The 70,144-nt window shown below is 51.0% G+C and overlaps 3 protein-coding genes across 3 annotated transcripts in view; 1 reads left to right on the top strand and 2 right to left on the bottom strand.

Moving 5' to 3' along the window:
* Positions 1-4,919: 4,919 nt before the first annotated feature.
* Hsd17b2 (hydroxysteroid 17-beta dehydrogenase 2) lies at positions 4,920-24,871 on the bottom strand. The gene is made up of 5 exons (XM_048354723.1): positions 24,613-24,871; positions 12,127-12,339; positions 10,475-10,660; positions 5,740-5,877; positions 4,920-5,273 (listed from the first exon to the last, which is right to left on the bottom strand). The coding sequence occupies exons 1-5, from the start codon at positions 24,869-24,871 to the stop codon at positions 4,930-4,932; spliced, it is 1,140 nt and encodes a 379-aa protein (XP_048210680.1). The 3' UTR covers positions 4,920-4,929.
* A 17,156-nt stretch (positions 24,872-42,027) lies between these two features.
* Sdr42e1 (short chain dehydrogenase/reductase family 42E, member 1) lies at positions 42,028-48,213 on the top strand. Its single transcript, XM_048354724.1, is given in 4 exon segments — positions 42,028-42,044; positions 46,546-46,637; positions 47,105-47,465; positions 47,467-48,213. Coding segments are annotated over 3 exon segments (1,176 nt in total). The 5' UTR covers positions 42,028-42,044; positions 46,546-46,569.
* A 7,827-nt stretch (positions 48,214-56,040) lies between these two features.
* Positions 56,041-70,144, bottom strand: part of Plcg2 (phospholipase C gamma 2) — a 52,402-nt gene continuing 38,298 nt past the window's right edge. The window contains 10 exon segments of the mRNA XM_048354726.1: positions 56,041-56,363; positions 57,328-57,512; positions 61,284-61,315; positions 61,318-61,371; positions 64,600-64,767; positions 65,557-65,671; positions 66,347-66,492; positions 66,906-67,115; positions 67,978-68,080; positions 69,923-70,080. Coding sequence (XP_048210683.1) covers positions 56,321-56,363; positions 57,328-57,512; positions 61,284-61,315; positions 61,318-61,371; positions 64,600-64,767; positions 65,557-65,671; positions 66,347-66,492; positions 66,906-67,115; positions 67,978-68,080; positions 69,923-70,080 — 1,214 coding nt within the window. The 3' untranslated portion in view covers positions 56,041-56,320.

Raw genomic sequence — 70,144 nt, forward strand, 5'->3', positions numbered from 1 at the left:
TCTGGTTTTCTGGTTGTTCAATGGAGATAAGAGTCTCATAGACTTTCCTTTACCCTCAGATCTCAGCCTCCTGAGTAGCTGGGATTGCAGGCATGAGTCACCAGCACCTGGCTCTGTCAAGCATTCCTGTTCCTCATCCTTCACTGAACTGTCCCCAGAGTAAATATTTGTCGGGAATTCACTCTGTTGCAAAATATAGAAGCTCAATTAGAAATGCTTTCAAGAAAAGGTATTGGCTCATATAACTTGGGAATGGATCTGCAAGTATGGCTAGATCAAGGGGCTCACGCTCTGTGATTACACCTTGCTTTTCCTTCATTGTTTTACTATGTTTGCCCCTAGCTTGGCTTCATTCTGGACGCTACTCTCTTGTTGGTGGGCTCTAGAAGCTTCTGTTTAATGTGGGCCAATATAACCCAGCAGCTGACAATGATATCCTTTTTCTTCCAGTGCCCAGTAACAATGACCCTGCCCAAAAATCTTTGCTTGTGCCCTTCCTTGAACCAATCGCTGTAGCCAAAGGAATCAGCTACTTGGCTAGTGTGTTCACAGCTCAATACTCATCCCTGTGATGGGCAAGTGGGGTCCCTTTAATGGCATGCTTATCAAAATCTCAGAAAGAAGGAATGCAGGGCAAGCAAAAGAAAAGGAAAACTCACACTACAAACATAAAAATCCTTCCGCCTGCTCTCCAGCCTTCAAAGTAGTTCCACCACCTTATCAGAGCTTTTCAGTGGCTTTTCTCATTCTCAATCCAGCTGGGTGCTGGAGACTCATGCCTGTCATCCTACCTACTCAGGAGGCTGACATCTGAGGATCGAGGTTCAAAGCCAGTCCAGGCAGGAAAGGCCATGAGACCACCAGAAAAGGCCATGACACCAGAAAAACCAGAAGTGGCACTGTGGCTCAAGTGGTAAAGCACTAGGCTTGAGCTGAAGAGCTCAGGGACAGCACCCAGGGCCAGAGTTCAAGCCCCACAAGTGACAGAAAAAAAAGAAAGAAAGGAAGAAAGAAGGAAAGAATTAAATGATCCAGAATAGCATTTTTAAAGAATGTACCATCATGGGGCTGGGAATAGGGCCTAGTGGTAGAGTGCTCGCCTCATATACGTGAAGACCCTGGGTTCAATTCCTCAGCACCACATATACAGAAAATGGCCAGAAGTGGCGCTGTGGCTCAAGTGGCAGAGTGCTAGCCTTGAGCAAAAACAAGTCAGGGACAGTGCTCAGGCCCTGAGTTCAAGCCCCAGAACTGGCAAAAACAAAACAAAACAAAGAATGTACCATCTTCATTGTAGATTTCTTTTTTACTGGCTTCAGGTATATAACATTTTATATATATATATAAAACTTTATATGTAACTTTATATATATATATAATGTTATATATGTATAACGTTTTATATATCTATATCTATAACTATATATAAACTTTGCTGGTTGTTTTCCTAATTTCTCACTCCTTTTCTGTGTCTCCAGTGAGGACAACCCATTTCCCTGCTGACAGCGCTGGTAAAATACAAAGAGGTAAAGAGGAATGGGTAGGGTTCACCTGTGATGCTGGATAGCCAGGTATAAAAAGGCACCTGGTGTCCAGCCCACGTCTTGAGCAGGACGGCAGATCTAGGCAGAGGGGAAACACTCCTCGCCAGGATTCCAGTTCTATCATGTCTTCTTCCAGAAGTGTGGATATGTTAGAGGCTTCCCTCTCCCATTAACATTTACTGGCTTCCAGAAGACACAAGGGTGTGTGTGTGTGTGTGTGTGTGTGTGTGTGTGTGTGTGTGTGTGTGTGTTCTTTCTTCTATTCTGAGAAACCCTATGTGCTGTTCTGAGAGTGAAATATAACTGAACGCTTGTGAATACTTTCAGGTGACTGGTCTCTCATAGTTAGAAGCAAGGTTTTCCAAATAATTATGTAGTTGAAACAAGATTCTTCTCCTTCCTCTTCTCCCCCCTCTTCCTCTTTCCTTTCCCCTTCCTCTTCCCTCTCCCCTTCCCCTTCCCCTTCCTCTTCCCCTTCCCCCTCCTCTTCCCCTTCCCCCTCCTCTTCCCCTACCCCTTCCTCTTCCCCTTCCCCCCCTCTTCCCCTTCCCCCTCCTCTTCCCCTTCCCCTTCCTCTTCCCCTTCCCCCTCCTCTTCCCCTTCCCCTTCCTCTTCCCCCTCCTCTTCCTCTTCTTCTTCCCCTTTCCCTTTCTCTTCCCCTTCCCCTTCCTCTTCCCCTTCCCCCTCCTCTTCCCCTTCCTCTTCCCCTTCCCCCTCCTCTTCCCCTTCCTCTTCCCCTTCCCCTTCCTCTTCTTCTTCCCCTACTCTCAGGATCTACATCCCCAGGACTACTGTCTTTTCCTGGAACTGAGAAAAGAACCTTTGTCTCATTCACCTGGCGAGCTGCTTTTTTCATCTCAGTTCAGCCCTGTCTTTACATGTCCTAAGAGCAAACCCCATAATTATGTGGGAGCAACCCTGCAGGGGAGCAGATGTGAGCTTCTGTGAGCTGAGCCTCTCAGCTCTCTCTTTTTGTCCCCCTCGGGGAAGCTGCAGGCAGAAGCAGGCTCGGCTGAGGCTCGGCTCTCCCTCCCTCCACTACCTTCACACAATGGTCCCCTTCTTCTAGCGCAGACCGGGTGTCCGCAGCCTGCTTGCCCCACAGCACAGTGCTGCACGGCTGCCGTTGCGGATACTTGGCACTCTGAGACAAGAGAATCGCTGGAGCCCAGGAGGTCTCAGGCCAGTCTGGGGCACACAGTGAAACCTGCTCTCAAAAAAGAAATGCATTGTGCCAAGCACAGGTGGCTCACGCTTTCCATCCTAGTTATACAGAAGGGTAAAGTCTGAACATCTCAGTTCAAAGCCAAGCTGGGCAAGAAAGCCAGTGACACTCTTATCTCCAACTAACAACGGAAAGCTGGACATGGAGCTGTGGCTCAAGCACTGTGACACTAGTGTTGAGCAAGAAAAAGCTCAAGCATAGTGCCCAGGCCCTGAGTTCAAGCCCCAGAATACACACACACACACACACACACACACACACACACTTCATAGATACAGATATCTATAGGAGATAGTGATTCCTCCTAGAAATGAGTTAGCATTCATAATATTGATGATTTGCAGGAGGAGATTCAAGTGTCAATATTCACAGGAGTTTGAGGCAAGTCCGTTCCAACCCAATTGAATGACTTTGGGAGCTCAAGTCCTCCCTGGAGGAAGTAACTACAGGTGTGGCCAGAAGAGCAAGAGAACTAGAATTGAAAGTAGAGCCTGTAGATGTCACGGAATGGCCGCAACCACCCGGTGACACCTGAGTGGACAGTTGCTTCTTCGGGTTGAGCAAAGGAAGTGGTTTCTGGAGAGAGAACCTAGTCCTGGTGGACATTCTGTGAGTACTCTTGAGAGGGCAGCACAGGGTCTTATCGAGCCTTGGTCCGCAGGCGACCACAGGGCCTGACAGGACACAGTCCGACCTGGAAGGACATTTCCGCTGTGAGTGAAATGCTACGGGACAACCTCACACGCTGCCGAGAAAACGTTCCTGAACAAGGAAGCATCCGTGCAGCAAACGTCATTGTGGTCTTCGTTTACGACATTGCTAGCCACACCCTATAGTCCCAGCCCTCCTCAGCATTTCTTTAGCAATAAATTATTTCTAATTGGGCTGGGGAATATGGCCTAGTGGCAAGAGTGCTTGCCTCGTGTACATGAAGCCCTGGGTTCAATCCCTCAGCACTACATATATAGAAAAGGCCGGAAGTGGTGCTGTGGCTCAAGTGGCAGAGTGCTAGCCTTGAGCAAAAAGAAGCCAGGGACAGTGCTCAGTCCCTGAGTCCAAGCCCCAGGAGTGGCAAAAAAACAAAACAAGCAAAAATACTTATTTCTAATTAAACTATAAAACATATTAAAATATATAATTTCTTATATGTAGCTTTATGTCTCAAAATTAATATATTATTAAATATAGCATATATTTAGTAAATATAATTATTACTAAATATAATCACCCTTACATATTATAATAATTATTTACAACATGTGAATGGATAATATAGTAATATGTCATATATAACAAGACTAGATTATTGTATAATATCTGATATATACTCTATGATTTACTAGTATATCATATATTATTAATATTAATATGTGATGTGCTATTTTATATATTATTTAATAAATATATATTGCATTATTAAATACATGCTATATTATATATAATTACATATAATGCATTCTATGTTTTGTATACATTATATTTTAGGCATAATGCTGTCACTTGATAGTAGAATACAGTGTGGTGTAAACATAGCTTTTTTGTTATTTGTTTTGTGTTGGTCCTGGGGCTTAAACTCAGGGCCTGGGAGCTGTCCCTGAGCTTTTTTGTTCAAGACTAGCACTTGACTACCATTTGAGCCACAACTCTGTTTCTGGCATTTGTTTGTTTCTCGACTGGTTGGTAGCTAATCAAAGATAAGAATTTCAGGACTTTCCTCCCCAGGATTGCATTAAACCTCCGTCTTCAGATCTCAGCCTCCTGATTATCTAGGGTCACAGGAGTAAGCCACCAGTGCCTGGCTTAAATATAGCTTTCCTGTGCTCTGAGAAATCAAAGCCTCTCTGACTTGTTTGAATGTGCTGTTCACTTCACCACAGTGCTCAGAACCAAACCTGCCATGTTTCTTCTGAGGTGTGCCCATATCTGAGATGTGTCAGGTGCATAGTAAGTACTCAGGTTAGTCGTTGTTGTTTTTTACATTCCCTACGGTGCTTCTTGCTTCTCTCCAGCCTTCTCACCTCTATGTCCAATTCAACCACAAATTCCAAAGTCGGAATGCAAAGTAAGAAATAATTTTAATAAAACGCTAGCAGTTGCTCTTGAAGACTACAGCATTCCCTGTTCTCTGGAGATCTTCCCACCTACCAGGCCCTGTTTTTTCTAGCTGGACATGCTTAGAGCTCTGGGCATGTCCTGTCCTATGGTAAACAGTTTTTTTATGACATAATCCAACAAGCTGGTAGGGGAAACGGAGGCAAAGCAGACCCACAGGTAAGCCAGCTTCCCCGGAGCATAAAAAGGAGAAGGGCTCCGAGCAGAGATGGCATGCTGGACGTCCTGTAGCACAGGGGTCAAGTCTGAGGCGGTCCTCGTAGTCATAGCCTGGAGGAAATTCCTCTGCTTGAGAATGTAGTCCTGGCCATAGTCCTCCTGCACTTCTCGGGGGAGGTTTTCCAGAATGTTCTTCTCCATCTTGTCCCACACATCACTTGTCCCTGAGATATCTGGGAGACAAGAGGGAAGGAAGGAAGGGTCAGAGGTTGGAAGGTAGGCCTCTGCTGGTGAGGATGGTTTTTTGCAGACACCTTTTAAAATAGGTGCTTCATCATGTCATTGATCGTTGCTTTGAAAACCATGAACAGAAAACAGCACAAATGATGGGATGTTTGCAAACAGAAAGATAACCTGCAACCAGACCAGCCTAGGGTCTCTTCTCAGTCCCTTCCCAGTGGCCACTGCGCTCAGGAAACAAGCAGGTGCCTTTTGCCTGGTTGTGTGGTACTTACTCCGCCGTGTCAACTTCTTAGCCAACGCAGTGTCTGCGAGGTCTACCCATGTATGTATTGTATACTCATTCTCTTTACTGCATAGCATCTCGTGCCATAAATATGCCAGAGATTACTACATAAGTACTATAACATGGAACCCTTGTGGTAGAATGTCTACAATACATTCTATGTATGTACATACTTGTTCGGAAGCCTCCGGGTTGGATGACAATAACTTTTACTCCCCATTTGGAAAGCTCTTGTCTCAGTACTGATGAGAACATGGTCAGAGCAGCCTTTGTTGAATTATAGGCTGCCATCCTTAGCAGCGGGACTGATCCTGTGGCAAAGGGGAGAGAAAGAGAATCAAAGGTGGTATTTCCATTCACCTGTAATCGGGAGAACATATGTTTTCGCTCCTATTTGTGTGGCTCTATCTTTGGCCTCCGTCTTTCTTAGTAACTCCATCATAGCTACCATAATGAAGAAAGCCAATTTCTAGATGAAATGTGACTAAGGTGGTAGGATAAACAGCTTCTTGTCTTTCCAGCCTGGGCAGGAAAGTCCCTGAGACCCTAATCTCCAATGAACTCCCAGAAGGCTTGAAGTGGAGCTGTGGCTCAAAGTCATACCGCACTAGTCTTGAGCAAAAAATGTTCAAGGACAGGGCCCAGGCTCTGAATTCAAGCCCCATGATCAATGGTGGGGGGGGGGGGTGAGGAGAACCAAAGACTTCAGAAAGAAAGTAGCTTTGTTAACACCTTGAGTTAAATTTCTGGCCTTCATGACTGTGAAAGAAGAAACTTCCATTGGACCCAAAATATTATGGTTCCAAATCTTGCTAAAAAAATTTCCCTGGTCAAAGCAGCAGCTAGTGGGTGAATGGGCAGATGTGCAGCTAAATAATGGAACACTACTCAGCTGTCAAAAGGGTTGAACTTGTTGTGCATAGCCACATGGATGTCTCAAAGTAATTACTGTTGAAGTGGAAAAGCTAAACGGAAAGGAGTATATACTCTTTGCCAGGATTATATTTGGGTAAAACTCTGCAATATGCAAACCAATCCCTAGTGAGAGAAGCACATCAAAAGTTAGCTGCAGTGTGAGAGAGCTATTGCCTGAATTGTGTTCCCCCAAAATCCCTATGTTGAAAGCCTACCCCTGAGTGTGATGGTATTTAGAAATGAGGCCTTCAAGACATAATGAAGTCGTGAAGGTGGAGCCCTTGGGATGGATTGGTGCCTTTTTAAAGAAGAGACACTTGATGGCTTAGTCACGCTCTCCACCATGTAAGGGAGGGAACCTCTGCAAGGCAGAACCTGGGCAGGCTAGCACATGATCTCACACTTCCAGTCTCCAGAACTCTGAGAAAATAAATTCCCAGTGTGTAAGCCACTCGGTCTATGGCATTTTGTTATAGCAGCTCAAGGAGACTAATCCGCCGCGTCAACAACAGGACGTGTTTTAACCAACCATCTGCAGAGCTATGTGCTCACTCCACCCCTCCCAGACCTAGACGGCAAGCTCCTCGTTCTGACTTAACGTAGACACTATGGACACATCCTTCCCCTTCAAGTTTTTCTGCCTCTGCGAACCTCTCGATGGCTGTGTCCTCTGGGCTACATCCTCCGCCTGGCGAGTGATGAGTCCAGCATTCACTTTGTTAATCACCTGTCTTTGCCCCAATGTCTTCATGCCCTTTGAGATAACACAAGGCCTCAAGGGTTGTCAGTCATGATTATCAACACCAGGAAATAAGGTCTAGCTACGCAGAAATTACAGAAAAGGGCTTTGCAACTAAGTGCCCCGTGGAGGCATTTACTGCCAGCAGAGGGCAGAAGATTGTAGCCTTCCAGCCTGGAGCTGTACAGGAAGGCACCAAGGCCCCGTGCCCACAGGAACTTTGTCTTTCTACTAGCTTTCCAAGCCAGGGCTACCATGTTCTCTTGAGCCAAGAACACATCATGAGGACTCTCAACGAGCTTCTGCCTCCACCAAACCCAGCTGGAGTCACGAAAGGAAGTTCACTCCTTTATTCCGCTTTTCCACACTAATGAACACAAATCAATCCGTGACTCCAGGAGAGACAGGTTTGCTAATTTCCATTAGCAGAAGCTTGGAAGAATGTCCTATGGTTTCCTGACAATCTCACAGACTGTGACAAGCGTTCGCTTACCAAAACTCAAAAGTATACTATATGTGTGTCTAGTTACATTACAATGAAACCCCTTCGTACAATCAATAGACAACAATAAATGCTGTGTGTATGTGCCAGCCCTGGGACTTGGATTCAGTGCCCAGGTGCAATCCCTTAGGTTCAAGGTTGGCTCAAGATTGGCATTCTACCAGTTGAGTCACAGCGCCCCCTTCTGGCTTTTTGCTATTTAATCTGAGACAAAGAGTCTCCTGGACTTTCCCACTTGGCCTGGCTTTGAGCCACAATCCCCAGATCTCAGCCTCCTGAGTAGCTGGGATTACAGATGTGAGCCACCAGCGCTCCACTTAAAGAAATAACGTAAGAAAAAGTTAAGCTTTCAGATGAAATTTTTTTTTTTAAGAAAAGCCTGGGACCTTGTTACCAAAGTATGGGCACAACCAGCCACCCAGAGAAGGACTCACCCCTCCCCAAAACATCACGGGCAGAAGCTGAGAGCTGCTAATCTCAGTACCTTTGCCCCTGATACATGCTGTTCTGATTGATACTCTATCTGCTGCCATTTGACAGGTCAGAAGGCAAGATTCAGATGGCAACTGACTCCAAATCCCTGAGGCTTGGACCGTTTCAGAAGGGCTTATTCTCAACTATTCACACACAGGTACCTGCAAAGCTACATATTAGTCATTTAATCTGTGATTTCCTAAGAGGAAAACTGGCCAGACAAAGTTCTCAGATCTCACAAGCAAAAAGACTTTCCACCTGCCCTTTGTACAATCGAAGAGCTGCCCCTAAATTCTTTAGATCTGTAGTTAAATATTTATCCAACTATCTTGCTGGAAAACTGAGTGAGAGGGTAAGTGGTAAATAGAGTCATCTAGGAGAAACATCTCCCAGAGTGTGCATGGAGAAATCTACAAGGAACGCTCCATTGTTATCTGCCCCCTACACAAGAGCAACAACGCTGAGAACTTAATCCTTGGGACCTTTCCATGTGGTCAGCGCCTTTACATCCTCCACTTGCGGGGAGAAAATTCGGGCTTAGAGGAGCCCTTGGCCCTTAGCCAGGGGGGTGACTGGACTATTCCCCCAACTAGCAAGTAGGGTGCTGCACCATCCTGACTCCTAGAGGAAGTGATTATGAGCTATCCCTGAACCAGGACAACGAGGTCGAAGGGGAGGGCCAGGGATCAGGAAGGAGTTAGCAGGGAAAGGAAGAAGGAAACGATGAAGAGAATGAGTGAGGAAGGGAAAAAGAGGAAGTCAGACTGATGGCTTCAGTCTGCTTGGGAGAGTTCTGAAGAGGAAGTAACTATAAACTATAATAAGTATCCTTCTCCTTACAGTGTATATACCTTTGCTTACTTTTGTTTGGTTTATTGAGCACCTGAGAGAAGGAGAAGGAGAGACCAACATTCTGGATTTAGCTGGAAAGGAAAGGAAAGGAGACGGTCAAGACTTGGGAATGAGATAAGGCAGAGAAAGGAAGGTGACCTCAAGGTGAAGGGCTAATAACTAAAGATGTTTCAAAGCAGAGAAGTATCTAAATGAGATTTGCATTAAAATATGTTTTGTGGTTTGAGATTGAGCCTTCCCCTCTATCTGTCCCTGAGGTCTAATAAAAGCTATTTTCTGGAATTGCTTTGCCTTTGTGGGACGTAATAAAGTGCTAAATGTTAACTCACTATGGTGTAAAGAATGAGGAAAAAGTGTCCGTGGAGACCGGTTATGTAAGAGTAGGAGGAATGGAATTGATTGATTGATTGATTGATTGATTGATGATTATTGAAGTTTGAACTCAGAGCCCCACCTTTGCTAAATAGGTGCCACCCCCAGTCTTTCTCTCTTTTTTTTTTTTCTTTTTCTATGTATTTTTCCTCTTTTTCTTTTTGCCTTAATTATTTGTTGTTGTTCTTTTTTGCCAGTCTTGGGGCTTGATCTCAGGGCCTGGGCAATGTCACTGAGCTTCTTTTGCTCAAGGATAGCTCTCTACCACTTGAGCCAAAGCAGCACTTCTGGCTTTTTCTGTGTATGTGGTGCTGAAAAATTGAACCCAGGACTTCATGCTATTAGCCAAACACTCTACTGCTAAGCCTCATTCCCAGCCTTGCTTTAGTTATTTTTCTGAGTCTTTTATTGTTTTCCAGGAAAAGCTTCAGTCTACAATCCTCCTATTTCTTCTGAATAGCTGGGGTTATAGGAAGATACCAGCAGGCCTAGTTGGAATAGACTTTAAATTTGGGGGAAAGGAAAGTATTTGGAATAGACAACTAGATGCATTGTATAGGATGTAAATTATATATAAAGGTTGGCCTAAAGAGAGCCAGAATGAGATTATAAAAGGAACATTTTGGGCTGGGGATATGGCCTAGTGGCAAGAGTGCCTGCCTCATATACATGAGGCCCTGGGTTCGATTCCCCAGCACCACATATACAGAAAATGGCCAGAAGGGGTGCTGTGGCTCAAGTGGCAGAGTGCTAGCCTTGAGCGGGAAGAAGCCAGGGACAGTGCTCAGACCCTGAGTCCAAGGCCCAGGACTGGCCAAAAAAAAAAAAAAGAGAGAGAGAGAGAGAGCTGAAAATATGAATTTAGAAATCAGATATGAGTTTGTATATGAAAATATTTGCAGCCTCCATAAAGGATATGCAAACTAATAGTGACCCAGCTCTGCCTTTGCGTGCCTGGCTTTTCCTGTCCAACCCACTAAGAATGCAGCGAACTCATCTTGTGACAGTCACCCCATGACAGACCAACCAACCATGTGGGACAATGGTGACTCACCTCCCATACTGCTGATCATCACCAGCCTGCCCTTGGATTTCCTAAGCAGAGGCAAAAATGTTTTCGTGACTTCCACAGGTCCAAAGAAGTTCACAGCCATGCATCTTTTGTAATCGTTCATGGGAATGAGCTCGCCGTCTATGGGGAAGCCGATAATTCCAGCATTGTTGACTACAGCCCACAGCCCTAAGGACGGAAAGGAACAGCTTTGAGGTCTCTCCTACATGTGGGAAGTGAGATGTTTGTGGTCTGTGGGAAAGGAGGGTGCAGCACGTAGAAGGTAGTGGTAGGGCTTTGCCTGGCGTTGTAGTGTCAAATGCCCCCTCTTGGTTTCTCCTAAGAGCGTATAAGGACCTTTACCACCATGTGAGAGGATCTGGGTCTTCCGTTATCCATAAACTAGCAAAGTCCTGCTCCTCCTGCTTCCCTCAGCTCACTCACCCCTCCTCTAGGCCCCCCTTCCCCTCCCCTGCCCACCCGAGGACGGGAACCTTTGGTGGAAGCCACGCAGCTTGAGACTGTCTTAGCCTTCCTTTGTCTAAAGGCCGCATGAGCAATGGTCAGCTCTGCAAGCACTGTGACCTCATATCGTGAGCAAGGGCAGCCAGTAGATGGAAATCCTGCTTATGAACACTGCCGTTTAAGTGTCGCACACATTGCACTCATCAAAACCACTCACCTTCTGTAAATAAAAAAACAAAACTATCCACGCTCATTGGCCATAAGAGAACAGATGACAGAACTCGATAACATGCTTTCCCTGCCTTCGTGTGTAGAGGGCTTCTCTTCTCTATTGTTAAGTGTACAGCCCGGGGTTGTGAAACACTGTATTCCACTGTACTGTGGAGCAGAACTTATCGCCACTGTACAATTGTGCTTTGTACAGGTTCACCTGAGATAGGATTCTGAACTTGCCAATAAGTCCATTGTGCCTGTAGGGCTGGATATAATCATTTAATACTTAATATTGGTTAATCAAAAACCGTATGTGAATACTGTGCTATGTGGGGGCAGAGGCCAGTGCCTAGCCCGTGTCCAGGAGCTGTGGCCTGCTGGTTTCCCCATAGGAAGAAGAGGCCCATCCTGGAAGCAGAGAGGATGGTCAGTGAGCGAGGAGGGGGAAAACGGGACATCTGGAGACCCCAGTGCCAAGGAGTGTTGTGTGAGCACTGCGTCCTATTACCACGGAGAGGTGAGGGCTGGCAACTTGGCCAGGCCCATCGGGAAAGCACGGTGAGGGCCTATGAAGAGGTGAGAGACAGAGAGCGACAGGGAAGGGAAAGAGAAAGGACAGGGGCTGACGGAGCCCCATAGTCATAAACTTACTGTTCCCCCGAACCTGGGAAAGTCCAATGTGTGTTGACATTGCTGGAGGAAGCCAGTGAGGACGAGATGGGAGAAAAACGAATGGGAGATGACCAAGAAGACGCAGAGAGGATAGGACAGGGGAGTCTGTGCGTTCTGTGAGCACAGCACCACGTCCCAGGCACTCGTAACATTTTTGTCCATAGAGATCCTGGCATGTGGTCAACTCAGTACTGACAGCTACCGGTGCATGGTAGAGAGGATGATCACCAGAGAGCCAGAAGGAGAGTCCAGCACTGGCGACTCAGGAGCAGGGCTTTCGAGGGCACGGGGAGCCAAGGCAGTACCTTTGTCCTGTATCTTTTCCACAACTTTGCTGTAGGCATCTTGTATCTGCTCTGGCTTGGTGACATCCATCTGGAGCACGGAGAGGCGCCGCGAGCAGGATCTTCGCAATTCTTCAGCTCCAGGGCTCCTTTCATCCAGAACGCCAGCAAATACTGTGAAGCCCAGCTTGTCCAGATGCTTAGCCAAACCATGGCCAAACCCCGTGTCGGTGCCTGGAAAGGGCCAAGAGAAGCCAAGAGAGACATATTTCTCCATGTAAAGAAAGGTAAATGAGACAGAATTAGGGAGGGGGGAGAGGGCATGGCTGAGAAGAGAAAGGTTGAGGGGGATTGCTGATCCAATCGAGGATTGGCTGGCACCTAGAGACTGTAGAGAAACACCACCTACGCCATAAGAAACTACTTGCTTGTCTTATACAATTTGTTTCTCTAAAGGCCAGGCTGAGGCCAGGTAGCAGTGGCTCACACCTATAATCCTATAGCTTCTCAGGAGGCTGAGATCTGAGGATCACGGTTCAAAGCCAGCCTGGGCAGGCAACCCCATGAGATTCTTCTTTCCAATTAACCACCAAAAAAGCTAGCAGTGTGGCTCAAGTGGTTGAGTATCAGCCTTGAGTATAAAAGCTAAGGCCCTGAGTTCAAGCCACAGTATGGAAGGAAGGGAGGGAGGGAGGGAGGGAGGGAGGGAGGGAGGGAGGGAGGGAGGGAGGGAGGGAGGGAGGGAGGGAGGGAGGGAAAGAAAGAAAGAAAGAAAGGAAGGAGGGAGGGAGGGAAAGAGGGAGAGAGGGAAGGGAGGGAGGGAGAAAATGTAAGAAATTAACCAAATATCCATCAACTGCAGATTGGCCATAGAAGGTGAATTACTGATTAGTAAGGAGAAATGAAATAATGATACTAAAGACATGAATGAACCTTGGAAAAAATGGTGGGCAGAAAACCAAGGTGGCAGATAAAGGAACGAGAGCAGGGAAGCAACATTTCCATCATAGATATAGAATAGCCTCACAGATGTTTTAAAAGGCAGCATCTTGAACAGTTTTGTGACATCTTGGATCTTCCCATCTTCAGAAAGTTCTTGGGAAGAGCCTGGCACTATGGAAGCACAAAAAGGAAACTGAGCAAAGACCACAAGCTCTACAGGAGCCCTGTGATCTTGGAAAGGAGTAAGAGTTAAGAAATCCTCTCACCCCTTGTCTTATCTTCTCGGTAATGGCTTAGTGTAAACAATTCCTATCCTCATAGGATTAGATAAGATTCACAGATAGTTAGATGCCTTGGGTCCCACCTCAGGAGAAGGCCAGACCCAGAATGCCCAACCCCTTCCTTTACTCTTTAAGAATGATCAGCTGAACTGCCTTGTCCTTCTGGTCAGTTGCAACAAAAATACTTACGTTTGGTTGGTTTGCTTTTTTGCCAGTCCTGGGGCTTGGACTCGGGGCCTGAGCACTGTCCCTGGCTTCTTTTTGCCCAAGGCTAGCACTCTGCCACTTGAACCACAGCGCCACTTGCGGCTTTTTCTATCTATGTGGTGCTGGGGAATCGAACCCAGGGCTTCATGTATACGAGGCGAGCACTCTTGCCACTAGGCCACATTCCCAGCCCATACAAAAATATTTATTATCCTAACTTTAGTAAGGATTCCCCTTCTACCAGATCCTGGCAACTAGGCTATCCTTATTAAAAGGGTTGTTTTGGAATTGGCAATGAATTTATAAAGCCAAAGTTAACAAGAAACCATCTACTTTGCGCTCAGCAGGGAGATGGCAGAGCCCAGAGGCTGATTCTGTGCTCCTGCCTGAGCATCCCTGCCTTTCTGCTCAAAGTTCAGATCTGCAGAATGGGCTTATGGAGTCGAGCTGGGAATGTGGCTCAGTGGTAGAGCATTCGCCCTGCATGCATGAAGCCCCGGGTTCAATTCCTCAGTACCACATGAACAGAAAAGGCTGGAAGGGGCGCTGTGGCTCCAGTGGTAGAGTGCTAGCCTTGAGCAAAAGAAGTTTGGGGACAGCGCCCTGGCCCTGAGCTCAAGCCCCAAGACAGGTAAAAAAAAAAAAAAAAAAATCAGGCTGCTTACCTGCCTCCTTCCTGCTTCCGAGCCTTGGGAAAAGTACACAGAGTCGCCACTTCCTCGTGTGAGAAGTAGATTTGGGGTTGTTGGGCAGGCACATATCACTTGAGCATGCTCCTAACCCAGAAGTGGGGTTCAGACCCTGCTCTCTTCCTAGGCTGCTCAGCGCAGTCACCGAGACTGCGCCACATGAGGCCCCGCGGGCCGTCCAACGACTGCGACAGAATGCTGGCCCTGAGCTGACACCGCCTTGCAAAGGTGACCAGTTGTCGTGGCCCCGGCCCCTCTGAAAGCTGGGGGTCAGGGGACCCCGAGAAAGCACGTGGCTAGGGAGCCATCCCCTGCTGGCCACACAGAAGCTCCGTGTTCGCCGGGAAGCCACGGCTAAGTCTGGGGCCTCCCGGCTTGTGTAAGCACGCGGTGTCTGCCAGACGCCCCTACCCGGCCACAGGGGTGGGGCTCATGTGCAGGTCATTCTATTCTCTTCAGGTAGCAGCGGAGGAAATGGAGGTTCAGCCTCACAGCTAGGACATGGCAGAAGTCATCTTGTCCTAGACATGGCCTGGGTACAAAGAGCTGTGATAGAGTCAGGAAGCAGCGCTTCACGCCTGTGATCCTCGCTCCTTAGGAGGCTGAGATCTGAGGATCTTAGTGGGAAGCCAGCGCAGGCAGGAAAGTCCGTGAGACTCCATCTCCAAGAAACCACAAAACAATGGAAATGTGGCTCAAGTGGTAGAGTGCCAGACTTGAGTGAAAAGCAAAGGGACAAGACCCAGGGCTTAAATTCAAGCCCCAGTACTGGCACTGTGTGTGTGTGTGTGTGTGTGTGTGTGTGTGTGTGTGTGTGTGTGTGTGTGTGTGTGTGTGTTTGGGGTATGAAATACTCAACTCCTTCAGAGCACAAGGCTCAGGTACCATGTGTTAAATGAATAGTCGCTTAGGAGGGCTCAGGAATATGAGTGCCTTTAGAACAGAGAGGGGTAGATAGAGGATTTAGAGTACCCCAAATATTAACATACAACTGGATACCAGTGGTTCATGCCTGTAATGCTAGCTACTTGGGAGGGTGAGAGTAAAAGGTTTATGACTCAAGTCCAGCCCAGGCAGAAAAGTCCATGAGACTCTATCTCCAAAATAACAAGCAAAACAAACCCAGACTGGAAGCATGGCTCAAGTGGTAAAGCACCAGCCAATCAGGCTGAAGGCTGTGAGTTCAAACCCCAGTACCAAGACACATGTTTCACACAAAGCCACTATAAATATAGAGATGATATAGATAGAGATGACAGGGATAAATGATATATAAACATAGATACATCCCAATATATGCTTGTGGAACTCAGCGCCTATCCCAGCAGAGGGTGGAGAAACACTGAGTTGTTCTAAGCAATGTCCTTTAAAATCATTCTACCTCTACTGGCCTAGACACCCACCCACGTAGAGCAAGTGCTGAGTGCTAGTACCCCATTTGTGCAAGTCTGCAGGGAATTTGAAATCACACTTAATTGTAAAAATACGAATGCAGTCCTGACTGACACGTGAAGTGGAAAGGGAAACGACCATAAATTTTTAAGAGTTAAGAATGATACAGTTTCAAAGTGTATTTATGCTACTGCCACATGGGGACTTTTAAATAATTTAGCACGTTAAATTATTTAGCTGCTGAGCAGAAGCATACCCCGTGATTTGTTGGGGCAAGTCTTTAATTAGGCAGGTTGTGAATAATGCAAATTTGGGTGGGCTTTTTTTTTTTTCTTTCCTAACCAGGTCTCTTGAATGCAAAGCACTTTTCCCGTGGAGGCGGGGCTGGGCGGTGGAGTGTGTGGGCCGCTAGAAACAAACCCAGTCCCAGGCAAGAAGGAAAAAGAATGTGAAAACCTGAGTAGCTTCTAATCATAAAGAAAAGAAATCATAGAGGTAATCAAACCCTGCCAACACCAGATCGATGCCAGAGGTCATAAGCAGGAATATAATTATCAGAAAGAGCTGAGGAGGGCGTTTCCCGAATAAATAAAGAAGAGATTAACCAGAGGTAAATCAGAGCAGTCAGTCCAAGCCCAGCTCGTGTGGGGCTTTCAAATCTAGGGTTCACTGAGCGTATCATTGTGTTCCTTCAAACAGGAACCTGATAGGGTCGGATTTGGTTGCAAAAACTGAGGTGTGCTAGTGGGATCCAGTGAGTAAAGGAAGGCCAGGACTTGGCTAAACATCCTACCAGGGACAGGTTAGCCCCGCCCTGAAGGAGGACCTGGCTCCCAAAGGTTGAGAAGCCCCGGTGACTGACCGCTGGGGGTGTCATTGGCCAGACTCATGAGATGTCATCAGGAAGTTTTGAATGAAGATTTTAAAGGGATCATCTGGGCAGTAAATCATAATGTGAGTAATAAAAAACTGTACTAAAGGCCACCATTTCCTGTTTCCTGAGCACGTACAATGTTTGAGACACTGTACTCAACGCCTTGTCTAAGCATATCTCAGTATTTCTTTGGATGGGAATCCGCTTTGTTCTCATAACTCCGTGTTGCTTCCCCCCACCTCAGCCCATTCTTCCCCCCCCCCCCCCCCAATCCTGGGGCTTGGACTCAGGGCCTGAGCACTGTCCCTGGCTTCTTTTTGCTCAAGGCTAGCACTCTGCCACTTGAGCCACAGCGCCACCTCTGGCCTTTTCTATATATGTGGTGCTGAGGTATTCGAACCCAGGGCTTCATGTATGCGAGGCAATTACTCTACCACTAGGCCATATTCCCAGCCCCTCAGCCCATTCTTTTTATATATCCAAAGACCCTATATGAAGGACCTGCCTCTCCCCTGTAGGCCCATTCTACCTATGAATCCAAAGATGGAATAGGAAGGACTGCCCTCTGCCCTGTTTGCCCAAGTGCCTACCCATATCGGGCAAGCGACCAAAGGTCTGCACAGACTGCCTGACCTAGGCAGGGCACTCTACCTAAGCCAGGCTGTAAACATTACATCGTGGGCCACACCCAAAAGTCTCCCACCCCTTCACCTAGTGGCTTTTTCATTAACCTCTGCCTCTTTGCTCAGACCTCATAAAAACCTATTCCTGAGCACATCTCTCCAAGCCCTGCGGGAAGGCTGTGTCCCTCCCTGCTGTATCTCGATAAACAGTCCTCGCCTGTGAAAGATCGAGTCCGGCCTGTCTCCTTCCTCTTCCTCCATTTTCCTAACATCTTCCATGTTGGTCCATTCATTTCTAAAGTCGCCTCTTCCAGCAGAATGCAAGGGTAGTGAGGGCAAGAGTCTTGCTTTAACTCCCCAATCTTTCGCCCACGGCACCGTGACCGATGCCTTCTGCAGCCTTGTTGAGTGAATTCAGCGCTATGGGTGAGGCCCCAGCTCAAGACGAGAGAAGTGAGTGAGTCTCGTCTGTTGCCTGAACCATCAGTCTGAACAAATCTGTGTTGTCGTTGCCTAGAGCTAACTTCCCATCTTGCTCTTTCCTTTCCCCACCGTGCTCTCAAAGCTTCACAGTGTCAGGGCTGGGAATATGACCGAGGGGTAAAATGCTCGACTCGTATACATGAAGCCTTGGGTTCGATTCCTTAGCACCACATATATAGGAAGAGCCAGAAGTGGTAGAGTGCTAGCCTTGAGCAAAAAGAAGCCAGGGTCAGTGCTCAGGCCCTGAGTTCAAGCCCTAGGACTGGCCAAACAAAACAAAACAAAACTTCACAGTGTCCTGCTACCTTCACTGGGGTTACTTCATGTGCTTTGGGGCTCCTTCCCGTGCCCTTTCCTAGGGCACCTCTCTCTAATCATCGCGCCCTGTGCACCGGAATCCAGACATCTCCTCTCATTCCACTCCGTCTCTTCCACAAGTCAGATGTCGTTCATAATGCTCTCCCGTGAAACCCGCTGCCGCCTTTCCCTGCTGCCCTGTCCACACAGGCCACAGCCCAGCTTCTGGTCCTCACCTCTGCCCACACGCTTCACCCAGGAGCCTTCTCAGCGTCCAGAGCTGGATCTGCCCCGTCTATGGGGACAAAGTGCCTCTTTTGGTCTCCGGTCTCGAGCTCTTTCTTGAATCTTAGCCTCTCTTCTCTTCACCTGGGCATTCCCATCTGGATCCAAGGCCATGGGGTTCCACATGTCTCAAGCAAAAATATCATCTTGTTCTCAGTCAGTTCCTTCCTCTCAATCTCTCGAGAACCACGGTTTCTCTTAGTAGTAATAGTCATTTTCAGACCCTAAGATTCATTCTCCATAGCTCTCTCTCCTTTTGGTGTTGAACTCAGGACCCTAAACATTCTAAGCAAATACTTTACCACTAATGCCTCCAGCTTTTATTATTATTATTATTATTATTGCTATTGCTTTTTCTTCTTATCATCATCATCATCCTTATTTTTGAGAAACAAAATTGACTCAGGCTGGACTCCACCTCTCAATCTTCCTGCCTTTGTCTCCTAAGTAGCTGGGATTAGAAACAGGGACCACCCCACCCAGACATTATTCCTCTCTTGAAATGGTCACCCGAGGAGTCCGTGTGGACACCCAGCTTTACACTGGGGACACCCTGCCCCGCCCCCCCCCCCCCAGTGGAACTACAGTCCACTTAGCAAGCCAGTTGGTCAGAAGAGGGGATTCCATGGGGGGCACTGGTGAGCGTTCTGCGGAGGCAGGATGCTTATTGCTGCATCTTTGGGTCTAGTCAGAGGAAGAGAAGACATACATATGAGTGTGAAGATTTCCCCATCACACCCCAGTGATCAAAAGTTCATGTGACTCTTCCACCAAGAAGTTCTTCTAAATGGTGGTTTGCTTTTCCAACTGATGACCTGAGCCCAGTCTCCTTCGTGGTCCTCCCTCCCCTCACTCTTCCCCGCTTCACCCCGCTCACATCTTACATGGCCTTGTCATGTCCTTGCTTCTTACCCACCTCCCACACTGCATTCTAAGTCTATGAGATGTAATGGACACGCACTATTAGCCTCTGTAGTTCCAATACCTGGTACAAGTGCTCGATCAATATTGGTTAAATCATGAACAAATGGGTTCCCATTCTCTTTCCTCACTATCAACTCGAGTTCTTTTTCTCTAACCCTCGTAGGCAAGAGCTACCTTCCCCAGATTTCACCACAACATGATAGCAGGTTCTGAATAATAAGGTAGCGATGCCCCTATGTTATTTGATCCCTAGCACTGTAAGAGATGGAACAATCAACAGCGTGGCCTGGGATTAGCCCGTCCCCCAATCTTGCTCAGCCTTGCCAATAATGCTCTGTGCCACAGGGAGAAAGGGGCTCAGGAAGAAAGAAAATGCCAGAACATTTTACCTAAAGGAAAGGTTGCACAACCCCGTACCTCCCAGACCTCTCTGTAGCAGAAACACTGCAATGACAACTCAGAACAAAGGTCCAGGACTGAGAAGACATGAGGGAGAAAAATGCAAGAGATGAGGCCAGTCACATGGGGTACTCTTGGATGAGGCCCGGGCTCAAAAGAGCAAGAGCCACAGACAGACACAACATAGAGCCAAGGACACGGACACTGGACAATCCCTGCCCAGATCGAGGAAAGCTCAGATCTGGCGGCTAAGGCCTGGAGTTTCAGGTGAGCCACGCAAAAAGACAGCAGAGACAAGGGCTAAGTAAGTGGGCAAGCTGGCCAACCTGTTGTATCCAGTTACCACGGGAGAAAAAAAGGAAGGACATTTCACCAACATAGTTCCTACATTCATAATCCCTTCACTCATTCTCCTCGTATTGGGTTTACCAGGCTTCAACGCCCACAGTCAGGGCCAGCCCTGGCCCTCAGGCTACTCAGAATACAACTGGGCAAGCTTCCATTCCAACCAAGCCATCCACTTACAATTCCTAATAAAATCACCATTCACACGTACAGAATTACCTGGGCTTAACAATACCCTTTTATGGTGTCTTGTGGAGAGTTAAGAGAAAGCATGAGCTTCATGATTAAAAAAAAAGAAAGAAAGGAATGTGAGTTTATTAAAAAGAAAATCTGATAAGACTGGAAGGTGTGGCTTCATGGTAAAGAACTTGCCTGGCATGTTCAAGGCTTGGCCCAGCACCACCAAACAATAAAAATTAAAAAAAAAACCAACTCTGATAGACTGGATTGTAGGCACAGGAGAGTTATCCTGACAGCCATCCCCTTGCAGTATGGAGGACTCTGCTCAATAGTTTCCACTTCTGTATTTCCAAGTACAAATGGCAATCTACTTGAATCACCCTCCATTGCTTTCTAAAGCAATTCGTGCATCTCATCTCTGAGACCTAGTAGGTCACAGACTTTGAACTCAGTTCACAAAACGGGAAGCTCTCAAGGTTGTGAAAAACACATGTGAAATGCATGTAAAGGGGTTGGTGTTACCCAGTGAGAGACCCTGGGCTTGATCACCAGCCGCGCGCGCACACACACACACACACACACACACACACACACACGTTGCGCACGGACAGGTTATGTTATTTCTCTTGGTTTACTGTCAGTGTCGATCCATTTACTAATCTAATGTTAAATTCAAAGAAGCTCAAGTGTCAAGATGATGCCAATGGCACCCCAACTTTTAGAATCTTAAAAGGACTGTTGAATGACTCTCAGGAGTCACTAGCTTCCTTTCAGTCCTCATGGAGAGCATAAATAAAAGGCCTTTACTTAAAACGCTTCCCGTTTCTGTACCTATCCCCTGTTGTATCCTGTTGTGAAACTTTTCATTAAAAATTACCTGATATAATAAGCTAAGTGTTGCATGGTAGATGCTTAACTAACAAGCCTAGAATGCCTTCCCTTTTTATCCTCTAGAAAACATATAAATATGGAGACCCTTCTTTCGTCAAGCCTTGCCCAGCTCCCCCACTGTGGCGGGAGGGCAGCCTGGTCTGTTCCCGCCCCCTCCCCCCTTCTCCCCCCCCCCCCCTCCCAGGGCCTCCTGTGCCCCTCCCACAACCTAGGCCAAGCATGAAAGGCTCCTGGGTGGGAAAACCACAGTCACCTATGCCTCCCCCACCAAGTAGAGAGAGGAGCTGAGAAGGACGAATCTTCCCAATCTCAGACCAAGGGGGGACCCCAGCGAACACGGGTCCAAAGAAAGAAACAGTAGCGCTCCTGAGCCTATCACTGCCCGCAGATAAATGGCACATCGGGCATCCTGGGTTGATATTTACTCAATGAAGCAACCAATGTCCTTCACCTATGTCATCTCCAGTTGACAGAGGAGGAAACGAATCCAAAAGCCCCAAGCTGAGTACCAGCGACCGTACGACTTGCCTTAGGTCCGCACAGTGGCTCCTGGGATCCCTCGACCGTTCTGGTGTGCACTGACCCACGGGGACCCACCCACGAATCTCTGTGTCTTAGGGTACTGGAGCCACCACCAGAGACCCCAGGGGGAGTCGCGAGGGTTTGTGGAGTCTGAGCGTTCTCTCCTCCCTCCCACCGCCAGGGGGCAGAGGAAGGGGATGGGGCTGCGGGGAACTAATGATTGAGAGATGGGATGCCCTTCACCAAGGTGGACAGGTGTGATGCCAGCAAGACTATAGCTCTCACCTCCCAGTCAGGGCCCCCTCATCTGCCCACGTGACGCCCGAAGGACTTCCCTTGAGGTCTTGACTTGGCCTCTCTCTGTCCTGTCCACTTTCTGGGAAACCCTCCTAATAAATATGCCATGGGATCTTCGTTTCACTCAGCCTCTGGGGACCTTCCCTCACCTACACCCTGCCTGGAACCCCCCCCCCCACACACACACCTAAGGCAGGGTGAATTCCAGATCCAAGCCACATCTGCCAGACTGTCAAGGCTTTGCTCTCTGTATTAAGCTTGAAATGTTTTGGGCGATCATGCCAATCTGCCCTTCATTAATTTCACAGTCTTTTTTTTTTTTTATTTCAAACAGACACTTCAGTTTCAGGAACCTTGGAGACAAACACGTGTTCAAACACTCCATGTGTGAATACTGTAATTATATTGTCTCAGAGGCAAATGAGCTTTGAACACCATCATGAAATGAAATAAAAGACTCAAAGGACAAAAGTTGAGGTTTTTTTTTTAACTTATAATTATACGTTGTCCTTCACGTGGGTCCATCACAAAATAGCAACTAAAACTAACTCCGTCCATTGAATACTCTTTTAAGTGTGTACATAATATAAATAACATAATGGCATTACAGAAAATAGAAATCAAGGGGCAGAAAGGCATCCAGTTACTCTGCCTCAATTACTCACAACTTGTTTCCTTTACAAACCATTTCCCTCCTCCAAACTCTTCCCTTCTCTCCTAGCAATTTTCACGATGTGTATGCATATTCACTGGGGCTTGAACTCAGGGCTCCAGCGGTGTCCCTGAGCTTTTTTGCTCAAAGCTAGCACTCTATCGCTTGAGCCACAGCTCGGCTTCTAGCTTTTTGAGGGCTAGTCGGACACGAGCGCCACACAGACTTTGCAGCCCTGCCTGGCTTTGGACCACAACCCTCAGATCTGAATCTCCTGAATCCCTGATTACAGGCATGAGCTACCAGCACTGGCGAAACCCACTTTTTATATGCATTTTCATGTTTATTTGCCTACCCTTGCCCTATGAAAATGTGTACCGGTATACGTAACACATGAAAATAGGAAAAGAAGATTTCCAAATTCCAAGTGGTTTCTCCTTTCCACTTCTTTCTTGTTTTAAATGAGTGTCTAGGCTCACGGAAGGAATTCATTTTAAATGTCTTCACAAAGGTCTGGAAACTTGTGGAGAACAATATTGAACCTTGTTTGCCCGGGTGAAGATGACAGCAAACCTAGGGGTAACATTCCAGTCACCTGCAAGTATTTGTACTTCTTGTCTTAATTCTCAATGTTCTTAATTGCTAAGCATTTCGTTTCGGGATGGGTCATGGGGCTCGAGTTGCCTAATTGAGTCAGTTCTCTTAGGATATTAGACACAGTAAAAGTTGCAAAGACTGGGTGGGTTCACTGAGTTGGATGTGTATTTTATAAGTCTAAATACATACTTCCAACTTCAAGCACAAAGGTTAAAGAACCGACGAGATGAACAAGCAAGTGTGGATTCCAGCAAACCTCAAGGTTTGCCTGAGTTTATCCTAAGATTAAGTATGCTCATTAATTAGCTATCGAAGTGCTGGGCCCCGAAATTGATTTTCTAGGAGTAACTGGACCTCCGGGAGAAGCCGGGAGTGCCCATGGTGGCATGGGTAATTTTTCTTTTCTGGGAAATGCTGAATGGTTCGGTTTTTCCCATGCTACTGAATGAGTACAGAAAGTGGATCAGACCTGGAAGGCCTCTGGAGCTCTTGGATACTTGCTGCTGGCCACCCACAGCCCTTATTTCTATCCTCCAGACGCTCTAGGAGATCACCAGGATTGTGAGACCCAGGAGGCAGAGCAACAGCCAAGCTCCCAGAAGTAAGACTCTGAGAGCATGATACCAGACATTCGTGTTGATGAGAGGCCCATGGATTGAATGGTCTGGTGTTTTTCTTTTTAATTTGATGGAGGTGTCAAAACCCCAACAAGCACCAACTTGTATTTCGTTTCACGAAAGAATTTTGTTATTGAATTAGAGCAAAAAAGGCAAAATACAAAAATTGTCCTTCTCTGTGACTTGTCACGATCCCTGCTTTACTTCCAACCACACCTAAAGCTTCCTTCTCTCCCAAGGTCACAGTCAAGAGTGAAAGACCTCCCCGCAAAAAGGTTCTGCTGAAGTTTGAAATTCTTCATCTCACCAGGCCCTGCTGGGTGCTGACAACTGCGTAATTCTCGTAAAGCCCTATCCAAGTTCAAACTCCACAACTAAACAAACTTGTTTCACAACTCAAAGGAATTTAATTGGGCTTTACACATTCAGAGGAATGAAACACAAAAGAAGGGAGAGGAAAAAAAAAATTGGCAGCTTAGCTAATGAGCAACTACAGTTCTGGCCATACTGACAACTTGATCTAATTGCGAAGTAATGCGAAAGGACACCACTTGGGCAGCAAAGTTTCAGACGGGACACAGGCTCTTGACAGCCAGCGGGCAAAGAATCCCACCCAAATGCCCCAGAGACCCAGGAAGGTACAGAGAAGCCGGGTCCAGCAAGCTTTCTAGCAGACTTCCAAAAGATGGCCAGATTTAGAATCTGACCAGACATGCAACCTCACACCCAAACTGCACTTAAACACAAAGAAGTGGCCAGAGTGTCCCCAGGTGTCATGGAACACATGCTATTAATATTTATTCCTAAGGAATTGGCACCTTCCCTTATACTTTGCTCCTTCACACCTGATGACTGTTCCAAATAATTACACCAAAGCAACGCCATAAGAAACGCTGTGGCTCCGCGCCTTCATTTTCTCCATGTGTAAGGCAACTCTGACAAGGTCCTGCAGAGGCAAAGGGAGCAGCCAACCCCTCCCTGAGCGCCGGCCGTCACCCTGTCTTGCTTACCTGTCACCAGCACTGCCTTCCCATCCACAGGTAACGACTCTTCATCCGACCTGCAGGTGTGCAGGAGGAAGCCCGACGAGGCGCACAGGACTAAACTCCAGAGGAAGGAGAGGTTGAGCAGGCAAGCGCCGACCCAGACAGCGGCCAGGCAGACCGCCTGACTCTGCAGAGGCCCTGGCCCCTTGCGTCTGCAAAGCACCCAGCTCCCCAGCACTGCGGCACCAACCAGGCAGAGCCACGCAGCCTCCAAGAGAAACATGCTCCCTCTCCACGACTTGTGTACACTCACGCTCAGGGCCGGGGAATCAAGTGGGCAAAGGCTATTTATTGGAGGCAGCAGAGTTTGGAGGAATGGAGAGGTGGGAGGGGAGGGAGAGAAAACAGCCCTTGACACACCGTGAACGCGCATGGATTAAGGATAATCGCACAGACACATAGCCCCGGTACAGTGGGTGATTTAAACGGTGCACGTTGCAATATAAACACCAGATCACTTCCTATTTGATCACTCCTCCTCCCGCCTCCCGGCACACAGGACAGACACTCTGGCTCATCCACAAGTCCAGCTTGAGTATGTGAGTCTTTTTATCACTGATTAGTTGGATAAGTGACAGAAAGCATAGTGAAGGAGGACAGTCTTTGCCTTTAGACACCTTCAGAGTGTCTGTCTGTCTGTCTGTTTCCTGATGTGTGTGTGTGAGAGAGAGTGTGTGTGTGTACATGTGTGTGTGTGTTTGTGTGCGTGTGCAAGTAAATACGGGCCATCAGTCTGGAATCTCCCTATCTAGATTCCCAATCTGGCCCATGTCTGTAGGCATCGACACTCACCAACTGAGGCAGGCTAACGAGCTGGACAAAGAGCAATTCTTAGCACGGGAAATGCACCTTTGCCGGGCACAACTGCCTGTCATCCCAGCTACTCGGGAGGCTGAGATCTGAGGATCACAGTTTGAAGCCAGCCCAGGCAGGAAAATCCATGAGACTCGTATCTCCAATTAACCAGCAAAAACAAAAACAAAAAAACAGTGCTGAAGTATGGCTCAAGTGGCAGAGTTGCTAGCCTTGAGCAAAAAAAAAAAAACCTAAAGGACAGAGTGCAGGCACTGAGTTAAAAATAATAATAAAAATAAAAAAGTACCCTGATCTTACTGGAAGGGAGACAGTCCAGGAGGAGCTGATACCCATGACACTAGAACTCTGGCCAGCCAAGATCAGCACTTACTTGAGACAGGAGCTGTGTTCTGCTGCTTACCGGCTCATTCTCTACCAAGATCCAGTGTCCCTCTCAGCAGTGACCCCTCCTCGGGCTCGGTGAGAACCAATTCCTCCTGCGATACAGGAATCAAGGGAAGAGTGGCCAGGAGAGGAATTCAGAAACTAGAGGGGGTAAGAGCCTCACTCAAGACCCCCCAGCAGTGGAACCTGCCTTTCATTTTGGCGAGGGGCAGCACTGAAGATTAAACTCAGGCCCTCACGCCGGCTGGGCAGGACCCCGACTGCTCAAGCCACACTAGAGAGGCAGCAAAGTTATCTGGATGAAGAGGGAGGGAAAGAGGTCGGCCCTGGCGGCCTTTGAGTGAGCGTGGGCTGACAGGTGTGGCCGGGAATAGGGGCTTGCCCCTGCACCCAGCCATTGGCCGGGATGGAGTTTCCAAACTTCTTCCTTCCCGGGTTGATCTCCGGATCACTGCTGCCCAAAAAGCTGGGATTACCGGCTTGAGGCCCCCCCATACCCCGCTTCTGGGCTCTTTCACCTTAACTACTCTACTGGCTGCTTAATGTAAAAAATATAAACACAGTTTATTATGTGCTAGCCCTTCCCTACTTTTTATGACATCTGTACCTGTAGAAATCTTGTGGAGTGGCATGTATGCTTAATTTACATAGGAAAAACCCAAGCCGGGAACTGCCAAGTCACACTCACGTATTCAATAGCTGTGACTCCAACCTTGCTTGCCATTTGCCTGCTCAGGGGCCATCTTAGCCGGGCACCAATTAGACAGAACCTTTCATCTTCGTTCCTTAGGTCGCTGGTAGCTGATGATCCCAATTCGAAGCCAGCCCTGGCAGACAAGTCTACAATACTCTTATCTCCAATTAGCCGGTAAGAAAAAAGGCCAGAAGTGGAGGTGTGGCTCAAGAGGTAGAACACCAGCTTTGACTTGACAAAGCTAAGGGACAGCACCCATGTCCTGAGTTTAAGCCCCAGTACTGGCATGAAGAGAAAGGAAGGAAGGGAAGGAGGGAGGGAGGGAGGGAGGGAGGGAGGGAGGGAGGGAGGGGAGGGAGGGAGGGAGGGAGGGAGGGAGGGAGGGAGGGAGGGAAAACAATGAAAATGCCGCCCTCCGTGTAACACATGGCTCTCCAGCTGCAGCGCTGGTGACCTGCGCACCACCTCCATGGACTTAGCCAGCTCCGCCACTGCCTGCGGCCATCTTGCTGAGGAGGACGCAGAATCCCAGCGAAGCCCAGATGTTGGCAAAGCCAGCGAGCTCACTTTGCATGCAGATTCCCACGTACCAATCCAGTGCCGGCACCAGCAGTTGCTCTAGAGTCTTGCCCTGGTAACTTCACCTCTCTTGATGTCTTTTTGTAGTTATTTAATTTTTTTTTAAGCCAGATGTGGGTGGCTCACACCTATAATCCTAGCTACTCAGGAAACTGAGCTCTGGAAGATTGCAGTTGAAGGCTAGCCAGAGCAGAAAAACACACTGCTCTTCATCTCCAAAATAACCAGAAGAAAAAGCAGGGCTGGAGGCGTGGCTCAAGTGGTAGAGCCCTTCCTGACTACCAAACATGAGGCCTAAAGTTCAAACTGCAAGATTGCCAAATACTTAATAAAGAGGCTGACATGTGGGTTTGGGTTTGCTTTTTAAAAAATAGAATAAAAATTAAGAGGAGGTCGGGGCTAGTGGCAACAGTGGTTCACACCTGTAATTCTCACTACTCAGGAAGCTAAGATCTGAGGATCAAGTTCAAAGCCAGCCAGGGTAGGAAAGTTCAAGAGACTCTCATCTCTGATTAACCTCCAAAAGGCCAGAAGTGGAGCTGTGGCCCAAGTGGTAGAGTACTAGCTTTGAGCGAAAAAGCTCAGGAGAGCACCCAGGTCATGAGTTCAAGCCCCAGGACCAACACACACACACACACACACACACACACACACACACACACACACGAGGAGGTAGGATAGAACAAATTATTCCATAGAATATGGACCTATCGCAACACCTCTGCTTTCGTGGGTCCATGCTGAGAACACAGCAGGCTTTGGTAAGGGGGGGTGGAGGCCTGGACAGGAAGCAGGAAAGTAGCGTCTAGCTCCCATGGACCGTGGTCCCACTTAGCTGTGGAGGGCTCAGGCTAGCTCAAGACCCAAGCAAGACCGGGTGGAAGCAGCAAGGTTGTGGGAAGGGGGTGGGGAGCGCACGCATGCGCATGAGGGGCCCCGTGGGGTGACGGCCGGTTAGACCTGCCCTTCCAGCCTCACCCCCACCTGAGGTATGGAGAGGTTGCTGGCTCCGGGACAGGACGCTCAGGGATGAAGATGGACATTTCTCTTAGGCTAGCCTCCAACTTGCCCTCCATGATGGACATCCTCGAGCAAGATGCAAGTCCGGGCAGTGGGGCAGGCAATGTGAAGGACTTGGTCTCTCAGGTCTCACAAAGGTTCAAGCGAGGTAGAAGCCTGCTCCTTCCGCTTCATCCCGCGGGGCAGTGGGCAAGTGGCCTGCCTGCCCTGAGCCTTCGTTTCCCATGTGTCACGTGGGAGTGGGAAGCATCCTGCCCCCTGGTGCCTGGCACTGAGAGGCACTGGGAAGGGAAGCCTGGACCCTCGTGGCTCTCACGGCCTCTGCGTCCGTTCCTCTGGGCGGTGAGGCTGCCCTGCCCAGCCTCCTTCTCCACGGCTTAGTTCTTCCCTCAGTTCTCCCCCCCCGTCCCCACCCCCGTCCTCCTCCGTCCTTCAAGTGTGATCTGAAGTGTCACCGCCTCACCACCCACCCTGAGAACCTTCAGCTTCCATACTTTGCCCATTCCTTCACTGTCCTCAGCCAATGCACAGACATGAATACAAGTTGCTCTTCCGTCTCTTCTACTAGACTGTAGAACCGGAAGGCACATGTGTGCCCGTTTGCTGTGATCGTGGCCGTTCATTCCCTTTCACGGTTGGCCCCAGGCCCCACATCGTGGTCGGTGAGTGGACTCGGGAAGGAGCGCATTTCTAAGCGTTGCCTTGGTGTCTGCTTCAGCGCCAGACATGGAGGAATTCAGTAGAGAAGAAGATGGGCCTAGCTTCTGATCTGCTGAGATAGCAATCCTGCCCCAGGAACAAGAAGGCCTTTTTTTTTTTTTTTTTTGGCCAGTCCTGGGCCTTGGACTCAGGGCCTGAGCACTGTCCCTGGCTTCTTCCCGCTCAAGGCTAGCACTCCGCCACTTGAGCCACAGCGCCGCTTCTGGCCGTTTTCTGTATATGTGGTACTGGGGAATCGAACTTAGGGCCTCGTGTATCCGAGACAGGCACTCTTGCCACTAGGCTATATCCCCAGCCCCAACAAGAAGGCCTTTTGCCCGCTAAGAAGCACAGTGCGTCATAGAGTGTCTGGACGAGGAGCTTTTCCACCTCCTCTAGGTTCCAAATTCCTTTCATCAGAGGCCTACTGCTCTACAAGGCCTTCCTTCCACCCAGCTGGAATGGAATCCCATCTTCTCTGTCCCCACTCTTTCATGCGGGAGCTGTCGTCAACGAACAGCCTCGCTCGGGTAGGAGGCCCTGTGTGGTGAGCTCAGTCTTCCAAGAGGAAAGGGGCATGGATCAAGTCAATCCTGCCAGTGGGTCAATGTCCTTCTGCCAGGACAGGCGCTTTTCAGAGATAGCTTCTGACGCCAAGATATCTTACCACAAGAGATTTCCCAGTCACCCAGGGCAAGAACAAATAAATACATAAAGCTAACAATGTTCCAAAGAACTTTCTTAGAATCTCAAGTTTAGGCAGGAAGTTGAAAAAGGAAGGTCCCATCTAGAATGAGGGTTCTCTGGGAATCCCCTCCCAGGAGTCGTGGTGAATATTGCCAGGCCTCTGAGGACGGGCATGTCCCTGGCCCTGACACCTGGTTTTTCAGGGCGACAGAGCACAGCAGTGGCTTCCCCGTGAACTTGACGCTGGCGTTGGTCTGCCTTCCCCTCCCCAGTTGGAATCACCTAGGACATGTCAACCTCCACTGCGTTCAGATATTGGAGCGATCCTCTGTGGTCTTGCCTTCTTCCTCTCAGACATCCCTGGCACACAGTGGAATGTTTTATCTGGTGCTAAGCTCCTGAATGGGCAGCATGTTTAGGAGTTCAAACATCACTAAAATCATGGTAGGGTAATAAGTGCGGAATATTATGGTGAGCGTACCATAGTGACAGGATGACTCAGCAAGCCAAGAATCGCCAGGCGTGGATATTACAATGACCCGAAGTTCAAGGAACGGACAGATTAGCACAGGTCACATTGTGATTGCAGGAAAGCTGAGGCAATATTGCCTTTTCCCGGTCATGCATGTATTGCTTTTTGAACATTTGAATGATAACTAAGATTTTAAGTATCCAGTGGTAAGAATGCAAATATTATATACTTCATAACTTTTTTACAATGGGGGGGGAGGAGAAGGCAGTGAGAATTTGGAGTTAAATGAAGTCTCTCTTGTTCTGTTATTGAAATATTGTACCAGGTACTGGTGGCTCATTTAAGGAAGGGAAGGGAAGGGGATGAGAGGGGAGGGGAGGGGAGGGGAGGGGAGGGGAGGGGAGGGGAGGGGAGGGGAGGGGAGGGGAGGGGAGGGGAGGGGAGGGAAGGGAAGGGAAGGGAAGGGAAGGGGAGGGAAGGGAAGGGAAGGGAAGGGAAGGGAAGGGGAAGGAAGAAAAGGGGAGGGAAGGAAAGGGGAGGGAAGGGAAGGGGGGAGGGGAAGGGAAGGGAGGGGAAGGGGGAAAGAGGGGAAGGGAGGGAAAGGAAAGGGGAAAGAAGAGGAAAGAGAGGGGAGGGAGGGGGAGGAAAGGAGAAGGAAGGGGGCAATAGGAGTGGGAAGGGGAAGGAAGGGAAGGGAAGGGGAAGGAAGGGAAGGGAAGGGGAAGGAAGGGAAGGGAAGGGGAAGGAAGGGAAGGGAAGGGAAAGGAAGGGAAGGGGAGGGAAGGGGAGGGGAGGGAAGGGAAGGGAAGGGAAGGGAAGGGAAGGGAAGGGAAGGGAAGAGAAGGGAAGAGAAGAGAAGGGAAGGGAAGGAAGGGAAGGGAAGGGAAGGGAAGGGAAGGGAAGGGAAGGGAAGGGGAAGGAAGGGAAAGGGGAGGAAAGGAAAGGGGAGGGAAGGGGGAAGGGAAGGGAGAGGAGGGGAAGGGAGGGGAGGGGAAGGGAAGGGAGGGGAAGGGAAGGGAAGGGAGGGGAGGGAAGGGAGGGGAGGGGAAGGGAAGGGAGGGGAAGGGAAGGGAAGGGAGGGGTGGGGAGGGAAGGGAGGAAAGAGGGGAAGGGAAGGAAAGAGGGGAAGGGAGGGAAAGAAAGGGGAAAGAAGAGAGAAGAGAGGGGAGGGAGGGGGAGGAAAGGAGAAGGAAGGGGGCAAAAGGAGTGGGAAGGGGAGGGAAGGGATGTGTGTATTGTAGGTGTGTGTGTACATATACACACAGGTGTGTAGGTGCCTATATTTTGTATACATTTGCACATAGGTGTGAATGTGTATCTGTAGGTGCCCAGGGGTATGGGGAATTATCTCTAGGTGTACATTGGCGTGCATGCGTGTGTGTATATACACGTAGGCATAGGTATGTAGGTGTGTACGTGTATGTTTCTTGGTACATATGTGTGTGTATATCTATGGGGGTATGTATCTCTCTGTATCTGTGTGTAAGTGTGTGTGTACTGTGTTCATAGACACACACGTGGAGTCATTGAGTCAGCCAGTTGGTCTGTCTTGCTCACAAGTCCTAATGCTGGCAATTTCTCCCTCGTGTTCGTGGAAAGTTAGTGGCAGCCATGTATTTAATATGTGGTCCAGTCCCGACTTCTCATCTGTGGAGCCCATCCACCAGTCACCCGTGCTTTCTGAACTACTTCTGTCCATAGATCCATGAAGAAAGCAAAAGGGGTGGGGTGGGGCAATCTCCTGAAGTTAAACTGGCTTCTAGTCCACTACCTGGTTCATCAAATATTTACTAAAAGCCCATCATCGAACTGTAATTCCACAATCACTGGCCCGCCTTTGCTCAGGTGTGTGTGTGAAGCAATGTGCCAAGTTCTTGTTTACGTTGTTCTTCGCCTCTTGTACTCTGTGAATCAGATTGAAGGTATTTTTAAGGCCAGTTTGAAGGACCTCTGAGATCTATATTGACTCATCCTGTTGGAAACTGACAAGGGCTCTCTATTTATAGAGTCCTACTTCTCATGAATACGCTAAGAGATTCACATGCATAAAAATCTTTCTGACTACGTCTCCAAATATATCATTCTCCTACCCCTCCTCTGCCTCTCAGCTTTCTTGGATTTCACATGCCGTCTTCAGTTTCTTTCCTCCCTCTTTGGAAAGGCTGGCATGTAGGAATCATACCCCGCATAGAGGATGGGGTGATATAGGCATCCTTCTAGCTCCTTCCTGTGGCAGAAGAGAGGCTTTGCAGTTCTTTCCATGTTGGTCAACTAAGCCAGCGCAAGCATATTTCCAGAGCGGGCTAGCCACGTGGCTTCTAGAAGCCACTCACGGGACAATCACCACTTCCACTGTCACAGAGAGAAGACGGTCGTCAATAAAGAACGACCTGGGCTGGGGATATGGCCTAGTGGCAAGAGCGCTCGCCTCGTATACATGAAGCCCTGGGTTCGATTCCCCAGCGCCACATATACAGAAAACGGCCAGAAGTGGCGCTGTGGCTCAAGTGGCAGAGTGCTAGCCTTGAGCGGGAAGAAGCCAGGGACAGTGCTCAGGCCCTGAGTCCAAGTGCCAGGACTGGCAAAAAAATAAATAAAGAAAGAAAGAAAGAAAGAAAGAACAACCTGCATTTCCATAAGATGGGATTGGTTGTATAAATGGGCTGTCCCTGGAGCTCAGAGATTTCCTCTTCTTTTAGGTAAGAAAATACCTTCTCGAGCATGAAGTCCAGGTTGGGGGGGGGTGGGTCATTATTGCTGCTTTGAAACCTCGGTCTGCCAATCAACGCTGATGTGTCTACACGATTAATCAAATTTCAGTTTGGAATCCGAGCAAAGCAGAGCTGTGAGCGTTCCCCCTGACACGGAATGATGGCTTTGATTGCACCATGCTGGGTTAGAATTCTAACTCTGCTACTTAATTGACAGGGTGACCTTACTTCTTGGCCTGCTCATCAAACATAGAAATAATAGTACAGGGCTGGGGATATAGCCTAGTGGCAAGAGTGCCTGCCTCGGATACACGAGGCCCTAGGTTCGATTCCCCAGCACCACATATACAGAAAACGGCCAGAAGCGGCGCTGTGGCTCAAGTGGCAGAGTGCTAGCCTTGAGCGGGAAGAAGCCAGGGACAGTGCTCAGGCCCTGAGTCCAAGGCCCAGGACTGGCCAAAAAAAAAAAAAGAAATAATAGTACATAAGTCACATATTTTGTCAGGATGGTCTAGGGAAATGGCCCAGCACATCGCCATTTTCAGTAGAAGCAGTTATCATGCGCCTTTTGGGTTCCAACTAAGCATTTCTGCGCTATATTCCTTTCTTGCTTTCTCCTCCTCCTCCTCCTTGGTCCTTACAAATGGAGAGAGGATCATTTTCAGCAAGGAACATACAACGTTAGCATTGTTTTTCTCCCATATTCATGGCTCCAGCCCAGAGGTTCTCAGAGGGAAACACACTTGCATCTGTATCTCCAGAAGGGAGATTAAACCTGAGATGAGACTATTAGAAAGGGGCCATTTCAAAATCGGGGTGCACAGCTGAATACCAAAAGTAAATGACACCATAAGCCAGATGTTCCAAGAACTCCCTTTCCATTTTTTTCTGCCTCAAGGAAAAGTTTTAGTTCATAAAGGAAACAATGAGCAGAAAATGCTATTGCAAAATAGCAATACATGGTTCATGGTTATTTAAAATGAGCCCATTTGAAAATAATCAAAGATGTGCATAATGATTTATAAAGAGAGTTATTCATTGCGGTGATATTTATCATATGTAAAATGTAAAAACATCCCAAATGGTTTACTAGAAAGGATTTGTTGCATAAATTATGATACTTTCCTTTGATGGACTGCTAGATGGCCTTTGGAAATCGTGTTGTTGAGGAATATTTAATGACATGGGAAAACGTCTGCAATGTTTTCTAAGCAAGAAGAGTAGGTTACAGTGCAGTGTGGGTGGTAGGGTCGTATTTTATGTCAGTATGAGCCAGATATCAAGTAGAACCAACTACACTTCGAGGTCTCAGGGCCTTCTTCAAGTTCCCAAAGACCTGTCTTCCCTGTGCTTTTTCTCTCTTGTCAGTGGCTCCTATCTCTACCCCTTTGACGTCAGCGTTGAATTCAAAACCTCCCTCACCTGTTTGTCATTCAAACCTGGCTTGCCCTTCAAAGTCTCTTCCAAGGAGGTTACAGGTGGCATTCATCAAACTGCCCAGCATACCCACCAGACTGGCCCGGGTTGTGTAGAGCTAATGGCCATGGCTGCCGAGGTCTCCCAGCGCCCCTTGGTCTATGCCACTGAGGACCCAGCATTCTCTCCTGATCCAACTCACTCTCCTTGGTGCTCAGTCCTGTGGGAATGCCCCCAGCACACCACCCCACTCTGCTTTGAGCTCCACCATTCCCTCCCTTCTGCTGAGCTCTTGGATCCTCTTGAACTCCACCTAGACACAGTCTCCAAGAGTTAGCCTCCTGCCATCCCTCCACAGTCCACATCAAGGTCGAAGAATCGGCCCTTCCTCAATTCTCAGTCCCCTCACTGAGCTGCTCTCCATTAGACACGGCTCTGCAGTTCCAGAAACACGAGGGGAAGACAAGTCCCTTGGTCTGTGTGCTACACTTGCCGGCCCCTGGCCTCACGCGAGTGGAACGAGGTCTAGGAAGTTCGTGTGTAAGGCACACCTTACGTGATTTGTTGCAAGGGGTACCAAGGATAATACATTTTGAGAAATTCAGTTGTTATGCAACTGCTTATTTACCGAATCCACGCTGACATCTGAACACTGAAGACACATGTCATTCATCATCCATTTTCTTCTGTAGTGCCAAGAATGTGGCCTGGCCCAGAACAGGCAGCTGATTGAATAGGTAACACTCTGATTTTAATCATCTCCTATGTTGGAGTTGGCATTTACTCTGGTCAACTAAACCAATATGTGCCACGGTTGGGGATTCTTTGCACCCGTGTAATGGGGTCACTCGGTTTTGCTCTCATGAATCGGAAGTTCTGTGTATCTCTGATACAGCATAAAATATAAGTCATCCTAGTACTACAAGACCTTTTGTTAATTGGCAGGAACGCTCAGAATCTTGAGTCCCTCGGGTGCAATAAAGGGTTGAAAATTCTAGCTCCAAACAGCCTTCCGTAAGCCGTCAACTTAGTCAGGGGCCACAGCTGAGGGAGCTTCTTTCTTTAATTCAACAACAAGGGCAATAAACCAGCCAGACAGGGGGAAAAAATGGACTGAGACTTCTATGGAATCCAGATGAATTTATAAGACATCTCTCTGGGTGTCCTGCAACAAGCCTTGTCATTTGCAGAGTGGGAGACATTCTAGAATGCCAGCCCTCTAGCACAGCACACTTCCGGGCTGTACACTCCGCGGGCCGTGGCACTCACGTGCTCTCTCGCCGCTCCGCCAGCCGTGCCACGGCTGGGCAGGAAGCCTTCTCAATGGTGTTTCCCTTTGCCTTCTTCATTCTCAAGGCTCTGAGGGCCAGCTTGTCCCTTTGGTCCTTATTCCCTCCTCTCCATCATTTCTTTTCCTGCTTTCTCACCCAGGCTCCATCATCCCATACAACGAGGGGTGTGCAGGGGTGACAGGTCTCTGGGAGGGGAAGAAGGAAAGGAAGAAGGCAGCGCTGTGGGTCTGGCCTCCAGGTGGGTTTGCTAAGCACATCTAACCCTATGTAGAGGGCTGGGAATATGGCCTAGTTGCAAGAGTGCTTGCCTTGTATACATGAAGCCCTGGGTTCGATTCCCCAGCATCACATAGATAGAAAACAGCCGGAAGTGGCGCTGTGGCTCAAGTGGCAGAGTGCTAGCCTTGAGTAAAAAGAAGCCAGGGACAGTGCTCAGGCCCTGAGTCCAAGGCCCAGGACTGGCAAAAAAAAAAAAAAAAAACCCTAACCCTATGTAAACTGCCGCGATGAACTTGGTCACACTGTGGGGTGCCACGCTAGTTAAGGACCATCTGAAAATCAGGTGAATCGTATAATGGAAAGGAGAGCCAGTTTGAGAGATTTTTTGCCAAGCACGATCAAATAATCTGGGAATTAAGGTGAGGACCGGGTGTCAACATGGTGTAGCCATGCCAAGTGCTGAGAGGGGAAAGATCAGTGTGTGAGATGCACTTGAGAGAAAGCAGGTCGTCTCTGTAAACACATTCCAGAGGCAAGTTCACCTACATTTGGCAATAACCAGCTTGGGGTCATAGTTGAAAGAAACCAAGGGAGTTGAACAGTTCTTTTAGATTCGGAAAGGGTGTCGATATAGAAGAGGAGGAAAAAAAAGGCTAAGGATTGATTCTTGGGTTTTCACTGATTAAGAACTGGCAAAAAGAGACAACAAAAGGAAATGGGCAAGAAGAGAGAGAAGATGGGGCAAAGGAGGAAGAGAGGCTGCTAACAGGACAGTGTTAAGAGGCAGATGATGGTTAACGAACACGGATTCTACGGGCAAAGTGGTTATCCCATACCACCCACCGGTGACCCGGGAATGGAAAGAAGGGGGAAATCTGAGTAAATGGTAGGTTTAAATGTGTCTCTCCTCACTGAATCCTTAATGAAACATCTGCTCTAGAAGCGTAGCGAGTTCACTCACAGCGCAGTTCTGCAGACTCATCTGAATAGTATTCATATTGTGTTCCGAGACGTATCACCTGAACACTCCTTCTGAACATGGCTGAGGAAATGAGAGGAATTTCATCCCCGCACCGCATACCGCCTGTTAATATTCTATTGTACCAGCCATGCGCTCCGAGGGAGCAAAAACATTTGGGTAGGCTGTGGGTTAGGTAAATACCCGCTAAACATTGATGCATGCATAATTAGAATGACTAAAATAATCCTGGCATAAAATTATCCTCGCAATAAGAAGAGTGACAAAATGAAGTAATTTGATCATGAAAATTAATACCAGCTGACGCTCGCGTTCCCATGCAGCTAATTGGAAAGTGGTTATTATCCACAGCTCCGTTTGCCTCTCGCTCTGTGCTCGGGCTCCCGCCTGGCTCTGAGAACGCGGCTGGGGAGTGGAGAGGGCGGAGGAAGCTAACCACGGCTCCTACGCTGTTCCCAGGTCCACCTGCCACACATGACACGCTTTCACCAACACGGCCGAGGGCGTGGGTCACCCCCTCCTCTCCCACTCCAACAACATTCCACCTCCATGGTGGGCCTGACCTTTGGTGCCAGCTTTATTGGTTTCAATGAAGTCATCGTTTCCAAATGTCCAAATCAATGCCTCTGTGCTCAGAGTTGCGCAATCGCCAGGACATTTCATCACCCCTCCCAAAGAAACCCCACACCCCTTAGCAATGGCTCCCAACTGCCCCCCCCCATCTGATTTCTACCTCAGTGGATTCGCCCACAGCGGACATGCGCTGTCAGCGGAATCATGCCATAGGCGGTCTTTTGGCCAGGCTTCGGTAACTGATGAATAAAACGTGCGTCTTGGGTTTGTGTAGTGCATCCCTACGACAAGCGTCCACATTTTGTCGCTATTTTATGGCTGGCTCATGTTGCGTCGTAGGGAATGTAGACTCTTGGCTGGTTCTCGCTTTGGAATTGCGGTGAGTCGGCTCCTATGGGTGTCCCTCGCAAACTTGATGCACGTGAAGTTGAACCTGGCCCGTAAGAAGTGCAGCTCACACTCGGTGGGGCGTGCTACACAGGGCTCAGCTCTTCTTCGGGATTCCAGAGTCCCGGGGCGTCCCACGCTTCTGATTTCGTTTTATTTATCTACACTGAGAGGCTAAAACGGAAAGGCGTTTGTGACTTGAAATGAGTTCCCACACCACAAGCAGCCTGATAGACAGCAGCTTTCCAACGCAGGTCTGACCATCACTGACAAACATATCCCTTGCAGAGCAAAGGCTCTTCTGCCTTTGGAGACAGTCTTCTTTTTGAAACATGCTATTTTACTATTTGTATGAGTATCAAGAAAGAGAGAGAGGAGGGAGGGAAGAAGGAAGGAAGGGAGATAGGGAGGTAGGAAAAGGGGAGGGGAAGGGGAAGGAGAGGAAGAGGAGGGAAGGGAAAAGAAGAGGAAAGGAAGAAAGAGGGAAGGGAAGGGAAGGGAAGGGAGAGGAGGGGAGGGGAGGGAAAGGAATGAGCTCTTTTATCTTAGATCCTTTGGACAGTTTGTCCTACTTGTTCAGGTAAAAGTCTTAAGGCAGAACCCAATCAGATAGTAGTGGGTCATGTGACCATCTCTTAGTCACTGTGATCCAGGACATCAGAGCCTTGCACACACCAGGCAAGTGTTCTACCACTGAGCTACACCCTAACCCTAACATGGAGTTATAATAGCACTATTTAAACACTTACTTTAACTAGTACTAAGAAAGACATAGGTGCTAATAATGAGACATTTCAAAAAAAACTAATGAAAAAAAACACTGACCCAAATAGGATGCTTGATAATTCTCAATAAGTGCTGTAAATGTTTCTGAAAGAACATTAAGATGCTTAATTGCTAAATAAATGAAATATAAACATTCATTATGTAGCTTAGAGAGTTCTTTAATATGTAATGGGGAAAACATTTTATCAAGTGCACTGTAAGTAATAAATGCTTGTTTCCTTTTCCAAAACAAATCAATTCTTGAAATCATTAACCACCATTTAAATGTAGCTTGAAATTTTCTATTTATTCCTCCTTTTTAATTGTTTTTCTCTGGGAGACAGAGCAGTAGAGAGCAAATGGTGACAAGGGATGTGTAGCCAGAAGTCTGGCTTTCAATCTGGGGTCCTGTGCTTATCAGTTCTGTGGTGTTGGTCAAGTACCTTCACCTTCCTTGGTGTCCAGGGGTGGCGGAGACTGTTGAAGGATCTCCTTGCTACTAAGTCATCACACTTCCAGGAAATTGCATCTTGGCCTTTATGGTAAGTAGGAATTACCTGCGGATCTTGCTAACCGTGTAGTTGCTTTCAATTTACTAGGTAGGTCTAGCCTCCATCAGATTTTGTTGCGACTGGTCCACATTCTGGACTGATGCTGTTTTTTTGGAATGCCTCCTGAAGTGGGGCGATCGAGTCTGGCCGGCGCCATCTTGGCCTCATGCCTGACGGTAGATGGTCTGTATCTTTTCTTCATGGTGAGGGAAGACGAAGCCCCCGCCTCCCAAGTGATGGGCATGCCTGAACCCCTGGAGGTAGGGCTGGGACTTGGGTAATAGGTTATTAAACCTCGCGGTCCAGTTCCTGGAACTGGGAGTTTCTGGTGACCCTGGCCCCTGACCCTAGTTGGGCTTGGATCAGCTCGGGTATGATTAAGCCACACCATGTGTCTCTGTGTTTGTGTCCTGGCTCCTGGCCCTTCTCTCAACACGGTGATGGTGTCCCAATTCAGCATTGGAGATGAGTTGGTTTGTTGGTATTGTTTTTGCTCTTTCTTTCCACTCTGGCCTTCATGGCTCAGTTTCCTAACAGGGTTCAGTGGCTGCTCTTTGAGACAAGAGTCCACCTTGCAGTTGCCACCCTTTTAATAAAGACTCCTGATTGGACCTCTCAAAAGATGGCTTCTCTGTTTTCTCACCATAAAACATCCCAAGCTCAGGACTGTTTTAGAAACTGTCCTGGGTTATGGTGGTGATGCGCTAATGGCTTCTCTAGCGCCCCTTATGTAGCTGAGGATGATAGAGGTGACTTCGAACCCAAGGTGATCCGAAACAACGTCTTACCTGCTGGGGACATGGCTCAGGTGGTAGAGTGCCAGCCTAGCAAATATGACTCCAAACCTTAGTGCTGTTAGACACACACACACACACACACACACACAAAAGACTCACACATCAACCTGGAGTTTTGAACGGGGACCATCGACGTGCCATTTATTCCCATGCTTGATCATACAGCAATTAAAAAATATGTATTTCTGTGCCAGATACTTCATTATAGTGGAAGCACTATCAAACAGAGAGAGGCTCTGCCCTCGAGGGGTTTTTGTTCAAGGAATGTCATAACACAAGCTAATTGCAGACAGGCCGGGAAGTGAATGGATGGAAGACTTTCAAGACCTCAAATAGGAGCTGGAAGGTTCTTCAGATAAGCTCTTCCCTGCTGAAGAGACCACGGGAGCCATGTGTTGAAGACAATGTATAGAAAGCGAGAGAGTCTGGGTTTCGAGTTAGTGTGTGGAGCAGAACACTATCTCTTTACCGTAGACTGAATTATGAGTTATATAATGAAAGTAGAAATTTTAATTTCTGAAAAATTATGTCAATAGAAGGGTTATTATAAAAAGCTAGTCATGCTCATTGTAAATATTTACCATGTTCCAGTCTTCTGGAGATTCTAAAAATGACCAGTTTAAGTTAATGCTGGCTGGACATCAAAACCCTAGTGTTGATGAGAATTTGATGAAGTAATAGGTGTGAAAGTGTTTCATGCCATGTTTAAACTGTTGTGCACCTATAAAGAAGTTGACCATGAATTACTCTTTCTGAAATGTACCCTCTGCTTGGATTTGTTATTGAGGAAAATCCAAACAAAATAAGTACTGACATATACATTCACACTAGATCAATTTTGTTCTCTGGTCATTTCTCGCTCTGATTTCTTGTTCAGAGTTTTTGGTTTTTTAATCAACTCACTCAATTGCAGTGGAAACTTAAGAAGCAATTATGAAAGTTTGTAATTTTCCTTTAAAGCATGTGTTTATGTTTGGAAACAGTCCTTGGTGGGAGAGGAATATGAATATTGAAGTACACCACATCTCATGCTGACCAAGATACAGGCAATCTGAGGCCCCTGGGATCATGACAGGGAATCCGTCTCCTACACTTCATCCTCGGAGGGCCGTTTCTTCCTCGGCTGCTGGTCTCAGGAGCATCTAGCTGGTCTTCTACCTCTGGGACCTTCCTCTCCTCTTCTATTTTGTACGTATCATGAGCAGCCACAGGAAAGCTGTCCGTTAACAGAACTGAGTACAGTTTTCTCTCAGGCAGGAAAACCAGGGTCTTCTCTGAGAGACATTAATGGCGGAGATGTGGCTATCTACACCCAGGAATCACTTATTTTTATGTCGGGTTTGGGTTTGCCCTTGCGACTTTGTGTTCTTAGTGAAAGAAGAGAATATCATAACTCACATGAGCCTCTTTGAAACTCAGTCCTATTGGCAAGCATAGCATATAAAGCCAAAACCTCCAACCTCGGAGTCACCAATTGGGTGGGGTCTTTCTGGCCAGGGGTCCATTCTAAGGCACATGTGCATCTAGGCATGTGTACACAGAATGTCCGGCTTTTCCTGGAGCCACACCCCTAAGGAGAAGAAAGAAGAGTCTATCCAGGAGATCTTGGCATGAGAATGTCAGCCTTGCTTTCTTTGGGTGCAGCTTTTAAGTCCTTGGTCCCTGCAGCAACAGACTTGGTCTAGGCATTGCTGTCTGTTCAGTGACCAAAATACATGGAATGGGGAAAAAAATCAGGGACACAGGAAAATACGGGTCACACATAGATACAGAAACTCAAGCACTAGACTTTTAAAAGATACATGGAGTGAAGATTTAGTCCTCAAAGGAGACTCATCCATCACCCACCCACCCACTTATCCATCCATGGGTCTCCTGTCTATCCTTCCATGTCTATCTACCACCCATCCAATCCACCCCTCCATCCCTCCATCCATCCACCCATCCCTCCGTCCATCTACCCATCCATGCAAGCCACCGTCGGAGCTGAGCACTTTCTCACCTCAGTCGTGTGCTCAGGGCGGCAGTTACACAAAGGCAGGGGACAGAAGTCGAAAAGCCAGTGTGGGAGGTAGGAAGAGTGATGCTGTGATTCTGGGGGCCACGGGCTGGGACCGTCGGGGAGGTTCTGGAAGTGAACCTGACTGTCCGAGCGCAGGTGGGGATGAAGCAGCAACCTACGCATCCGCATCATAGAGACGCCCAACTCCCCGGTTCCTAGAGAGGCCGGTGGGTGGCTCCCAGAGGAGCCGGTCTGACGGCTCCGGCTCCCCCAGGGCAACAGGAACCGATGAAAGGCTGGGCATCGCCTGCCGGGCGCAGGCAGTCCCCGCCGCGCTGTGGTTTCCTGTCCCTGTAAGTGGAGAGGGCTCGGGAGGGCAGGCGCTGCTGGTGCAGATCCTGGCTTGGATGGTGGGGTGGCCCCAGGCTCGGGAAAGGGACCTGAGGGTGACAGGTGACAGTCCCCAGGCGGGGGGCCGGTAGTGAGGAGCACCCATCCCATGACAGGACCTCTCTCCCAGGTCCCAGGGTGCCGGCTCAGCCTGGTTTTCTAAAATGGCACTGCACCGCTCCACATTTTCTTCTTTTGCTTTTTTTTTTCTTTTTAATGCTTATTATCGATATTTTTACAGACCACAGTCTCAAGCTCAGAGTTTTCCACGGCGCCTACACAGCCAGGCGTATTCTGGCAGGCTTCATTTTCAGGGCATTCTGGAGAAAGGATTGTCTTCTTTTTGTGACAGTACTTGGGATGTCCCATTCAGAGTGGCAATGGGAGGCTCCCATCGAGAAGGAATTCATTGCGGTAAAATTGCCATTATTGGGTTTCAGTTAAAAAATCTAATCGGTGAGTAATTAGAGCGAGAGACTAGCAATGGCGTTAACTGTAAAGATGGTAAGATAAACGGTGCAAGGGCTCGGGCTTTGCGACATCTCTGATCGGAGGCGTGGCACACCACCAGGGAGGAAGACAAAACCAGCTGTAAACTCTGGATCCAGTTCAGCCGCTGAAGATCCACTTGATTTGTGAGCAAGGTTCTGTCTCCGTCTCCGCAGAGCTGATCATTCTAGAAACTATCTCACTTGTCCTAATGTGTAAATGGTAAATGTTTGAAGTGCCGCATCCATAATCTCCACCATTACTGTTCTTTTTATTTTAGAGAGGCAGGATCCGAGAGACGTTGTGAGTTGCCCTGGGTCATACTAGAAACTGCTAGAAGAGCCAAGTCCATGAACTAATTTTTTTTTTTTAATTTCCAACCTAGGAGGTTGTGCTGGTATGCCTCTCTGCTTCAGGGAAGGAGATGGACCAGCTCCTCCTCCCCCTCCGAGAACTGGAGCAGACTTAGTGAGGTGGCAGAAAGTTATAGCTGTAGAAAATCTGTAAATACTGGCCTTCGCTCATTACCAGTAGTGTGCCCAGTACTTCCGGTCAGGTGTTACACAACGCCTCCCGAAGCAGCTGCAACCGTGGCGTAAGCAGTGGCGTCAGATGCACCTGGTGGCCGATGTGTATTTGCATCATGCCCTGCTGTCTGCCAGTTGTGGGACTTAGGGTTAGACGCGCGGTGTCTCTGAGCCTCAGTGTTCCCATCTGTAAAATGGCATCGCTAATCCATCCGCATGTCAGGGGACGTTCTGGGCATCTAGTGAAATAACTTGCGGGAAGGGCTTCGGCCAATGTCTGGCACAGGGAAAATGCTTACTAAATGAGAGTAAGCATTCACTAGGGTACGTGGAAGTGGCAACCGTGTCCTGCAGCTAGGGCGGGAGGGGACACGTGAAAGTGTGCAGAGAAACGCATTCCGCTCCCAGTTCTGCCTCTACAGTCTTCCAGATTCTCCTGCCCCCAGGAGTGTCACACTGGGCGCTGTGAGTTTTCACCGAATGCTGTGCCCTTGACTTCCCTTGCAAACGCGCTCCGTCTTCTCAGGTTCTACCCTTGGCAATCCTTTCGTCATACCAGGTGCTGCGACCCTCACCATCGCTAACTCTTTTGTCTTCATTTGCTTTGATTGCATTGTAGCAAAGACAAATAAAGAACGCTGGCACCCTGCATGGACTCTGAACCGTTCCATCCCAGGTAGTCGCTGTTTCTCTGGCCCATTGAGAACAGCTACCTTTTACTTCTGGTCTACTTAGGTAGACATTTATGACAGCACCAAAACCCAGGGTCGTGCTGTCTGGAGGTTATTTTCATGTTCTTCACAGTTGTCATTATCTGAGTGCATAACCCAAAAACTCAGATGCAAGTGATTAGTAGCTTAATAGATTAAGGGAGATGAAAACCAGACAACTGTGTGGAGAAAAATTGTATATGCTCTTGCTTTTGCTGGCTTATCATCCGTGCCTTCTATGTTTGCTGAGATTTTTTTTTTTTAATGTGGTCGTTGCTGTAGGAGATCAGGGCTCGTTCCTGGCTGATTATTTTTCGATGCTTCACCAGCCTGCTGTCCTGGCTGTTTGTCTTGCTAAATTGGAGTTTTCCTTTGTCTTTCTCCTCTGGCTCTCTTGTGAAGGCGGTTGTGCCCGTTCTTGCCTCTGGCTGTAGTTGGAAGGTAATGAGGAAGAGCCGCAGCAGGACTAGCAAGCTTTAATTGCCTCTTATTGCACATCCTGGCTCGGCTAATACACACACAGCCCTGACTGGCCTGTCCTCTGGTGACTGGCCTGGAATGCAGCATCTTCAAAAACAAAAGATATCGAAATGAACTCAAAAAAAAAGGGAGAATTAGAAATAGTTTGTTGCATTTTTAATTGGCCTCTTGGGGGCGCCCCAGTGAGTTGTTCTTCATAAATACCCTGTGCACGCAGCGGTCCACAGCCCTCCGTGCCATTTTGCCCCATTCCCGGAGTGTCCTCACTCCCGAAGCCACTGAGCCTGGTCTTCACCTGCCACACCTACTGAAATCAACACCGATGATCTGATTCACCTCGCTGTCCATCTGCGTACACTCTAACCCAGTGCCTTGGCAAAAACCTAACCATGGCTCCTGGAAACACAACAGAATGACAAATCCCCAGACTTGAGTGCTTGAAAGAAAGGAGACGGGAGAAGGGGCATCTGTGGAGCTTCATCTCCATAAGCCTGCGAGCTACTTGTTGGCTTGGCTTGCTACTTGTAGGCTTACAACTTAGACAAGTGAAATATCAGCCAGGTGCTAATGGCTTATGCCTGGAATCCTAGCTACTCAGGAGGATGAGAGGCTCATGAGGTTGAGGATACTGGTTTGAAGCCAGCTAGGGCAGGAAAGTTTGTGAGACTCCTATTTCCAGTTACCTAGCCTTGAGGGGGGAAACAAAGCTCAGAGACAGCACCCAGACCCTCAGTGCAATGCAAGCCCCACAAGTGACAAAGGAAGAGAAAAGAATCCACAGTCGGGAGGCCCATCCTTTCTGGCACACTTGGAGGGGGCAAAGAGCAAGGATGCGGGAGTGGTTTGTCAGCCGTGCGTGCCTCTGTGTGGGGGACCAGAGGAAAGTCAACATTAGATTGTAAGAAAAGCAAATAGAAGCCATCTTTCAAAGACCTGTGCTACAGACAGTGCTTCATCAGTTTGTAAGACATGAGTCTGAAATCGCCAGCAGTTTGGTTCTGGAAAGATCTCTGAATGGTGTGCAGTTACGTAGAAGAGTGGGCCAGTACCCTGTCCTGAGACAGGTGGAAGGAAAACAAATCCAGTCACAATATTTCCTCTAGCAACCAATGAAATGTGGCGATCGGGAAAAGTGAAGCATGCCAAATGGGGGATGCCAGTCAAAAGACAGCATGGCACAGAATATCAGTGTTCAAACCAGGCCTCGGAGATGTGGCCCATCAGTACGTGAACGGGGGTCTCACTCTGGTGTGGAAGGGAAGGTAGACTATGGTGAATACATGGATGGGAATAACGCGAGGCAGCAAGCAACAACAGCCATAGCTGATAACCGTGTATTCCTGAGTGACCAGACAAGAGAAAAGTCAGAGAGTGGACGATTCTTCATCGCCAATGTTTGGTACAGTCTCATTTCCAAATCATGTATAGTCTTTATGGATTCTAAGGACAAGGATTAAAATGCTCTTTCATATAAAAAAGAATCCATATAATACCCTGCATTTGAAAAGTGCTATATGGAGAGCGCAATGGAAGGGGTTGATCTAACTAAAATCTAACTAAGAGGTATGCAGGAAATACCATGGTGAAACCCCTTTGTACAACTAATATGCACTTTTAAAAAATGTGACAGGAAAGTAAAACAGGCTCTGTGGGGGAGGGGAGGGTGAACACAAAGAGCGACCATGGTCAGAGTGCTTTATATAGGAAACTAGAACGAGGAAACCTGTTGAAATTGTTTTAAGAAGGGTGGAGGAGATGAGGGAGGGAGGGAGGGAGGGAGGGAGGGAGGGAGCGTACACTCTGTGCATGGATGGAAATGTCACAATGTAACCTCCTTGTACAGCTCATATACGTTTTATTAAAACAGAGAAAAGAAAAGATGCCCGCTGGTTTTCAAAGTGCCACAAGCACATTATTTTATTTATCCTTCTCATTGATCTTGCCAAGCAAGGTAGATATTCCAATCCTCATATTACATATGAAGCTATTTGAAGGCCGAAGGGTGATCAGGGAGCTAATGTCACACAGCTCTGACCAGAACCCAGGTCTGAGCTTGGGTGCTACTAGAGAATATCGAATTGTTTGCTTGTTTCTTCTGTTGTTGTTTTTTCAGTGTTGGGGATCAAACCCAAGGTCTTACACATGGCAAAGTAGCATTCCACCTTTGAGTTATGTCTTCGGTCCTCTTTTATTCTTGGGATGAATACATTTGCATTTAGATGATAATATTGTTGCATGCTTTCATTTTTTTCTTCTAGGTCCGGTTATTCCTTGTCTACAACATGAGCTCCCAAAGACTTTCAAAGGAGACTGTCCTCATTACTGGAGGAAGTGGATACTTTGGCTTCCGGTCTGTACATCTACAAAAATAGGCCCCTGGGATTCTTTATTAGTAGTTGTTGGAAAAAAAGTGTACCTTTCAATTTTGACATCCATGCAATGTGATCTTACTGGCTTGTGTACTGTTAAACCCAAAATAAACCGTGTTGTCTGTGACCTTGATATTGAAAGTGAGACCCACAGATACATTCCGCTTCAAGAAAAATTCCTTACAAACACTTGTACATGGGCGTGTGGCGATTATTCGTGCAACCAAAGATCATTTAAAATAAGAACCATTCTTTCTCAGTGATGATGTTTTTATTAAGTAGGAGGGAGGGTTCTTGTTTCTCCAAGTGGAATAAATCCTACTTGTAGCAATGAACAGGGACAGATGGAGGCTCCGCAGTGAGTCACGGAGGCTGGGCCCCACCCCACCTATTTTCTCCGCCGTTCCGAAGGGTGACTTGACGCCACCTTCCCTCTTTGTCGTTTCAGCCTCGGCTGTGCTCTGAACCAGAAGGGGGTCCGGGTGATCCTGTTCGACATCTACACTCCCGCGGAAGCCATCCCCGAAGGGATCACGTTCGTCCGCGGCGACATCCGCCGCTTCGGCGAGGTGGAGCGGGCCTTCCAGGCCGGCCGGGTGGCCTGCGTGTTCCACGTGGCCTCCTACGGGATGTCCGGGCGGGAGCAGCTCACGCCCAAGCTCATCCAGGAGGTGAACGTGCGCGGCACGGACAACGTCCTCCGGGCCTGCCGTCAGAGGGGGGTCCCCCGGCTCGTCTACACCAGCACGTTCAACGTCATCTTCTCGGGCCAGGTCATCGAGAACGGGGACGAGTCCCTGCCCTACCTGCCCCCCCCACCTGTACACGGACCACTACTCCCGCACCAAGATGATGGCGGAGAAGAGAGTGCTGGAGGCCAACGGCTCGGCGCTGGAGCGAGGCCGGGGCGTGCTGCGAACCTGCTCGCTGAGGGCCGCCGGCATCTACGGCCCGGGGGAGCAGAGGCACCTGCCCCGGATCGTGAGCTACCTGGAGAGGGGCCTCTTCAAGTTCGTGTTCGGCGAGCCCGAGAGCCTGACGCAGTTCGTGCACGTGGACAACCTGGTGCAGGCGCACGTGCTGGCCTCCGAGGCCCTGCAGGCCCACAGGGGCCACGTGGCCTCCGGGCAGCCCTACTTCATCTCCGACGGCAAGCCCGTGAACAACTTCGAGTTCTTCCGGCCGTTGGTGGAGGGCCTGGGTTACAAGTTCCCCTCCGTGCGCCTCCCGCTGGGCCTCGTCTACGGCCTGGCGTTCCTCACGGAGGTAGTCCACTTCGTGCTGGGCAGACTCTACAACTTCCAGCCCTTCCTCACCCGCGCCGAGGTCTACAAGAGCGGGATCACGCACTACTTCAGCCTGGAGAAAGCCAAGAAGGAGCTGGGCTACGAGGCCCGGGCCTACGACCTGCGGGAAACCGTGGAGTGGTTCAAAGCCCGCGGCCACGGCAGGCGCCCCGAGCACGAAGGCCTGCGGTACCTGCTCTGGGACGGGCTGCTGGTCTTGCTCCTGGTCCTGTCGCTGCTCGCCTGGCTGCCTTCCGCTCTGTCGGCGTGAAGGCCAGGCCGGACACGGGAACTGATCACAGTCACTCGGCGCGTCTCGGAGAACACGGGCTCACGAGCACGCACGGCGGTATCCAGTCCCACGCTCAGCCCTCGGTCACTGCTAAAGAATTGACTCTTCCGATGAGGTAACGGAGCTCCCTGGGGCCTGTTGACTCACAGGGGAAAGGCACGTTAACTTGATTAAAAGACAAAGGTATGGAACACCGTGGTATGAAAAACCCCTTCGAACAATTGATACACAATGAATGGCAGCGCCCAGCACGGGCCGACACCTCTCATCTATCCGCTCGGGAGGCTGCCATCTGAGGATCACGATGTGAAGCCAGCCTGGGCAGACAAATTCTCAAGACTCTGATCTCAAAATAGCCAGCAAAAAGCTGGAAGTGGAAGCATAGCTTACGTGGTAGAGGACAAGAGGGCGAGGCCTGGTTCATGACCCAGTACTGGGATGTGCACACACACAGGAACCGTAGGAACTGAACAGGTGCTACTTACAGGTGGTTACTAGCAGCAGAAGGAAGGTGAATGAAGTGGTGAGGTGCTTTTACACCTGTATATTAAAATAGAGTGATGAAACCTATTGCAATCGTTTACAGAAGGAGGGCAGATTAGAAGGAGGGTAGATTATCCATTTCCCAGGGAAACGGATGGAACTAGAACGGAGCATGTCAAGTGAGGTAAGCCAAGATCAGAGAGACAAAAGCACCTATTCTCCCTGATAGGTAGAAGCTAGATCTAAAACACCCTGGGATATGACAAATGACACAGAATTCCAGATCCTCACATACAGTGAGAGACCAAAAGAGGATAATCTTAGGAGAGAACCACCAAGGTGCAATACCCAAGTGCCTCTTCATATTTATATAAAATAATATACGTGCTGAAATGAACTCCAAAGATATGGGAACAAGGGACTTGGCTCTTAATTTTTTTTTTCTGACCATTCGGTATTCTTTACCTTATATACAGTGCATCCACATGCACATCTATGGGAAGGTGGGGGGAGGGCACGGAATCAGAGGAAAGGGGAGGGGAAAGTGCAATAGTGGAGCTCACTGGACATTTATGAAAGTGAACTCATGGGTGGAGCTGCAGGGGGAGGGGAGGGGGGGAGAGGGAACGAGGGGCCAGATGACACGATGGGTAAGGAAAGGTGCTTATTACCGGACATCTGTAAATGTAACCCTGCTGCAGAGCGCCTTTAAAACAACCGCAAAGTAAATGCAGAAGGAAAAAAAAAAAAAAGAAGGAAGGCCAATGAGGGAGAGCGATGGAGGGGGTGAGTGTCACTGATGTGTGTATGGAAAATGCCACAATGAACCCCCTTGTACGACAAAGACTTGCTTCTGAAAATGTTTTAAAAATAAAAAAAAAATTGAAATGAGAGTTTCATTCATCTGAAGGCATGGCTCAAGTGGTAAGCCCTGAATTCTAACCCAATACGAGAGACAGAAAGACAGAGAGAGAGGGAGAGAGGGAGAGAGAGAGAAAGAGAGGGAGAGAGGGAGAGAGAAGAGAGAGAGAGAGAGAGAGAGAGAGAGAATGGGTTCTTTCTCTTCCCTCCTTTTCTTCTTTGCTTTCCTTCCTCCCGAACTCCCCTGTTGGGAGAAGAGACCGAAGTAACTTCAAGACTTCATTTCTATGCCCTTGTGTCTTCAATGGTAACCCATCATTGTGGAGCCCTGGAGGGGCCTGGTTTCGATGGGAATGCTTTTGTGTAAAATACCTCAGAAGCCGGAACATACAACGGACCAAGACTCTGAGTGACCGGGTAATGGCCGCCACCACTCACAGGCTTGAAAATACAGAGACCAGCACCTAGCACCCCAGCGCGGCAATCACAGGCGCCGCTGGCCCAGTGCATGTTTGGGGAGTGAACTTTTGCCCCTGTGTGATATTTAAGCAAACAGACCTTGATCCTGCCTCACAGGATTCTTTTGGTGACTGAATTAGGCAAGACATAGGAAGGCGTCCTGAGCGCCTGTAGCTCGTCCTGGGCCTGCACCTGAGAGAGGGGCTGCGGTAACAATGGCAGCCTTGTCTGGCCTCCAGGGGCAGCTGTGGGGGCAATCATTCAAGTGACACCGCTGCCTAGGAACCAACGTGGCAAGAAGACAGCGCCAGGTCTCATGCACGGGAAGGACAGTACAGAAACACCGGACAGGCTAGAGGGTGGCGGGCAGTGCTTGCTACTGAGCTTGCCAGTGGGTGAGCAGACCCTGTGAAGGCTGCCCACATGCCTTGGGCAGCTCTGAACTTGGTGTCTGAAAACCTATAGCACAAATCCTTTGAGTGGCTTTAGCCACGTACCCAGAGGCTCTGAGAACCTGGTTTCGTCATCTGGGAGAGATGGCACGGGCGGCATTCACTCCTACACGCTCACTGCACTCACAATCGGTGCTAAGCATAAAGCAAGATAGGGCTTTAAAAAGTACTTTTCATAGATGACCTGCGAAAGACATAGGAGGTGGTTGGTGGTGGTAGTAACGGTGATGATTTCTTACTTTGGCTTCTGAGTTACCCTACATTTTGCTTGGGTCTTCTTTCCGAATCAAGTTCATTTGATTTTTTTTTTTTTTTTTTGGCCAGTCCTGGGCCTTGGACTCAGGGCCTGAGCACTGTCCCTGGATTCTTCCCGCTCAAGGCTAGCACTCTGCCACCTGAGCCACAGCGCCACCTCTGGCCGTTTTACATATATGTGGTGCTGGGGAATCGAACCAAGAGCTTCATGTGTAGGAGGCAAGCGCTCTTGCCACTAGGCCATATTCCCAGCCCTCAAGTTCATTTGAATCATGCTTATCCAAATCATGCATGATATCTATTTGGGCTCGGCAGCTCCTCAAGCAGTGTAGTCCCAACCCTCTTGTTCCGTAAGAACGTTGGCCAGCGCCTCACCCCATCAGGCAGGAGCCATGTCTATTTGTCTACTTTTTTTTCCGGCGGGCACCTAGCTATCCCTTTATCTGGCCAGTACATGCCGAGTGGATTCATTTCTCCACCAGGTGATGGGAGACGAGAGCCAATTTCCTAATCATTCTCTCAACCTGACCTGATTCAAAACAACACCAACACCACCACTCAGGGTCCAGGTTAAAAAGGCAAACTCCAAGGGCTGTGACACTTGGTCCCCTCATGAAACAACCGGAACACCGGCCACCTTTGGGTGAGTCGGGGGACAAGGACAACCAAGGCTTTCAGAACACTTTCTACTTTGTGTACTTTACCACCAAAATGGAAAAAATGTAAATAAAAAAGGGATACGCAGACTCCACACTCTTCTTCTCCTGGCAGCTGTGGCTCAGAGAGTCTGTGCTGGAGGAGAAGCCACAGGCCCCCACTAGCGAGGTGGAAATGCAGCCAGATGCCAAACACGCGCTTCCTCGCGAGAGGGCTGGCGGGCGTGGAGGCTCCTCCACGCCCCGCGCGTGTTTCCCTCCAGCGCCGGCTGCCACGCGCGCTGAGCTCGCTGACTGCAGACACCCCTCGCTCCGGCCGGGGCGCTTCTCTTGCAAATCCAGCCCGTCTCAGTGCGTGCGGCCGCTGGCTAAGTAAAATCCAACCCAGGCGCGGGGGTTTGGAACGCTAGCCTGAGCTCCCCCCCCCCCCCACCGTGCTGCTGCGGCCTCTGGTCCCTAGGATCGGACGCCGGCACCCTCGTGGCAAGCCTGAGACCCCAAGGAGGTGCAGCAGCAGCCCGACCGGGACCCCCCCCCCCCCAGCCCGGCCCGGCTCGGCCCAGCCAGGGCTGCCGGCAGGGGGGGGACTGGCTGACACGGTGTGTTGAACCTGCTGCGTGCGTTCTCAGTACTTGGTATTGTGACCGTGGCACGGAAGCGAGAAACTGAGGCCCAGACTGGCCTGGTCACTTGAGCAAACTGCGATGGCAGGTTCTGGCACCTGCAGGAGGAAGGCGTCTGCATTTGTGCCTCTTTTCTATTTAATTGTCTAATGATTGGCTGCCTTTTTATGAGGATTTCCAACGACAGTCCTCCTCTTCAGAGGTGTCTTTCCAGGCTGTTCTCCTCAGTGGTGGGTGTCTGTATTGGCCATCCTGTCTTCTTGGGGTTATGTCTTCGTGGGGGGGCGGGGGGGGAGCTTGGTCCAGAAACTGGATCTCTGGATGGAGCCTGGAGATGGCAGGTACCTGATCCGCACATGGCTTGTTATTTGTTTGTGTATGCTGGTCCTGGGACTTGAACTCGGGGCCTGAGTGCTGTCCCTAGCTTTCTTGTTCGAGGCTGGCACTTTACCACTTGAGCAATGCCTCCACCCCGGCTTTTGGTGGTTGATTGGAGATCAGAGTCTCACAGACTTTCCTGTCTAAGCTGGATTCAAACCTGGATCCTCAGATCTCAGCCTCCTGGGTAGCCAGGGTTACAGGTGTGAGTCACTGAAGCCCCTTTCCTATCAAAAGCCACTCCCTCGCCAAACGGCTTCGGCATATTCTTCTTCCCCCTTTATGCTGCAGTTAGCATGAAATCCAAAGTAGAGTAAATGTGCCCCAGTATTTATAATCTTAAAACGAGAGATGGACAGAGAGAGAACAAGACCAGGCACTGGTGGCTCACTCCTGTAACCCTAGCTACTCAGGAGACTGAGATCGGAGGATCAAGGTTCGAAGCCAGCCCAGGCAGGAAAGTCCGTGAGACACTTATCTCCCAATTAACCACCACAAAACCAGAGGCAGAGCTGTTGCTCCAAGTGGTAGATCACAAGTCTTGAGCACGGAAGCCCAGGGACCGTGCCCAAGCCCTGAATTCATCCCCCCACAACCGACAAAACAAGAAGCGGGACTATTTCCTTGAATCCCCATGGCCACCTCCCTGCTTCCTTTCCCAACTCGTCTTTATTCCCGTTCGTATTATTAAGTAGTTGTACAAAGAGATTACAACGTAAGTCAGGTTATGAATACGATACATCTTGATTGATGTCATCCCTTCCACCCTTCACCTAACTGCTAGTTTAAGTGAACAGGCTTTATTTGTAGATAGGATGGCCCCTCGGGCTTGCATCCGACGCTCCCTCCTTCTTCCTCAGCCTCGTGCGTGGCGGGGTTCACAGAGGAGTGCCGCCACGCCCCGGCCACAATTGTTACATCTACGCACACTGTCCTGTCCCTCACTTCCAGCTGCCCGTCGGTTCCACGCCTATCCCTGCAGTCGCTACGCTTCCTTGAGCTACGGGACGGTCCGCGACGCGCATGTCGCCAAGTCCAGTAGGTGGCGCTGTGGTGTTCCTCCGCGCTGCCTCCGGGAGGCGCCACCCCGTGGGCCGCTCTCCCTGGGAACCAGTTCCGTCCTCTTGGCTTCCCTGGCACCACGGTGCGCCTCGGCTGTGCCTGCTTGACGGCTTGGACAGCTGTGCCACCTCTGCCCTGCTCGAGGATGCTGAACGTCCTCGGTGTCCTTGTCCCTTGTCCTGTGTCTTTAAATGCCACTCGCATGCATGGACGGCCACTGTCGGAGACGGCCACAACTCAGGCGTCCCTTCCTCTTAACTCAGTAGCCAGCCAGATGCAAATGCAGGCACTCCTGTCTCCAGATTGCATCCCTTGACACGCCATGGGTATCTCCTTCTCCTCGCCCTCACCAGTCCACACACACACACACACACACACACACACACACACACACGGAGCCTCCTCACTGGTCACTACAATTGGAATTTTTGTGTGTGTGTGTGCCAGTTCTGGGTTCTCCCTTATTTTATTTTATTTTTTGCTCGAGACTGACCCCCTGCCACTTGAACCACACGTCCATCCGGTCTTTGTTTCTTTCTGAGGCAGGCTGACCTCCAATTCAGGCTACTCTCGCCTCCCCGCCCCCGTGCAGGGGTTACAGACATGCACCACCACACCCGGATGGGATCTTTAACATGGACCGCTTCTCCCTCCCTCCCCTCTTCCTCCTCCTCTACACAAAACTGGACGGAAAAAGAAATTAAAAAGTCCCAGCTCTTAAACTCTGTGTAATCCCTGTTTCTCCATGATCCCTCCAATTCATCACTTTTCAAAGCTGCTTGTTCTTGGGTCCTGGTTGGTTTTTATTTCTTTTTAAATCTCTTGTCTTTCTTAGGGTATTATCTATGTCTCAAAGCCTCTATCACTCCTCTCTGTTGACTTAGATTCCTGGGCCAGGTTCTTTTGATTCTTGAGTTTGGTTCATATATATATATGTGTGTATATATATATTCATATATATATATATATATACACATATATATATATTTTTTTTAATCTAACCCAAACGGACTCACCCATGGCGTCTCCAGGCTCTGCAGATTCGTGCAACATCACTCGCTGTATTTTAGAGCCTCTGGGCACCACGGTTGGGGGGGCGAGGGGAACAAACCTTTGTCATGGGTCCCAAACACTTCGTGGCTGAGGCCAAATCTAAGTTCCCACAGAGAAGTTACAGCTAGCAAAGGAATCTGGGGAAAGGGTTGTTGAAGGGTCTGTTTGTGGAAATTGATGTGTTTGGACTTTTTCTTTTTGTTCATCAAAGCTGGTGGAAGCTTGCGAGTGGAGAAAACCTTTTCCATTACTGATATGCTGGGTTCTAATCCTGGCAAATAGTCTAGGTGTCAGGGAGCCCTCGCGATGGGCCTGGGAGTAAAATACATTTTACGTACATACACGCATGCACGCATGCATATATACACGGACATACGTATAAAGGCACATGCGTATCTGTCTCTTGTATATGTATACGCGTGTACGTATATGCATTTATGCACATGTATATGGATGTGTGTTACGTATTCTGTTCTATATATTTATATAAATATATATTTTCTGTAATTGTATATAAATGTATTTTATATATTATATGTATTTGCGTGTATATATGCATATGTATGTATATATCCCGAGAATGAGTCTTTCTGGGCGCCATACGCTACCTAGGAAGCATGCATCGAGCGGCTAGCCTGGGCCATTTTGAAGTACTTGGTGGCTTTTAAGAGGCATGGTCGGCTGTGTTGCTGGGGCAATTGCAGCCGCCCCCTCTGCGTTATCCACATAGAGGGTTTTGCTCAACATGAGGATAATGATAGATATTAACCTGTCCCCTCGGGTAACTAAATGACTCAGGTAAACATTCTTGGTTGTTAACCGCTGCTGTTTGTTGAGTGCTTAGTCCGCCATGCCACATGCTCCCTTTCTTGGGCATGTTTCGTTTTCTCTGTACTTTAAGAACCAGCTATGTTATCATCTCCCGTGTCCGTAGCCCACCACCGATCCTTGAGGTGGTGAAATGCTTTGCTCCAAGTTCCCCCACCAGCTGGGTGCTGGTGACTCCCACACGGGCTGACATCTGAGGAGCGCCACGCGGACCCATGCGTCATCATCCGCACACACAAAGGAACAGAGGTGGCGGGCTGTAGGTGCTGCATCTTTCAATGACAGGATGTCTTTTTCTCTTCTTCCTCTTCCTCCTCTCTTCTCCTCCTTCCAGCGCCTTCTGCAGCTTAACCTCAGCCCTGACCTCGCACTTGGCTTTTCTATTTGAGACAACCTCTCCCACTAAACATTTCTCGTGGGCGGCAGGTCCAGGCGGCAGGTCAGCTTAGCCCCTCGTGGTAGTTAGCACACATCGAACTGAGTCCACGGATGGCAGAAGGCCTCTTCCTTAGGCCCTGGTGAAATCCAATGGCCTTAACAGTGGCATCAGGGGCCTTTTTAGTTACAATGCTTTTCACAATCTAATGAGTTCATTCCTTACACTTCTGACTCCTCTTCTGCGGGAGTCAATCACCTGGGTCAATGCAGAATCTTGCCCATCAGAAAAAGAATCTTCCATTGTATCAGTGACGCATAGAAGACTGAACTGACCAAGATTGCCTGAGTTTTATTCAATGGAGTTGGAACACAAGCGGCCACCCACCATGACAGACACAGTTTAGGGATCCTCTACAAAGAACATAAGTTAAGAAAAAACGTCCAAGGTGGCAAACTGCCAGGAAACCACCCCGATCCCTCAGTCACACGGTCTTGGTGGCATCTCAGATGGGGTCACAGGTGGCCCCAGCCCCGGGGCTGGACAGCACACTTGCCAAGTGCTAACATGCCTGTCCCACCTCCACGGGCACCCCGGCTTCTAGGAGTAAAACTTGCTGTTGCTGACTCTCTTCTCTCTCAGCCTGAAATCAAAGCAGATGGAGCCACGTCAGCCGGGCATGGAATGCAGGCTCTGTCCCAGCAGCACCTTTCCAGCTACACATCGGGGGGTGACCGGTAGCTGGGGGGGTACAGGGCTGACAGGTGGGTGCAGAAGACCCTCAGATCTTGGTACGACACAGTCTCCCAGAGGTCCAATCTCTTCCGTGGTAAAATAGCGGCAATGCTACCTTAGGCTGACGTATGGCTGTCAGTGCCTGGCTACATCTCTTCCCATCACGCCTGAGGTACAACCTGGGAAGAGGGATTTTTCTGTCCTGACCTTGAGCTGCTAGACCAGCCCAGCCTTGGGGACTCAATAATGACTCCTTAAAAGCTAGCGGTCAGCCGGGTGCTGGTGGCTCAGACCTGTCATCCTAGCTACTCAGGAGGCTGAGATCTGAGGGCCATGGTTCAAAGCCAGCCCGGGCAGGAAAAGCCTTGAGACTTTATTTTTCTTTTTTGTCAGTCTCACAGACTTTCCTGCCCGGGCTGGCTTCCAACCGCGATCCTTAGATCTCAGCCTCCTGAGTGGCTCGGGTTACAGGCGTGACCCACAGGCCTGGCTAGTGTGACTCCTATCTCTGATAAACTACTCAGAAAAAGCCGGAAGTGGTGCTGGGGCTCAGTCATAGAGCACTAGCCTTGAGCGCAAACGCAGCTCGGGGACAGCGCTCAGGCCCTGAGTTCAAGCCCCAGGTCCAGCACAAAGGAGAAAACAAAAGTCGGTGGTCACCGGGGCTGGAGTGTAAGAGGCCCTGACTTCCGCCCTCGCCCGGGAAAGAAATGAAGTCAGGGAGCGTGGCTCATTTTCAAGTCCACTGCAGTGTCCTTGTAGAGAAGCGAGCTGTATTTGGGGAAGGGGCAGGCGCTGAGGCACAGAGTCGGGAAGCCTTAGGCGTTGTGAAGACGGGGCGCGGCCCGGGCGGGGCGGGGGTCCCCACGCACCTCCGGTTGCACCTCTCCTGGTACAGCTGGAGCTGGTTCTCGTTGACGTTGAACTCCTTCACCAGGGCGTCCCGGCTGGCGCCGCGCAGGTTCTGGTGCGTGTCGTACAGGAAGAGCTGGTTGTTGAGCTCTTCCTGCCGCCTCCGCAGCTGACGACAGGAGGAATACAGCTCCTCCTCGCTCTCCTGGGACGCGGGGGACAGGGCGGCGTGGGCACTCGGTGCCGGAGGGGCCCAGGGCCGAGCCCGGACCGCGCAGGGTAGCCGGCAGAGCGAGGAGCGACAGCTCAGGGTGAGGACAGAGGGGAGGCGGAGAGGTTGGGGTGCGCTGGGAGAAAGAGAGAGGAAGGCGGCAGCTTGAGGCCAGGCTTGGAAAAACAAAAGCAGCGAGAACCCAGCTCGGGGACAAGTGGGGCATGGCGTTCCACGCCCGTCACCCCCAGTACCCGGGGGGCAGAGGCAGGAGATCACAGACAGGGCCGGGCTGGGCCGAAAGCGCGGGGCGGCCTGCAGAAGACACGGCGAGCCAGAGGCCTGGGGGAGGGTTCAAGTATTTGCCAAACCAGCACAAGGCCCCGAGTTCAAGCTCCCATTCCACACAAAAATAAGTAAAGAATAGGTTAACTGAAGACAGCAATCGCACACGCTTTCCTGCCTGGGCTGGCTCGGAACTGTGCTCCTCAGCTCTCAGCTTCCTGAGAAGCCACCGGCCCGGGCCTGGAAGGACGACATCTTTCCTTAACCCCCAAAGACTAGATCCCAAGCTGCGAGAGAACGAGGGAAGGGTGGCTCTGTCCCGGAAGAAATGTACTCCTACCCTACCTTATGTAACTGTAACGCTTCCGAACATGACTTTCATAATAGCGATTGAAAAATTTAAAAAAAAATAGCCAGGACCAGCTCACGAATACTGTTCCCAAACCCGTAGGCTTCTAGAATGCGGGGCTGGGGTCTTCTTCTAAGAGCTGCACACACCTGCCTGGCTGCACCTTGGCCAGCAACGCAAGCGGGTCTTGCCAGGGACCCCAGCACTCGGCCCCCAAGCAGAAAGGAGGAGGGCTCCCGAGACCCGCAGGGAGGGCAGCTTTCTCGAATGTACCCTCTGGGTACCGCCAGTTCAGAGCACGTGAATCATCGCAGCCCCTTGCGATGAGCGACAAGGCTGGAAATCACACATCAACCCGAAAGAAACTGCTCGCTCGCTGACAACCAGTCAACGCGCGGGCGGTCTTTTGGTTCTTCGACCTAGTATTCCGCTGCTATAAATACCTAGCCTTCGGGAACACTTTGTAATCAGCAAGAAAAAAAAAATAGATAGCACAGAGAACTTTATTATTTACGAAGGAAAAAAAATTGGCCAACAGTTGAAGTGACCATCCTGGGAGAGAGATAAGTGGATTCGGGACGGAGAGCTGACAGGCCCCCCGCCATGGATCGACAGGGGTGCATAAAGCCACCCGTGACCCCGGAAAAGGTCACACATACGAATCTAACTTCAGAAACATCACACGTAGCAAAGAAAAAAGAACAACTGTGTTAAGTACAAGGGGAAGGAAATCTATCAAGATGCTAACGGTGGTTTTTACACACGGGCTGTTCAAGGGAAGAAATTTGTTTTTCAATTCCCCCTGCTCTTTTTACCCTACTTCTCAAATTAAATAGAGGAGGGAATACAATGGTGCTGAGAGTACCCTTTTGGACCCCTCCCTATAACAACAGCCAAGTAAAGGGCTGCGAATTGATAAGGTAACTGTGACGTGAAAAATGACTTTCCTGGGGACAGCTTTCAAGTGCTCACAGACGGTATTCTGGGGCTGGCCAATGTTTTAGGAGTCAGCTCCGTCTCGGCCTGGCTGGCTCGATCGCCGCCGGCTCACAGAGCCTTGCGGGGGGGAGGGGGGGCGGGGGGGTGTACCCTGCTCTGCCCCTCACCCGGGGAGCAGACAAGAACTACAAGGCGGTGGGGTCTGCGTTCACGAAATGAGGTGTGCCCATCCGCAAAGCCACGCTTCCACTTGGACTCTCGGGGGGGGGGGGGGGGGCAGGCCTGTGAGCCCGCCCGCACCCCAGGCTCCCAGCCCCGCACCGCGCATCCGGGACGTCACACACAGGTCCCGTCCGTGCCACAGGTGCCACACAGCACCATCGCCACGACGCACGCCGGCCCCGGGCCGCTGAGGCCAGTCTCGCAGCTCCGTGCCTCGCGAAGGGCGTCCCACAACCCCGCTTAATCACGGGGTGCCCTGGGACACGGCGGCGGCAGCTGGCTTCTCTGCGCCCAGAGGGGCGGACGCCAGTCCTGCCGCGGCTGCCGGGAGGAGGGAACGGAACAAAGGCCTCCTTCTAGCTCCACGCACCCAGTCAACGCTCGGCTAAAGCTAGGCTCCGCCATTTTACCAGCCTGATCGCAGGCAGAGAATTCCGGTTTAAAAGAAGGGAAGGGTAGCGGGCACCGGTGGCTCACGCCTGGGATCCTGGCTACGCAGGAGACTGAGATCTGAGGATCAAGGTTCAAAGCCAGCCGGGGCAGACTTCTGTGAGGCACTTACCTCCAACTGTCACCAAAACACCAGACACCATTGTGGAAACTGATTTTCCTTAAAGGAGGGGGCCCATCATTTAAGCTTAAAATTTTTCTATCTACTTAACTTACGTTGTTTTTTAAGTGTAGTATTTAAAATGCATTCCAAACCGGAAAACTTGGCTGCCCGTATGCTTATCCTTTCAAGATAGGGTTTTATCACCATGACTTTTTCTCTTCTTTTCTTGCTGTTGATCCTGGGGTTTGAACTCTAGGCCTGGGTGCCGTCCCTGAGCTTTGGTGCTCAAAGCTAGTGCTCTACCACGTGAGTCACAGATCTACTCCTGGCCTTTTGTGGTTCACTGGAGATAAGAACCTCATGGACTTTCCTGCCCGGGCTGGCTTAGAACCATGATCTTCAGATCTCAGCCTCCTGAGAAGCAAGGATTACAGGCAGGAGCTACCAGCACCTAGCCATCATGAGATTATTTTATGACGAAAGGCGGTACCTTGGCTATCGAAGGTGCTTTGGTCCTTTGGCCCCTCAGTACTGTACCTTTTATATCTCTTTTTTCCTACTACACATCCTCCTCCATGTTGAAGCTTCTAAAATGCTTTGGAGCAGAAAACTACCAAGGCTGCGAAACGTGAGCGCAAGGGAACAGCTCTGCAGAAACGCCTATGGCTGTTTCCTCCGAGTCGAGTCCTTGGATTTTTACTGCACTGACCCGAGTGTCCGTCCCCAGCATCCGTTCCCCTCTTCCACCTCCTCCCTCTCCTCTGAAGCTTCGCCTCTGGAGGCTGTCAGACGAGCCACCTCCAACTTGGTGTTTACTGCTTAGCAGCCAGAAGAACAGTATCACAGGCTATGAATTCTCCACACAGAAAATAACCAGGAGGAAAACAGCAAGAAGAGCACCTGGACCAAGTCCATACCAAGGCCTTGGGGCCCAGGGCCTTACTGTATAACAGCCAGGTTAACTTGTGAGCTCATAGCTCACACCTACAATCCTAGCTACTCGCGGAACTGAGATTCAGAGGATCCCAGTTTGAAGCCAGCCCAGGCAGAACCATTCTTGAGATTCTATCTCCAAAATAGCCAGCAAAAACCTGAGCGGGAGGCATGGCTCAAGTGGTAGCGCACCAGGTGAGTAAGAAAGCCAAGTGAACGCGAGGCCCTGAGTTCAAATGCCCACACCAGGAGGCCACATGTCTCGAGACACACAAGAAGGGGTGGAGAGGAATAAACATCTTCAAGGCCTCGGCAAGCTAACAAGACTAGAAGGAAGGCTCCTCTAGTCGTGGAGAAAGCGCCCACTTTGGGAAGCAGGGTCCACGCAGTTGGGACCCTTCCTGCCGCCCCATCCTTGGGCTGCTCGGGCCCCGGGGGTTTCAGTTCCCCAGCCCCGCCCCACAGACGCCCTGGGCCCACTCACCAGGACCGGCCGCATCTCACAGAAAACCAGAGCGACGCCAGCTCGATGTCCTCGCTGAACCCGTTCTTCAGAGGCACGGACCGGAACCCTGCAGCGGAACGGGGCGAGGTGGTTACCGCGGATCTTCGCTTTAATGGGGTACCTGGAGCCCACAGGCCCATTTGAAGAGGAGGGGAGGCGGCGTGCCCAGTGTGGGGCCCACATCCCGGAAGCGAGGACCTACCCCGAAGGTCGAGGGGGAGACTTGCAACTGCGCAGCCCGGTTCAACTCCCGGGGCCGAGCTAAAAATCCCTGCCGTCCAGCAATGACACCATGCAGAAGAAATAGAAACCCACAGAACATTCCACACTGAACGTAGAGTGACCACGGCTGAGGCTCGATAATGAATTCGCACCCCCATTTCCAGCACTTAGGCCTTTACCCAGAACGAGACAGAGCGTGTGCTTGCTCTTACAAGATCCACAGCCTGCCTCTCCTGGGGCCGTTCACCTGCCCCTGAAAGCCACCTCCTACTGACAACGAGGGCCCGGGTTTGGCAGCCCCTTAAACGGCTCTTCTAATTCAGGACTGAAGGGGGCGACTTGGAGCTGAAGCTTAACTGTGAAGTAAGGGTTAAGGGAACCCATCTCAAAGGTTGGTTCGTTTGCTGGTTTTAATGAAGGAATGTAAGAGGACACAGTCAAACTGGAATCACTCCCACCCCGTCCTTCCTACCCAGACACACACCACTGCCGAGGGACCCCCCACCCCCACACCCCCGCCCCAAGACAGGCTCACGCGGGTGTTTGCACTTGATTTAAATCATGGTGCCAGACACCCATGCAGCGCATTAAGCGAGCTCAATAGGAGAGCCTCCTTCTGAAGTCACCGACACACACGACCAGGGTTCAAGGGCTCCGTGCTCCTTCACCGTCTTCTTGCTGAACTTCCCCTTGGATGTCTCGGTGAGTTAAATTTGCCCCTGTCCTCTCCAAAGTATGTCCTTGGAACACAGAACCTCTGAATCGGGCACATTTGGAAGTTTCTTAGCTGGGTTCAGGGGGCTCCCATCCGTAATCCTAGCCCCCCAGGGAGAGGGAATTCAAGGTCAGCCCAGGTAGGAAAGTCCACTCGATTCCCCTTTCCAAAAGAACCAGCACAAAGCTGTGCTGGAAGAGTGGTTCAAGTAGTAGAGCACCAGACCTAAGTGCAAAAGCCAAGCAAGCACGTAAGGCTCTGAGTTCAGACTCCAATACTGGCACCCCAAAATAAAATAAAACAGAATAGAATAAAAAAAAAAGTCAGTCTGGTATTGATGGGTTGTTGGAATGAAATGGAAGGCTGTGCTCTGTGGTGATGGGGCTGGGCCACCGGGGCCCTCAGGCCGATCGATGGCCTGGCTCCAAGAGGAACAGTACGCAGCCCTGAGTTCAGAGCCACGAGGTGGGCACCCGAGTTAGGGAGAAAAGATGTTTGTCAATTTCACCCAAAGCAGGGCTTTTCTACGGATGTCACTGCTTGGGGGCGGGGGCGGGGGGGGGGGAGGAGGAGGAGGAGGAGGAGGAGGAGGAGGAGGAGGAGGAGGAGGAGGAGGAGGAGGAGGAGGAGGAGATAATCCAGACAGATACCACAAGTGGCTTACGGCTGGAATTCTGCTACTCAGGAGGCTGAGAACTGAGGACAGAAGGTCAAATCCGGCCAAAGCGGGCAAGTCCAGGAGACTCTGATCTCCAGTTCAACAGCGAAAAGCTACACGCAGAGCTGCGACCCCAGGGGCCAGCCCGGAGCAGAAACAGCAAGTGAGAGCACGAGGCCCTGAGGTCACGCCCCTCGTGTTCGCGGCGCACAGAATGAAGGGAAAGGAACGCCACGGCCGCGTGGAGGATTCACAGGCCTGGGAACAGCGGGGTCGCTCTGCACTGTCCTCGCCGAGCTGACCCGGACAAAGCCCGCGGCACGTTAGAGAACCACGGCTCGGGTGCCAGGTCTGAGAGGGGGTGGCGGTGTTGGCGAGTGAACCCAGAAGGGCTGCCAAATGCCAGGCCTCGAGGGCTCGCAAACGGGCACTGAGAAGCAACCACAGGAGTGGCCACGTGCTCCCCAACTCTTGCCTAGCCTACCCACCAAAGATACCAACACCTAGACCAACCCCGAAAAGACGGCGTTGCCACCCGCCATGTTCCCTCTACCAGCGCTGCCTGGGCAGAGCCGTGGAGGGCCTGGGAACCGGCATTTCCCCCTCGCCCTCGCCCTGGCTTCATGCCACGGTCAGGTCACAGACAGGGAGACACCGCGGGGTCGCCCGACCGGGTCCAAGTTGTCAAGGAAGACCTTGCTCTGCACGGAACCCAAAGTGCCCCCCACGGCCCCAAAAGCCCGGCTGGATGAAATGACTACAATGGGCATCTATTTCTCTTGGGGGGGGGGGAATGGTGACGGCCCGAGGAATCAAAAGCATCCGTGCCCTGAAGAGCACACGAGCCTTCTGAAAGCCAGGAGAGCGGAGGCACGCCGTCAAGCTCCCCTCAAGCCGCGGCCGCCACGGCCAGCCGGGAGAGCCCAGCTCTGGGGGAGGAGGCGGCAGACTGCTTGTCATTTTTCCCTTCTTGCTGATCCTGGGACTTGAACTCGGAGCCTGGGAGCCGTCGCTGAGCTCTTCTGCCCAACGTCCGTGCTCTGCCACTTTGAGCCACAGCTCCACTTCCAGTTTTTGAGTGGTCGGTTGGAGATGAGAATGCGATGGGGACTTTCCTGCCTGGGCTGGCTTTGAACCGCGATCCTCAGACCTCGGCCTCCTGAGCAGCTAGGAGGGCAGGCGTGAGTCCGGCTTATCCCCTCTCGAGATGAAATGGAATGACAGTTCCAGGGTGACGGCTGACTGACACCTCTCTCCGCCTCTCCTCTCCCCCACCTTTGGCTAATCCTGACAACCAGACCTCCCAGCCGAACAAATTCTGCCATGATTTAAGCAAAATCAGAAAGAATGGTGTGGGTTTTTTTGTGTGTTCCTTTTTTTTTTCCTTTTGCCAGTTCTGGGCCTTGAACTAGAGAACTCTAGGCCTGGGTGCTGTCCCCAAGCTCCTTTTGCTCAAGTCTGACGCTCCACCACTTGAACCACAACACCACTGCTGGCTTTTTTCTGTGATTAGTTGAAAAGCCTCACAGACTTTCTTGCCCAGGCTGGCTTTGAACCACGATCCTCAGAACTCAGCCTCCTACGTAGCTAAGATTACAGGCGTGAGCTGCCAGCACCTGGCTTTCTTTTTTTTTTTTTTAAGCCAGCAGCACAAACCAAAGAAAGACAATCACGTCACGTAGGCCCCAAACGCCCCTTACCTGACTTGATGCCTTTGATGGGGTAAGTGGCGTGAGCCAGGAAGTTGGGGTCACTGAACATGTCTTCCTCATAGACCACGAAGCGCAGAAAGGCAAGGCTGGGGTCGTAGATCTCGAAGGTCACCTTCTCCTGCGTCGGAGCCCACACGGGGCTGAGGCCATTGTCATCTGCGGGACACTGAAGCTCATTAAGAGTGACACCGGGCCTGCCCCCTCTCCTGGCAAGGCGATGCCGCCTGCTCCCTCCGCGATGACGCGCGAGTCTACACCGCGGCCTGGGGAAGCCCGCAGGAGAAGCTCTTGATTTCCCGTCCCAGCCCCTCCGTCTGGGCCCAGGCCCGAGGAAGGAACGCTCTGGGCCTTCAAACCCCCCGCCGTCTCTTCGGGGGCCCTTCCCGTCGAGCCTCCTAGCACAGCAAGCGCTCCTCTTTTTGGGGGGGCGAGGAGGGGATTCGACTCAGGGCCTCATCGCCACGGCCGGCCACGCCTCCGGCGCACGCCTGCTCTTAGTTCGTGTCGCAGGCTAGCCTCGGGTGGGGACTCTCTGACCTCCACGTCTTGACAGGCCAGCAGTGACAAACGTGCCCCACGTGCATTGCACCCCGCCCTCTCCTGCTCCCCTTGGGTCTCGGCTCTCTGGGGACGCAGGGAGAGGAAGGACAATATCCGTACAGCAGCTGGGTAGGCGCGCTGCTACACCCCCGTAATCCCAGCTACTGCTACAGCCCCGTAATCCCAGCTACCTGAGGAGTAAGGCTTAGGGCGTGACCTTTCTATCTGAAAAAAACGAAACGAAAGGACTTAGGCGGCCCAAGTGGCCGGGCACCCAGCTCACAGATTCATGGCCCTGGGTTCCATCACTCACAGGGCCAGCAAAAGCATCTCAGAACCCCAAGAATCCCCGTGGGAGGGGGGGTTCGCCTGCGCCGCGGTGAAGGGGAGAACCAGGCTACTCACTCACAACCGTCGTCTTGAACTTGTTGCTGTCGCACTCGGCCCCGCAGATCTCCACTTCCACGAAGGGGCAGGCGATACTCCGGCCGAGTTTGGGGAGGTGGCGGGCGCCAAGAACCTAAGACAGCCGAGGAGGGGGTTGGAAGCTGCATCCGTCCCCGTGCAACAAGACAAGAAGGCTCCGCGGAGGCCCACGGTCAGCGCGCCCCAGGTCTGGAGTGCGGTGGATAAGCGGTCCCCCGGATTCCCTCCACCCGTGGGCCCATCCAGCCCCACCCAGGCTGCCTGCCTCAGCGGGGGGGGGGAGGGGGGACAGGTCTCATCTGGACGGGAGAATATGCATGGACACCGCCCCCCCCCCCAACCCAGGTCAGGGCTCCTGGACTTCGGAGCCAGGGCCAGGGTGGGAAAGAGAGAGAGGCCCGCTCCTTCCTTCTTAAGTAAGGGCGGGTGCGCGTGCTAATTCTACCTCCCTTCATCCGGTGAGAAACGCAACTCATCCATCGCCCCCGAAACTCTGAAGACGGCTTTGGGGAGCCCCAGACCCTGCCACTAACGAAGGGCAGACAGCCCCCCCCCTTCTAAGACCCGGGACCCTTCTGATTTCCTTCTCCTCCTGCCCAGAGGCTAGGACGCCCCCCCAAAACAGACTCACGGCGTCACCCCACAAATGACACGGAGAGGGAGGTGCCGGGATAGGTTCGGGGAAGCCCCCTCCCCCCGGGGTGGGCTGGGCACTGCGTGGGGGGGGGAGGGAGGTGTGTGCGGGGGGGGTGGGGGGGGAGGGCCGCACCTTGACGGTGAGCGTCATCACGATCCTCCGCTGGGACTCGGGCGGCATGGGGTCGTACTTCTCGGTGCGCATGCTCTCGGGCTGCAGCACGTAGCCCGTCCGGCCGTTGAGCGAGAACAGGGCGTGGTTCATCTGCATGTATTTGTCTAGGGGAGAGAGAGAGAGACAGACGAGCTGCCCGCCGCCCGGGCTCCTCCTCGGGCCGAGCCCGCGAGACCTCGGACCCGTGGGCTCCGTCCTAAAGGCCGTGTGTGCGGGCCCCCCATCGTCGACCCCACCTCTGGGAGAAGGGCGATGCGGGACCTCAGAGACAGCCAGTGAGCACCTGGATCCAGCTGAGCCCGCGGCCGCAGCCCGACTCCTGGGCTTGTCTACGGAGGCTCACGTGCGTCCTCCTTCGCTGAAGCCGGGCTGTGGCCCGGCCCCCCATGGCCCGGCCCCCCATCCCCCGGCAGGTGAGCGTGCTGGTGGAACCATTCATTCTCCCCGCCCCCCCACCCCCGCCCACCCCCCTCACGTGGCCTGGGAGGCGACGTCATCAGCCCCCCCCTCCCCCCACCTGCGGTCTGGAAGTTGAGGGCCACCATCTGGGCGCCGCACAGCCACAAGCGGAAGGGGTCGTAGTTGGAGGAGTCCACGCGCTGCCCCTTGGGGTAGACGCGCGTCAGGCCCTTCTGGTTGTACCGCAGGAGCTCCCCGGGCTTCTGCCGCACCATGCTGTCGGCCTTGGTCTCCACGAAGGAGCGGATCTCTCGGAAGTCGGGGTTCTCTGCACACAGGGCGGGCCACCCTTTACCCTGTGTGTGTGTGTGCGCGTATGGGGGTGGGGGTCTCCCAGCTTCCCGCTGCCCGGGGCGAGAGCTGGGGCAGCTGGGACTGACGGGGCACCCCACACTTGGTGCCACCGTGGACGCGTGCCCGCCGGCACCCCGCATACAAAGACTGGGGTGGGGGGTGAAGGGTGCAGGGGTGGATGGGAGATGCAGAAAATGCGGGGGGGGGGGCTCCCTTGGGAAGGCTGCAGGAGACACAGGACGAATGAGCCCGGCATTCTGGAAAAAATGAGTGTCTCGGGCCTAAAGGAAAGGGGGTGTCCCGGGAGGGGCTGACGTCATCCATGATCCCATGACGTGGGGGAATTTGGGAGGAGACCCAACTTTTAATCCCTCCCTCACAGACGGAGCGCTATTCCCCGGAAGACACCGGGGCCCCCAGCCCGGGCGGGGGACGTGCGGACGGTGCGCAGGACGCACGCAGGCCTGGTTCAGTTAAGAGTCGGACGGGGGGCGGGGGGAGGTTTTCCTGGGTGATACCCTGGGGCCCACTGTGGCCACGAGCCAGGAGCTGTGGGGAGCCTCCCGGAGCGGGGAGACGCTAAGGAGGGGTGGCCCACTCACCCCCGGACTGCTTTCAGTCCCCCTCGGGCTGAGACTCGACACGCCTTGCCAAGTCCGTGGCTATCAGCAACAGGTGGAACAGATCTGCCTGGAAGTGGGTCTGGCTACAGAACACCCCAAGGGTTCCAAGGGCCAACGGGGAGGGGAGGCGTCTGCTTTGGGGACTTCACAGCCCAAGGGACACGGCTGGCGCCTGCGCCCTCTGCAGCGATGGGCAGGGCCCAGGGAGCTCACCTAGGTTGTCCTTGGTTTTGCTGGTTGGCTTGCAGTAGACCACCAAGTCCGAGAGCTCAATGGCGATCGACTGGTTCTTCTCCCAGTACTTCAGGTTGTTCTCCTGGTGGAGGCCGGCCAGCTCCGGTTACGGCCGCCAGCAGCTCGCCTGCCACGCCCGCCCACGCCCACCTTCCTGGTCCCCCCCACCCGCCCACCCGCCCACCTCACGGGAGGCCGTGCTCACAGCCGAGCTCCGTCCTGATTCTTGACGGGGTTCTTTGTTTCTTAACCTTCTACTATAATAATGAGAGCGTGGGAACTCTCCTCGTGAAACCTTTGCCAGCGGAAAAGCCCACGAAGGAGGAATGCAGGTCAGAGCTGGTGCGGCGCAGCCCCGGAGAACCAGGCTTCGCTTCGCGAACCACGCAGCAGCAGAAGAGCGCAAAAGCGAACCCAAGGCAACGGAGGGCAGCAGGACACACCGGCAGAGGGTGCCGGGCATCACCACGCCGGCCCCCCTGGGAACCCCCAACTACAGCCGCTCTCCAAGGGGGCCTGGGACCCTGGAGCAAAGGCTACCGTGAGCTGCAAGCCGGCTCGCGATTGGTGTGCTCCATCCTCAGCTAGGGGAACCCGGAATCGCAGGTGCTCAAGAGAGCTGAGGGACAACCGCTGAACCAGCAAGGAGGAGGACCCCCCCCCCCCCCCCACAGGCACCCAGCTCACTGGAGTCCCCTGCGCCTCAGACCTGAACTGCATGGCCGCCACCGGCAGGAGGTGGGTAGGCCGCCATCGTGGGAAGAAGTGAGAAGAAATAGCTCATAGTTCCTTCCCAGGGAACGGTGTGTCAAGAAGGGAAGAACTGGAGCCTGACCCAGTGGCACACGCCTGTAACCCTAGTTAGTTAGGAGGCTGAGATCTGGGGATCACGGTTTGAAGCCAGCCTGGGCAGGAAAGTCAGTGAGACTCCTATCTCTACTAAACTGCCCCAAAAGCCAGAAGCGGCACCGTGGCTCAAGTGGTCCAGCGTTAAGCCTGGAGCAAAAGCAGCTCAGGGACGGAGGCCAGGCCCCACGCTCAACCCCGGGACTGGAACAACACCAGAAACCCTGAAAAGAATCAATACAAAAAAGGGCTAGAGATGTGCCTCAAGGAGCAGGGCACCTGCCCAGCAAGCGCAAGGCCCCAAGTCCAAATGCCAGTGCCACCAGAAAATAGAAAAATGAAAAGAAAGCACGCAAGAGTCGAGGGCCATCGTAGGCCCCTGGCTAGGTTCTGGGGCAAAGGAAAGATGGCGATGGCGGCCACACCAGGGAAGATGGCCGCGAGATGGGGCTTGGCACGAGGCCTCTGAAACACGACAAGTTCCCACCAGGAAAGGAAGAGGGGGACCAAGTTGGGGGGGGGGGTCCCCCGGGCCCCAGGCTAGCCAGGGTGGGAGCAGCCTGCAGGAACCAGCTGCTGACACAGGACGGAGGGAAACGCACTCTACCCAGCACCCCCGGGGCCCTAGAAGTTCTAGAGAGTCTTTCAGATGAGCCCTGTGGGGGCAAGGTCTGCCTCAGAAGGAAGAGACCTCGCGGGCAGCGAAGCCTTCTTCCCGGTGCGTGGCCACGGTAGCTGGAGGTGGCACTGCCCACGCCAGGCGCGTGGGGACAAGGTGACACCGCCCCGGCAGCTGCTGCCATTCGGACCTGGCTCTTCACCAAGTGCCGCACCCAGTGCCCGGCTCTGCCGGCCAACGCACTGGGGCCTCGCGGAAGGTCCCGAACCTCACAACGTCTCAAGACACCGCGGGCGGCGAAGGCCTGGAGGCCGCCCAGCACCTTCCGCTCGCCGTCCAGGGCCCCCGACGTCCCTTCTGCTCTCGCCTCCCTCCCGATGAGCTCCGGGCGGCCGTCCAGCCCCTCCCTCGGGCCGCCTGGCCCTGCCCAGTGCCCGCCCCAGCCGTGCCCAGCCCCACCTTTGTGTCGATCTTCCAGGTGATCTGCCGGATGCTCTGGAACCACTCGAAGAGCTCCTCCACGCTGTCCGTGGCAAACTCCACGGGGGGGTCCCCCTGCTTCTTGGGCTCCAGGATGAAGACGAAAGGTTTCTGGTTCTTCCCATGCGGGGCTTTCACTGTGGGGAGAAGCACGGTGGCACACGGGCTGAGGACGCCCGCCGGAGCGCTCGGCCGGCCTGC

Source organism: Perognathus longimembris, chromosome 10 (genome assembly GCF_023159225.1).
Source record: "Perognathus longimembris pacificus isolate PPM17 chromosome 10, ASM2315922v1, whole genome shotgun sequence".
NCBI classification, from domain to species: domain Eukaryota; kingdom Metazoa; phylum Chordata; class Mammalia; order Rodentia; family Heteromyidae; genus Perognathus; species Perognathus longimembris.

What these genes read in the sequence shown, in the direction of transcription:
- Hsd17b2 (XM_048354723.1), bottom strand. Translation starts at nt 24,871, where the DNA reads ATGTTTCTCTTGGAGGCTGCGTGGCTCTGCCTGGTTGGTGCCGCAGTG. An exon ending in GAAGGCAGTGCTGGTGACAG is followed by an intron (nt 12,340 to 24,612) that starts GTAAGCAAGACA and finishes GGCCCTTTCCAG; the next exon opens with GCACCGACACGGGGTTTGGC. An exon ending in GATGATCAGCAGTATGGGAG is followed by an intron (nt 5,878 to 10,474) that starts GTGAGTCACCAT and finishes CCTTTGCCACAG; the next exon opens with GATCAGTCCCGCTGCTAAGG.